This window comes from Sminthopsis crassicaudata, chromosome X (assembly GCF_048593235.1).
Source record: "Sminthopsis crassicaudata isolate SCR6 chromosome X, ASM4859323v1, whole genome shotgun sequence".
NCBI lineage: Eukaryota > Metazoa > Chordata > Mammalia > Dasyuromorphia > Dasyuridae > Sminthopsis > Sminthopsis crassicaudata.
In genome coordinates, this window is record NC_133623.1 from 81,527,811 (window position 1) to 81,599,899 (window position 72,089).

Genomic DNA, 72,089 nt, shown 5'->3' on the forward strand with positions numbered 1-72,089 from the left:
ACATGCAAACAACTGTATCCAGGATACAGGATAAATTAGAGATCATCAAAGGAGGGAAGGCCCTCAAATTGGGGGGTGTGTGAGAGAGGCATCCAACAGAAGGTGAAATTTTAGCTGAGACTTGAAGGGAGCCAGGGAAGCCAGGAGACAGAAATGAAGACAGAGTTCTAGGCATGGCTAACAGTCAGTGAAAATGCCTGGAGTGAAGAGACAGGGCCTCATTTGTGGACCTGGGATTATAGTGTGACCTTGGATCATAGAGTGATATCTCTATCACTTAGTAAATATAATGTCTGGGCTAGCTAGGCCCTCAGGATCAGTCAAAGTCTTTGGTCTTTAGCAGGAGAAGTAAAGGAGGCAGGCAAGCTGCCACAAAGCTCATTAAAGATGAATCCTGGACTCTCAAGTCTGGAGCCTGAATTCTTCTCTTCTCAGCATGTGGCAGAGAGACTCTGAGCTCTCTCCCTCAGCCCTCCAATCCTTGCCTAGGATTACCTCACCACCACATTCAGCAAGTGCCAATTGGGAAGAGAGCCATCACATCACCATATCATTTAAGTATTTGTTTATAGAATCATTATCTCACATTGAGTAGGTACTTAGCCTTAAGCACTCTGCTGTCTTTAGATTCAAGTACTCCTTTTCAGAGTTGCAACCCTCTACAAGTTACAACCCTCTACAAGACAACATTATGTCTCCCTCAAGTGTTTCCAGCATCTCAAAGAGCAAACTTACCGCACTTATCTCTTAGGTTGGATAAGACCACTCCTTTAGCTTCTAGTCCTCAGCAAGGTTCTAGTTACTTTGTTATAAGTCAGTGTTCTAAATCTTTTTTTTTAATAGCTTTTTCTTTACCAGATATATGCATAGGTAATTTTTCAGCTTTGACAATTGCAAAACCTTTTGTTCCAACTTTTCCCCTCCTTCCCTCCACCCCCTCCCCCAGATGGCAGGTTGACCAATACATGTTAAATATGTTAAAGTATATGTTAAATATAATATATGTATACATGTCCATAGTTATTTTGCTGCACAAGAAGAATTGGACTTTGAAATAGTGTACAATTGGAGCAGCTAGGTGGCACAGTGGATAGAGCACCAGCCTTGAATTCAGGAGGACCTGAGTTCAAATCTGGTCTCAGACACTTAACACTTCCTAGCTGTGTGACCCCGGGCAAGTCACTTAACCCCAGCCTCAAAAAAAAAAAAAAAAAAAAATTGAAAAGGAGAGATACCACCTGGCATGGGGGAGTGGTAAGGGGAAAGACACCACGAGGCAGAGTACTCTGGCAGACTGACCCAAAGAAGGGTAGTAAGTATGGCATGGGCCATGAGTAAATTTTATAGGGAAAATTTAACTTCAGGGATATGACTGGGATTTCTTTTCTTTCTTTCCTTTTTTTTTTTTTTTTTTTTTTTAAATAACTTTTTATTGACAGAACATATGCCTGGGTAATTTTTTACAACATTGTCCCTTGCACTCATTTCTGTTCTGACTTTTTCCTTCCCTCCCTCCACCCCCTCCCCTAGATGGTAGGCATTCCCAATCATGTTAGATATGTTACAGTATATCCTAGATACAATATATGTGGGCAGAACCAAACAGTTCTCTTGTTGCACAGGAAGAATTGGATTCAGAAGGTAAAAATAACCTAGGAAGAAAAACCAAAATGCAAACAGTTTACACTCATTTCCCAGTGTTCCTTCTCTGGGTGTAGCTGATTCTGTCCATCATTGATCAATTGGAATTGGATTAGCTCTTCTCTATGTTGAAGAAATCCACTTCCATCAGCATACATCCTCGTACAGTATCATTGTTGAAGTGTATAATGATCTCCTGGTTCACTCAGCATCAGTTGATGTAAGTCTCTCCAAGCCTTTCTGTATTCCTCCTGCTTGGTCATTTCTTACAGAACAATAATATTCCATAACATTCATATACCACAATTTACCCAACCATTCTCCAATTGATGGACATCCATTCAACTTCCAGTTTCTAGCCACTAGGAAAAGGGCTGCCACAAACATTCTTGCACATACAGGTCCCTTTCCCTGCTTTAGTATTTCTTTGGGATATAAGCCCAGTAGTAGCACTGCTGGATCAAAGGGTATGCACAGTTTGATCACTTTTGAGCATAATTCCAGATTGCTCTCCAGAATGGCTGGATTTGTTCACAACTCCACCAACAATGCATCAATATGACTGGGATTTCTGACAGACCATGGCAAAATTGCTGGCAGACTCCTACAGAGGATGGGCCTCAAGGGTTTGACATAACTTGGATTTCTCACCTCACAGAAAGTGAGACCATGGAGCTAAACTGATCTCTCTCAGAGCTTTCTCCCTGCCTGCCTCAGGGATCAATTTTTATCAATTTTTCAGTTTCTTTCTGCCCACCACACCCACCATTGCAATTACAATTGCACCTTATTATTTCCTTACTCTTAATTTGTTAAAGAAATCTTTTAAAAAGTGGGCTGGGGTCCCTAAACAGAAGGGGGCATAGTGATGAGACCCTGAATATTGCTTTGCACCAAGAGAAACTAAGGAATTGATCCCTGAGGCAAGCAGGCAGAAGGTTGTGCTAGAGATCCAAAATCTGAAATCCAAGTTATGCCAAACTCCTGAGACCCACCCTCTGTAGAGGTCTCCAGCAATGTCACGTTGCCATGTCCTGTCAGTAATCCCAGTCATGTTCCTGAGGCTAAATTTTCCCTATAAAACAAGTTATGGCCTTTGGCTTTGCTGCTATCTTTCTTTGGGTCTTCCTGCTACCATACTCTGCCTTGTGGTTTCTTTCTCCTTCCCCCATGCCATGTGGTGTCTCTCCAAACTCCACTATGCTTCTCAATCCCACTTCTCTTCCTTACAGCTAACTAATTTTGGGGGGGCTAAGTCCCTTTCAGAATTTAGCTTGCCAGCTAAGGGCATGTCCCAAACTCATATTGTGCTCCCTTTCTATTGGGTAATTGTGAGTTCCACTGAGGAACTTGTCTTTCATATGCTCTCCCACTCTATTTTATATTTACTCTTCCCGGTGTCTATTGTGTCCCTTCATTTTGTCTGCAACCTAGTCCTAAATAATTCTACCTTTTGCCAAAGAGAATGGCCATTGTGAATTCTTCGCATGACCAAACCCCAAATTTTGGTGCCTACCATCATTTGGTGACAAATTGCACATCATAGATCACATCGCTAGCAAACCAATGCTGAGATTTACTGGGACACTTGTTAAGTAGTGTCCAGAAACTGGGAGTGACATACAGTATACTGTCTATGGGGTTGAAGTTACAGGAATAAACTGAAGCCAAAATTTGGCGACATCACAGAGGTACAAAGTTGGTTACTAGGATACAACAGCAGAGATTAGCATAGGGTCAGTTTGCACCTTACTGGGAGCCCACTCATGTTGGAGTCCAGCTCCAGTGAATATCAAGAGCATGAAGGTAAATTGAATATGCACAAGTCGGGCAAAAAAATTCTTGGCAATTTTTCATTTATTCATCTGAGAGTCACTTTAAGCTAGTGTTGCATTAACACCAGCTACCTCCAGCTGGCACTACATTCCAGGGTTAATGTATAGATCATACTTCAACATTTCAGTTCTACCTTAACTAGCAATAACAACATATCTATCACAGGATCGTAAATAACAAGGTATTAGTCAAAACAGAGTTGTAAATAGCATCGTTGTGCTGCCTTGTTCCTGTCACATCATCAAGATTATCCTAAATTTATCTTGAGCATGTCTTTCATTCACTGTTAAGGGAGATGGTGAGCCAATGCTTGAATTGCTCGCTGTTACAGAGAGCAGATCTCAAGTAATACTTGGACTGGACTATTCCTGTACTTATTCGATGGCCTTCTACGCGTTCCTCTTTTTTAGTCAGAAGGTGAAGCCTATGAACTTTAGTTCCCATAGCTGACAATTGAAAAACATACTGGAAAACACAAGGGACTAAGCCAATGAGGATAAGAATGACACATGCAAGAGGAACAAAATATGTAGAAGACAGATTATTTACAGGATCTATCTTTTTTAACCACTCAAATATTTGTTTTGCTATGCTATCAGGATCAATTCCAGAGACACTATTGTCTGCCATGTTTTCTGCTAAAGCAGCCAACAGATATATCCTAGGTGAGGTTGGAATCACATATAACTCCATTTATTCTGTTCCTTATTTGAAGCCATGTCACATTGATGGTATCATAATCCCATCAATACGGAGTTCCATATACATGAGTGAATCTATAATTACAAACTAGTTGTAATTGAGTTTCCAAATTGTTTACATGATCCCCTAATCACATTAATGATTGTTGCATGAAGTTTAGTTTTTGTTTTAACTCATCTATACTAATTTGTTCTTTAAGATCTTGTGATACATTTTTTACTAATTGATCTGCGAATTGGGTAGTCTGAATAGATTCTGTTAGAGCTGTAGCTGAAACAGCAAGTGAAGTAATAATCGCTATAATTGCTCAAGCAATGAGTAATCCAACAAATCTCCTTTTCCTACTTTTGTTTTCTAACTTTCTTTTGATGTTATCTCAAGCCTGTTCACCTGATGACCTGTACCAATGGTGGTTAATCTTAGTAGGTACCATCACCTAAGATGGCGTTCAATAATAACCGTAGGTAAGGAATTAGAAGCAAGACATTGGGATAAAACACAGTTGTAACATTGTACAATATATTTCCCTAGCACATTCATGATTTGAATTCCAGTGCCATTCCTTAAAACAGTATCTGAAATGAGAAACATCCGTAGATATTTCAAGCGTGTTGTACATTATATTTCCAAGGGGCCTGAAACATCAGGGAAACCCATAGGTGAAATGTGAAAATTTGTGCCATCCTAAATCCCAAATACATTGTAACAGGAGACCTATCCAGACACTGGATAATTTGGAGTCCAATCACTAATCAGTTCCAGTTCCTCCCCAAACCAATGGTGCCCAAAGTCCTCTGGGGACAGGGGTGATGATCTCATCTTCTGAAACTGCTTCCTGCTGAGAATGGGCCTAGAGCTGAGTCACCTGCAGAGTTCCATCTTTTTATGGAGAAGGGTAAGCTGGAGCTGATTGAAGTATCCAATGGTTGATTCAGCTCCTTAAAACCAGCCAATGCAGCTGTAATTGACCAAAATCTAGAATACAAAACAAATCTAACAAGTAGAAGTTAGGATAATCTGAGATAGAAAGACAAGTTTACAAGGACTGCTATAAACTGTAGAGAGGCCAGTACAGCAGCTTTTCATGTAATAAAATATATTTGTGTCACAGGGCACACAGTATATAATTTAGTTTTAATATACAATAAAATAACAGTCTTACCGTCAATTATGTTCATTGTTCTCTCATTATTTTGAAAACCTTTAAGGGCCTTATTTCATACAGACATAAACAAATAGTAACAGATGACTAGGCTAAATACTCATTCACCAAATTATTTAGGACTACATATTTTCAGATTGAAAACAAGATATTATATAATTGAATTGTGCTCATAGCCAGTTCTATTGACCATTTACTGTAATTATAGAAATTTGCAATAGGAGGAAAATATAGGGGTATGATTATAATATCATCCAAACTGGTTCTTCAGGCCTCAACATGGGAGCATACACATGACAAGATAAAGCATTCTTAGCTCAGTTTGTTATCCAATTATAACAGTTAAATCATATAGCTAGACTCAGGAATAATCAGGTGGCTTCTTATTGAAGGAGACACAACTGGGGAACTGAGTCAGAGGGATCCCACCTTGAGCAGAGGCCAAGGTTGTCCTCCCAACTCTTGTCCGGATACAGACCTCCACCTGTAGCAGTTCAGGGTCACGTTTCTCTGAGTAGCTTATGGTATTTCTCTCAGCTGGTGGGGTTACTAACTTAATGATCAGACAATCAAATTCAAAACTCAAAAGAATATCAGCTACAGTCCCAAGAGGTTTTTATCTCTAAGAGCAAATTCTACTAATAGCAGCTTAGGGCTAGATAACTTATTTTGAGAGACTTTACCAGGACTTATACTCATAGGAGATTTTGTTTAACTTGTTTTAAATGTTTAAACTTCTCCTGGTACAAAGGATCAAACAAGCTTATAGATTCTTAGTAAACACATTCCTTATTTAGTCACTATACATTCTTAACAGGTTCATTTCTCAGGGCTGATGACCTTGTTTACCCTGATGGTTTCAAAAAAACTGGCAAGCTTACAAATGAAGGGAAGTTGACGGAGATCCCAAGGAAGGGGCTGAGCTTGCTGTTGGCCACCCCAACCATTCTTAGTGTTTTCATGGGCTCCCCCCACTCTGTGAAGAAGGAAAGGTGCTCCACACCTTCATATTTGAAGGTGAACTGATAAGGCTTTTACCTCCTCCCTCTTGTTCCACACAGTAATGTATCCAGTTTCAGATTTAATATGATGACATAGCTCCAAGTAACTTAGTTGATAATTTTAGATTTTTCCTAAGTAAGGTAAATAGTCTTAGCTGCAATTTCCCTCTTAATTTTCTAACAAAGGTAAAAATACCTAATTTCCTAAATTAGAAAATAGTATAAAACGGGATTATCAAGGCTAAATAAACTATCCACCTTCTTCTAGTTGTTACATTTATGCTGTCCCCAAGCGGTTGAGCTTTAGAAGTTCTCAGGGAGGATTTCCATTCCCTTAAATAAGTTTCCCTTTTGTTTTAGGAAGAAAACAGGACAAATTTTTTTTTTAATTAAGACAGAACAGATATTTAAAGATTGACTTAACTTTACTTCATGTGATTCCTTAAATTCCAATTAAATGTTCCAGACAAACTAAATTCCCATTTGGATAATTTCCAATTCATACAAATCATTTCTCTTTTGTGAGCCAGGAAAGAGTTAAGATGTCAGTTTTTTTGTGCCTGGGCCCTCAGAAGTCTGACTCTAGATAACTGTTGCCAGAGTTTTTAAAGCAGCAGGGAACTGCTTTTCTGTTTTCCTAGTTTCCAAACTCTTAAATCTTTTGTAAACACAGTTAATGCAAATAGATTACAATTTACACATCCCTTTAATGGGCTTTGACTAGAGCTCCTTTAAAACTGCTTTTATTATCATATCTCAAATAACAAATTTCACTGAATTATGTATATTTTCTTTCTCTCCCTCTCATGCTTGGTGTATGTATCCCTGCTGTAGCAGAAAGGGGAAGAAAGAGAGACTCTTTCCTCTATGCACTATTCCCCTAGTCCTGCCTCAGCCTTAATTTAATTGGATTTGCTTAATTTAATTTTCATACACACACAAATAATTTATCTCCACCTTGGCATTGTATGTTGCTCACATTGAAAAGCCCATGTAAGTTAACAAATTATGAAGCAACTATATCCTATAAAGAAGTTAACATTCACATAGCATTTGTTTTATGCTAAGCACTTTTGCAATCATGTGATCTTCACAACAACAACCACTATTATTTCTCTTTACAAATCAGAAAACTGGACAGAGATACAAAAATTTGCCATCAATTACCTAGCTAATACATTTGTGTAATTGAAACAGAATGGTGGGCTTACCAAAAGCAGAGGCACACTGGCTTTCTCCCCTCACACTGCCATGCTGGGTGCTGCCAGGGTACCTGGATTCTTCCCAGGCAGTTCCTGGACAGAAGCTGCTGAAGGCTGGAGTGACTGGTGGCAGGATCTCCCTTTGATGATAGTTTCAGGTGCCAGGGTCTAGGGAACGCTGACCCTCACTTCATCCCCATGCCCACAAGCTGGGTGGGGGAGGTATTTGGGCAGGGTTGTGTGAGGTCTCCATGGATGTTGCTGCTTCCCCTATTTGCACATGTGTGGCAGAATTTGAGTATCCCTACAGTTCTTTAGCATTCTTTTTTCTTAATCTGATCTGCGATGAGAGAAATTAGCAAACAGAGAGAATCGGGTTATATTGCTCTTGTTAGGACTCTGGAGGGTAGAGCAGCTGAGTGATCAGGGTTGTGGAGAGGGTCCATCCTTAATACCTTCTGGGGGGCTTTCCCAATGGAGTAGGAGACCCCAGACAAGATTGTTGTTGTTGTGTTGTAATCTTCGAATGAGGAGTTGCCGAATTTCTTAACCATTTCTCTCAAAACCTTGAGAATCTGCTGTCATGTTTGCATTTAATTAGCTGACTTTATTTCTGTATCCCTCAGTTTGGCCAGAACTGGGGTCCACAGGAAAAAGTCGGGCTTTTTTTCCTTTTAAGGCAGGAGTCAAGGATGTTAAATCTTTCCAGGTAACAAAATCTAGCTCACAGAACAAACATGACCGACATTTTGCACAGAGACACAGACACAGACAAAAATGACATGGAAGGGGACTGTTTCAACTTTGCCAAAAGCCATAAACTTGAAAAATAAAAACAACTCCTCAGTTATTAACATCATGCAAACATAAACCATTAAAACATTAAACAAATCTCATTTAACCAGCAGGGGAGGTTTCTGCCATCTGAAAAAACATTAAGAGGTTCTTGAACAATATACAGTGCGATAATAATTGCATATAACTCAACATACCATGTAGATTCAAATGGGGTGTTAAAACCTATTTAGCAGTAGGTAGAATATTTATCAAGAGGATAATTGTTTATTAGTAGCATCTGTAAATACCATCTGCTTGCAGCTGATCTTCAGACTTCTTTTTGAATTAGGGTTAGAATCCTCTTAAAATTATGAACAATTTTGTCAATTCATGTACCTCTAAATTCAGTCTTATCCAATTAATATCCCCAACAATTTTTGATAATCATTTAGAATAACTAAATTATCCCTTCTAATTTCTATTTTAAAAATGGCCCAGAATCAGTGATGGATTGCATCCAGAATGCCTCTTTTCCTGTATTCCCAAAACCTCCACCACCCCGAATTTTTTATATTTTTTCCTACTGTTTTGTAAGTTATTTTGAGTAAATGTGCTATCCTCTCCCCCCCCTTTTTTTTTTTAATTAAAATAGGATGGTGAGGAGTGTCATAGCAAAGAATACATATTTTCTCCAAAGAATCAGAATCTACTACTCCAGGCACAACCTTAATCCCTAGCAATGCCTGTAAACGGCATCCTAAAATGAGACATAGTATGCCAGAAGGAGAAGGACCTGAGACTCCAGTGGGGAGAGAGCCTATTCCTATATTGTTAGTAATTCAGGGTAGCACTCTATTGTTTGTAGGCACCACTTGAAGGGAGGCTAAGGGAAAGTGTAACTCTCATTTGTTGAGTGGACCGGAGCTGGCACTGGAGATGGTTTCCCAATCTCACATTACCTTTTCTATCATTCTGAGAGCAATATTCAGAAGCCCAGCGTCTACCCTTCCTGCATTGTGACACGTCAAAGGTTTGTCTGCTGAATTGCGATGAAGTACAACTTTTTGGGCAGTAGAGGTTTTCCTCCTATGACCAAATGGTCCACGATGATAGCATCTATGAAAATTCGAAAAATTCTGAGATTGTTAGCATAGCAACCATGACTGCAGCTTGAAAAGTAGAAGTCCCAGCATTCTGACACCTTGGATCATTTCTACTAAAGGCATTTTGGGTTTTCCTCCAGCTTATGCTTTCTTATAATTGGTATTAGCATTTTCAAGGGCAAGTTATTTCAATAAAATTTAAACTGCCTCCCCATGCTGACTGAAAACTTAATAATTAATGAATTGACAAAGTCAGCAAAGGTCTCATTGGGTCCTTGCATGATTTTTGTATAGGATGTCTCTCTGTCCCTGTCACCTGATTGATTTTGCCCTATTACCATTCAATTTGCGCATTCTATTGATATAATTGACAAAAATCAATCTTACATCTTACATTTTATATCTGAATCCTTGTGTTAGCCTGATGATAAGCTCTCACCTGTTGCTTACCTTATTTTTCTTTAATCATTGAGCTCACCAAGAGGTCTCTCTCCTTTGCCAGGTCATTCAAGTCTCTGTCTTCTCAGGTGCCAATTGCTGGAGTCCAGCTCCAGTGAATATCGAGAGTGTGAGCATGAATTGATTATGCACAAGCCAGGTGGAAAATGTCTTGTATTTTTCATTTATTAACCTGAGAGCCAGAGTTTATAAACTCTTTAAGCTATTGTTGCATTAACACGAGCTACCTCCAGCTGGCACTATGTACATTCCAGGGTTAACATATAGACCAGGGGTTCTCAAACTACGGCCTGCGGGTCAGATGCGGCCTGCCGCAGAGGGGCAGAGATAGAGTGGGAGCTTTTGTTTTTACTATAGTCCGGCCCTCCAACAGTCTGAGGGACAGTGAACTGGCCCCCTATTTAAAAAGTTAAAAAGTTTGAGGACCACTGGACTATAGACCATACTTTGACATTTCAGTTCCATCTTAATTAGCACTAACAAGATATCTATTGTAACAGGGTCATACATAACAGTAATTATTAATAACAAGGTATTCATCAAAACAGAATTATAAATAGCATCATTTTTCTGCCTGGTTCCTGTCACATGCATTCTCCATCAAGATTATCCTATATTTATCTCAAGTATATCTCATTCATTGTTAAGGGAGATTTAAGCCAATGCTTTGAATTGTTCTCCCTTACATAGAATAGGTCTTAAGTAATATTGGACTGAGCTATTCCTGTAATGGACTCATTCAGTACTGGCCCTCTACACACTCAGATGTTGGGTAGTATTTTGCTGGGGTCCATTTGCCCCAACAATGTTTTCCTTGGAGAAAGACACCACAAAGTAGAATACAGTGGCAGCCTATCCCCAACAGGGATTAGCCGAGATAACATGAGCCAGAACCAGATTCATAGGGGAAATTTGACCTGGGGGCAGGGGTTGACATCATAACTTGGCTTTCTGATTGGATACTGTAAGGTAGAGTTTCCCAAGATCTCCACAGGAATGAGATTATAAGGCTGTGTTGATCCCCTTCAGGGTTCTTCCTTGATTGTCTTAGGGAGTGCTATAATCTTATCAGTACTTTGGATTTTCTCTGCCAACTCCACCTAGTTACCCAGGACCTCATCATTTGGTGCCAGACCTCAACCTCATCAACATCACTTTTCTATTCAATTAACCTACTGTCTCTAGAATCAAGTGAACATTCCACTCCTTAGTCTTTAAAGCCTTTTACAACCTGGTTCCAATCTATCCTTCTAGTCTTATTATCTATTGCTACCATTCCTACCACTCTGGGATCCAGAGAAATTGGCTTTCTTTCTGTTATTTACACATATCACACCATCTCTTCTATTTTGGTCTTTGCATCAACAATACCTTTCTATGTCTAGAATACTCTTCCTCACCAATTCTGCTTCTTCAAATCCCTTTCTTTCTAAAAGATGCAGCTCAAGTACCACCTTCTTTTTGAACTCCTTTTTTAATCCTTCCACTGCTAGTGCCCTCCCTGCTAGATAGAATTCCATTAAAATGCTTTACTGCATATTTTTTATTTATTTACTTCATATTTATTCTGTATATGATTATCTATATATGTATTTTTTTAGAATGTAAGGTCTTTACAAGGAAGGATTTTATCTTGCATTTGTATCCTTGAATAGTCAGAGCAGGTCTGCCTACAGTTACACAACAATGATATAATTAATGTTTAAACTGCACCCAGTTCTACTTAAAACTGGCTCTGAAACTTTCCTGCAAGCTTGCTACTGCAGCAGCTCAGTTATAATCTCACTTTCCTCATTCCCAGAAGGCTTTTCTGGTTAATCTTTGGAAAGAGTCTCAGGTTCCTGTTCCTGTTGTTCTTGTTGGATGTTTGTATTTGTCCTTTGTTCTTGAAGAGGACCAATGGCACCAGGAGGGTAATGTCTTGACTTGCAAATGAGTTGGATTTAATTGAGGAAGAGCTAGTGTAAAGTCATTCCCTCCCGAGTCATCAAAGTCCAGTCTTGTCACCCCACTTGAGATGTGATCGCTGCCATGGGAAGCCCTTTGTCTGAAAACCCTACGGAAATCCAGGCCCTTGTAGACTCAGTGTCTTCCACTGCTGCCACCCAGCATGCTCTTCCATGTTTCAGTTGGAGTGAAGGAAAAAGAAATCAATGTTCTCGGAAGTGCTGTTCATTTATTATACATCCTATTGACACAACTTGACTATATCAATAAGCAATTTTGATCCATCCTAATGTTGCTGTACAATCACCCAAACTAATTTTGTAAGGACTAAAGCTGTGTGTGTGTGTGTATCCAGCCTCAGTCTCTCCCATGAGTTTCTATCTCATATCATCACTTGCTTTCTGAGAATGTCAGACCGGATGTTGTGGGGACATCTCAAAATTATCGTGTCCAAAATAGGACACATTATAAATGATCATTTAGCTCCTTTGATGAGCTGATTGATTAGCAGAAAGCAGGGGCTCTTTTGATTGGCTCCCAGTCATTTAAGAGTAATTACTGGAGTAGCTGGGTTGCACCACCCAGTGGATAGCGTACCAGCCCCGAAGTCAGAAGGACTTGAGTTCAAATTTGGTCTCAGACACTTAACACTTCCTAGCTGTGTGACCCTGGGCAAGTCACTTAACCCCAACTGCCTCAACAAACAAAAAAAGTAATTACTGCTAGGTAAGGACATAAGGACACTTTTTGTTTGAATCAAGCAATCAGAATAGGGCCTATTATACCTCCTTAAATGAATCAATTCATTGTGTGAGAAAGTGGGATGCAAATTTTATACACATATACATACACACATTGTATATGTATATAATTTGTATAAAAGAAAGAAGTCATTTCATAACCAAGGGGAAGAGATTGGAACACACTTTTGAGGAACAAAGGCAGAGAAAAGTGAGACTGAACAGGGTCAGTGGCTGAAGGAATATTTTAGAGCTCTATCCCCAAATTTCCCTTTGCATCCCTTCTAGTCACAGACACAATTTGCTGCCAGTTCCCAGTAAACTAAATCTTATTTCAACCAGGAAAGCCAAACCTCTGCCTAGGTGGCAGGAATTTTCCTATGGGAGATGAGTGATTTTTAAAAAAAATTATATCAATAACTTTTCATCTAACATAAATTTCCTAAATACAAAGTGAAAAGAACCAAGTGGACTTTAAGGGAAATTATATTATCCCTCTGGCTTAAAATTAGCTTTTTATTTTTTCCTGGTAACATTATTAGAACAGAAATCTATAACTCGTATAATTGGGGGCCAACTTGCTCAAATTTGTCTTTCATGAGGACTTATGCGAAACCCAGCTTTTCCCTCTCTTAAAATGCAACTAGGGGAAAAAAAAAAAAAAAAAAAAAAAAAAAAAAAACACCCTCTATGCTGTAGTTAGAATGCTGGGAAATTTTCTTTAAAAGCCTAACTTTTTTTCCCCTGTGGACATCAGCTCTGGCCAAGCTGAAGGCTACACAAAGAGCTAATTAAAATTAAAATAACATCTTAGCAGATTCTCAAAATTTTGAAAGCAATGATTTAGAAGTTTGTCAATTAGTCATTTTAAAATTTCAAGAAAAATTCCTGAAACTTCGGGTATAATTCTAGGAATTTACTCCATACTGAAAGAAAAAAGAAAAACAAACTAAGTAAATAGCAACTTTTTGCTAACCCTTCCTTGACTCCTATTTTGTCTGGAGTCCCCTTCTGCTCCTTTGGGAAAGCACCCCAGAAAGTATTAAATGACCCTCTTCTCTCCCACTCCCCAGTGTGGGAGGGTATCAGTTGTGGGGATTGCTAACAAGATCAGTACAGCCCAAGCCCCTGTGTTTGCTAAATTCTCTCATCTCAGGTCAGATTAAAACTCAAGTTCGGCCTCACCTGTGGAAATAGGGGAAGCAGCTGTGGGGATCCCACACAACCTTGCTGAGACGCCTCCTCAACCCAGCTTGGGGGAATGGGGATGGAGTGGGGGGTCATGGCCGGCATTCCCTGAGCCCCGGCACCTCAAACTACCATCAAAGGGAGCTCCTGGCACCAGTCCCCCCAGATTTTAGCAGTTTCTGTCCAGCAACGGCCTGGGAAGAGTTGGGGTGCCCTGGCAGCGCCCAGCTGGCAGTGTGAGGGGAGAAAGCCAGTCAGCCTGGGTATTCGGTAAGCCCACCATTCTCTGGGCTGTGGATATGTATTGGCTATGTCATTTTCGGCAAATTATTTTATCTCTGCCCACTTTTCTGATTTGTCAAGAGAAATAATAGACATTGTTGTGAAGTGCTCAGCATGAAACAAATGCTATATGAACGTTAACTGCTTTATTGGCTAGAATTGCTTCATGCTTGCTAACTATGGTCGCATGACCAACAGATAAATGACTTCTATGTGTGTGTAAAGAAATTTGGAAATGGGTTTGAGATGTGATAGTAAAAGCAGTCTTGAAGGAGTTCTCTGAAAGCACTAAAGGCTTACTTTTAGGGAAACAGAAAAGCAGCTTGCTAATTCTGGCCACAAACAAGCCTGCTTTTGAGTGACCTAGAGTCAGACTTCTGAGGGCCCTGTCAGTAAAAACTGGCACCGTGACCCTTTCCTGGCTCACAAAGGAGAAATGGCTTGTGTGAAATTGGAAAAGAACCAAAAGGCAGTTCGGCCTGTCTGGAACATTTCATCAGAATCTAGAATGTTAGGGGCCAGAACTCTGTACTTGAAACAAGGATTCTTACAAGGTGCTAATGCAGTGGAATTGATGAGACAATGGGTATTTAGTTTAGCATGGGAATTAAAAGTTCTCTAGTTCAGTGTGATTGATTTAATTTTACCACAAATAATGGTTCCCTAGTGATAGAATGATTGGTTTATGCTGGAACTCTCTTCCCAGAAACCAGCTGGAGTCAGGATCACTAAACGTCTTTATTCTTGATCTTTTACGATCAGGTTCAGGGGGTTAGGCCTAGCAACCTCACACACACCTTCCTCCCTCAAACGCCGGAGAGACTGACGCAGTGTCTGCGTCTCACTTCCTCTTCCTCCTCCTACTCCCCCCATAAGCGTCACTTCCCCCTCTTTGTCCCACCAGTCAAGTCAGCACAGAGCAGCTGGGGAGGGTCAACCTTCAAACAAGTTAATAGGGAACCATACAATTGGCAGTTAGTCTCACGTGCTTCATTATCCAAGTGCATTGCTCAGTTCTAGCCCTTTACAGGTTTATACTACATAGAAGCTGGGAGAAACTCAGCCAGAGAGAGTCATTCTATCTCCCATCTTTGTGGTGGCTGGAGGCTGGAGCACAAGCCCCGGACTGAGACAGACAGAGACTGGTCCTCCTGCCTCCCCTACAGAAACCAAGACACATTCCAGAGAGCCTCCCAAAAGCTGGCCCAGGCCCCAGGCAAGGAGACGGGCTGTGACGGAGACAATAAAGACTTTTGGACTTTATCACCTGGCTGTTCTCCTGGTGATTATTCAACTGAAAGGAAGGATGGTCCCAAGACCTGCAGAAAACCAACCAGAACACTACACTAGAGAATGTCATTAACTAAAGTTGTCAATTTTAAAATCTATCCTATCAGCAGCTAGATGCGCAGTGGATAGAGCACCAGCCCTGAAGTCAGGAGGATGAGTTCAAATGTGACCTCAGACACTTAACACTGCCTAGCTGTGTGACTCTGGGTAAGTTATTTAACCCCAATTGCCTCAGCCAAAAAAAAAAAAAAAAACTTGGTTTTAAGATTTGTCTTGTTTTCTCCCTAAAAGAAAAGGAATAGAAACTACAGCTAAGGCTATTTGGCTATTATTATTATTATTATTATTATTATTATTATTATTATTATTATTATTATTATTATTATGTTAAGCCTTATCAGTTTACCTCCAAGTTATGAGGTATGTAACACCTTTCCTCCTTCACAGAATGGGGGAGATCCGCAACACGGCCCATGACCTAGAACACCTAGAATGGTTGGGGTAGGCAACAACAAGCTCAGCCCCTTCCTTGGGGTCTCTGTCAACTCCCCTTAATTTGTAAGCTTGCCAGTTTTTTTTATAACTTTTTTTTTGACAGTACATATGCATGGGTTATTTTTTACAACATTATCCCTTGCACACCTGTTCCAACTTTTCCCTTCCCTCCTTCCACCCCCTCCCCTAGATGGCAGACATTCCCATACGTGTTAGATATGCTATAGTATATCTTAGATACAATATATGTGTGCAGAGCCGAACTTCTTGTTGTACAGGAAGAATTGGATTCAGAAGATAAAAATAACCTGGGAAGAAAAACGAAAATGCAAACAGTTTACACTCATTTCCCAGTGTTCCTTCTCTGGGTGTAGTTATTTCTGTCCATCATTGATCAACTGGAAGTGAGTTGGATCTTCTTTATGTTGAAGATTTCCACTTCCATCAGAATCCATCCTCATACAGTGTTGTTGTTGAAGTGTATAGTGATCTTCTGGTTCTGCTCATTTCACTCAGCAACAGTTGATGTAAGTCTCTCCAAGCCTCTCTGTATTCCTCCTGCTGGTCATTTCTTACAGAGCAATAATATTCCATAACATTCACATACCATAATTTACCCAACCATTTTCCAATCGATGGGCATCCATTCAACTTCCAGTTTCTAGCTACAACAAAAAGAGCTGCCACAAACATTTTGGCACATACACGTCCCTTTCCACTCTTTAGTATTTCTTTGGGATATAATCCCAATAACAGCACTGCTGGATCAAAGGGGATGCACAGTTTAATAACTTTTTGTTGCCCAGTTTTTTTTTTGTTTGTTTGTTTTTTTAACCATCAGGGTAAACGAGGTTATCAGCCCTGAGAAATGAACCTGTTGAGGATATATAGTTTGTAAACAAGAAATGTATTTACTAAGAATCTATAAGCTTCTTTAACCTTTGGAGAAAACTGAATGGTGACAGAAAGGAATATACTTTCTTCTCAGCAGTTCATGGAACCTGTACAAAAAAAATCTCAAAATTAAATGCAGGAAGGCAGAAATAATAAATGCCTTCTTTTCAGATCACAATGCAATAAAAACTACATTCAGTAAGAAGTTACAGGTAAATAGACCAAAAAGTAATTGGAAACCAAATAATCTCAGCTTAAAGAATGACTGGGTGAAAGAGCAAATTATAAAAACAATTAATTTCACCCAAGATAATGACAATGATGAGACATCATACCAAAATCTGTGGGATGCAGCTAAAGCGGTAATAAGGGGAAATTTTATATCTTTAGAGGCTTATTTGAACAAAATAGAGAAAGAGAAGATTAATGAATTGGGCCTGCAACTTAAAAAGCTAGAAAAAGACCAAATAAAAAACCCCCAACCAAAAATCAAACTTGAAAGACTAAAATTAAAAGGAGAAATCAATAATATTAAAAGTAAAAAAACTATTGAATTAATAAATAAAACCAAGAGTTGGTTTTATGAAAAAGCCAATAAAATAGATAAACCTTTGGTAAATCTGATTTAAAAAAGGAAAGAGGAAAATCAAATTATTAGTCTTACAAATGAAAAGGGGGATCTTTCCACCAATGAAGAGGAAATTAGAGAAATAATAAGGAGTTACTTTGCCCAACTTTATGCCAATAAATTTCATAACTTAAGTGAAATGGATGACTTCCTCCAAAAATATAGGCTTCCTAGATTAACAGAGGAGGAGATAAATTGCTTAAATAGTCCCATTTCAGAAAAAGAAATAGAACAAACTATTAATCAACTCCCCAGGAAAAAATCCCCAGGACCAGATGGATTTACATGTAAATTCTACCAAACATTTAAAGAACAATTAGCCCCAATGTTATATAAACTATTTGAAAAAATAGGGGATGAAGGAGTCCTACCAAATTCCTTTTATGACACAGACATGGTACTGATACCTAAACCAGGTCGATTGAAAACTGAGAAAGAAAACTATAGACCAATTTCCTTAATGAATATTGATGCTAAAATCTTAAATAAGATATTAGCAAAAAGACTTCAGAAAGTCATCCCCAGGGTAATACACCATGATCAAGTAGGATTTATACCAGGAATGCAGGGCTGGTTTAATATTAGGAAAACTATTAATATAATTGACCATATTAATAATCAAATTAATAAAAACCATATGATCATCTCAATAGATGCAGAAAAAGCATTTGATAAAATCCAACATCCATTCCTACTAAAAACGCTTGGGAGTATAGGAATAAATCGACTATTCCTTAGAATAATCAGGAGCATATATTTACGACCATCAGTAAGCATAATATGCAATAGAAATAAACTGCAACCTTTCCCAGTAAGATCAGGAGTGAAACAAGGTTGCCCACTATCACCATTACTATTTAATATTGTATTAGAAATGTTAGCCTCGGCAATAAGAGCCGAGAAAGAGATTAAAGGAATAAGAGTAGGTAATGAGAAAATCAAACTGTCACTCTTTGCAGCTGATATGATGGTATACTTAGAAAACCCCAGAGATTCTAATATAAAGTTATTAGAAATAATTCACAACTTTAGCAAAGTTGCTGGATACAAAATAAATCCACATAAATCCTCAGCATTTTTATACATCACCAACAAAATGCAACAGCAAGAGATACAAAGAGAAATTCCATTCCAAACAAATGTTGAGAGTATAAAATATTTGGGAATCCATCTACCAAAGAAAAGTCAGGAATTATATGAGCAAAATTACAAAACACTTGCCACAAAAATAAAGTCAGATTTAAATAATTGGAAAGACATTCAGTGCCCTTGGATAGGCCGAGCAAATATAATAAAGATGACAATACTCCCCAAACTAATCTATTTATTTAGTGCTATACCAATCAGACTCCCAAGAAACTATTTTAATGACCTAGAAAAAATAACAACAAAATTCATATGGAAGAATAAAAGGTCGAGAATTTCAAGGGAACTAATGAAAAAAAAGTCAGATGAAGGTGGTCTAGGTGTACCTGATCTAAAGCTATATTATATAGCAGCAGTCACCAAAACCATTTGGTATTGGCTAAGAAATAGAACGGTAGATCAGTGGAACAGATTAGATACAAAGGACAAAAAAGGGTACATCTATAGCAATCTAATCTTTGACAAACCCAAAGATACCAACATTAGGGACAAAAATTCATTATTTGGAAAAAAACTGTTGGGAAAACTGGAAATTAGTATGGCAGAAATTAGTATGGGATCCACACTTAACACCATATACCAAGATAAGATCAAAATGGGTCCATGACTTAGGCATAAAGAATGAGATCATAAATAGATTAGAGGAACAGAGAATAGTCTACCTCTCAGACCTGTGGAGGAGGAAGGAATTTATGACTAGAGAAGAACTAGAGATCATTATTGATCACAAAATAGAAGATTTTGATTACATCAAACTAAAAAGTTTCTGTACAAACAATACTAATGTAAACAAGATTAGAAGGGAAGTAACAAATTGGGGAAAATATTTTTACAGTTAAAGGTTCTGATAAAGGTCTCATTTCCAAAATATATAGAGAAATGACTCTAATTTATAAGAAATCAAGCCATTCTCCAATTGATAAATGGTCAATGGATATGAACAGACAATTTTCATATGATGAAATTGAAACTATTTCCACTCATATGAAAGAGTGTTCCAAATCACTACTGATCAGAGAAATGCAAATGAAGACAACTCTGAGATACCACTACACACCTTTCAGATTGGCTAAAATGACAGGAACAAATAATGATGAATGTTGGAGGGGATGTGGGAAAACTGGGACACTGATACATTGTTGGTGGAGCTGTGAAAGAATCCGGCCATTCTGGAGAGCAGTTTGGAGCTATGCCCAAAAAGTTATCGGGCTGTGCATACCCTTTGACCCAGCATTGCTGCTATTGGGATTATATCCCAAGGAAATACTAAAGAGCGGAAAGGGACCTGTATGTGCCAAAATGTTTGTGGCAGCTCTTTTTGTTGTAGCTAGAAACTGGAAGTTGAATGGATGCCCATCGATTGGAAAATGGTTGGGTAAATTGTGGTATGTGAAGGTTATGGAATATTATTGCTCTGTAAGAAATGACCAGCAGGAGGAATACAGAGAGGCTTGGAGAGACTTAAATCAACTGATGCTGAGTGAAATGAGCAGAACCAGAAGATCACTGTACACTTCAACAACAACACTGTATGAGGATGGATTCTGATGGAAGTGGAAATCTTCAACATAAAGAAGATCCAACTCACTTCCAGTTGATCAATGATGGACAGAAATAACTACACCCAGAGAAGGAACACTGGGAAGTGAATGTAAATTGTTAGCACTACTGTCTATCTACCCAGGTTACTTGTACCTTCGGAAGCTAATAATTAATGTGCAACAAGAAAATGGTATTTACACACATATATTGTATCTCGGTTATACTGTAACACATGTAAAATGTATGGGATTGCCTGTCATCGGGGGGAGGGAGTGGAGGGAGGGAGGGGAAAATTTGGAAAAATGAATACAAGGGATAATGTTATAAAAAAAATTACTCATGCATATATATACTGTCAAAAATTTATAGTTATAAAATTAAAAAAAAGCAACAAAATCAGAGTAGCAAAAGTGAAGACATTCATAAATCACAATTTCATTGTGCAGTGCTTTCAATAATATCAGATTCTTCATGAAAAAAAAAAAAAAGCTTTTTTTGATTAATCTCTTGCACCAGGATAAATTTAAACATATTAAGCAAAATGTCCTATGTGTGTAAATCCTGATAAACTTTTTTTTATTCCTCTTTTATTTTATTTTATTTATTTAAATTAATTTTATAATTATAACATTTTTTGACAGTACATATGCATATGTAATAAATTTTTTTTTTTTACAACATTATCCCTTGTACTCCCTTCTGGATCTGAGTTTTTCCCCTCTTTCCCTCCACCCCCTCCCCTAGATGGCAGGCATTCCCATGCATATTCAATATCTTATAGTATATCCTAGGTACAATATATATGTGCAGAACCGAATTTTGTTATTGTTGTTGTTGCAAAGGAAGAATTGGATTCGGAAGGTAAAAATAATCTGGGAAGAGAAACAAAACAACAAAATGCTCTCAGTTTACACTCATTTCCCAGTGTTCCTTTTCTGTGTGTAGCTGATTCTGTCCATCGTTGATCAATTGGAATTGGATTAGCTCTTCTCTATGTTGAAGATACCCACTTCCATCAGAATACATCCTCATACAGTATTGTTGTTGAAGTGTATAATGATCTCCTGGTAAACTTTTAAAATAATGCATCTAGCCCGAAGCTGTGATTAGTAGCATTTGCTATTAGAGATAAAATCTCTCAGGCGTGTTCATTGCTATTCTTTTGAGTTCTGAATTTGCCCACTGTGCCATAAACTAGTCAGAGAATGCCTTCCTGAAATGTCTAGGTGGAAGACTTATCTGGGTGAGGAGTTAGGAGGGCAAAGTTAGCCTCTGCTGATGGTGGGATCCTTCTGACTCAGTTTCCCAGTTTTGTTTTTTTGTTTCTCACCTGATTATTCCTGAGTCTGGCTACGAGATGGAATTATTATTGCATGATCAGACTTGTTTTGATGCTATTATAATCATGTGCCTGCTTTTCCTCTTACAGAACATTTGTATAATCAGAGCAAATGGTCAGTAGAAGCCCTGAGCCATCTTGAGTATCCAAGTATCCCAGGAGACTAAAGATGCTTTCCTTTGCATACCATTGCATACAGATTCATACTTTCTTTTTGCCCTTGAAGGGGCAAATCCAGGGGAACTCACCCCCCCCCCCAATACACATGGCCAGTATGGGTTAGTTGATATCTTGCTCTGTAGCCCCATCCCAGGCTTCTGTGGCTGCAGCCATACCAAGCCTCCCCCCTGCGCAGGGCTACGAAGTTTCTTGTCTAAAGGCCCACACAGCCTTATTAGTCTGTTAAGACCCTGAGGCTAGACTGTCTGCCCCGGCCATAGCCCTATGTAAAGCCTTTTCCACTGTACATTGATGGAAGGTGGGGCCAGGTCCTGGGGGTCGCTGCAACCTTATCCCAGACCCCTGGCTTACTTCTCAAAGATACTTGGTATTTTGGGGGTGATCTTCCCGCCTTAGAACTGTTACAGCTCCTGCCATTGAAGAAGCCTCTAAGCTCGCCACCAGGGTCAGAGCATTTGTGAAGGCAAAAAGCATCAGTGTCTTGCTAGTGGGAGACTTGCCAGCTATCAGGCTCTCCTGCCATTCACTTGTCTGTCCTAGTGTGCCACACTCTGCTCCCCGACAACACTCGGCCGGGGGACATCACAACCCAGATGACGAATGGTTTATTAATGGGCCCAGTTTTCTGGAAAATGGGGAAAAGCAGGTCATTCTGTGCTGATCCTCAATAGCACATTGGAGGCTAAGCCACGCCTCCCCCAGTTCTGCCCAGAAAGCTGAACTCGTTGCTCCTCTTAGGGCTTTAGAACTGGAGAAGGGAATGAGAGTGAACATCTAGACCAACTCCAAATATGCTTTTCGTAGTTTGCTCCCTCGTGAAAAGAAACATCAAAACAAGGGTCTTTTGACAGCAAAAAATTCTCCTATTAAATATGCAGAGAAAACTCTACAATTATGGCAGGCTGTCCATGGACCTAAAGAGGTTTCTTCATGTCGCGTGAAGGACACCGGAAGGGGGATTCACTTCAGGCCAAGGGACACAGGCTTGCAGATGCAGCCGCTGGTGCATGGCACCTTTAATTCCCCAACTCCTAAACTCATAACTCCCAGGAACAGGCCCTTTGTTAAAGAAAGAGGGCACGCCCTTTCTCCTTTTACATGGTTTCAAACAGCCTCAAATCAACTTCTAATCCAGAGACCAGTAGAAACTTCTCTTTGGCCTAAACCAAGGTACTCACTTGGAAAAAAAAGTCTCTCCAATCCCTTCTGTTTTCACTGTCACAAGGCAGGAGAAACAAGCAGATCTCTCAGGTCTGTCCAGCAAAGTCTGAAAGGGCTGTTCACCCCGCCATGCTGCAGCCTAGCTGGACGAAGGGTACACAGCTAGGGAAAGACTGGCCAATGGATTTTACACGTATGTCCCCTCTCAGCAGCTTCAAGCTGCTTCTGATTTTTGTTGACCCCTTCACTAATTGGGTAAGAGCCTTCTTTTGTAAGACTCAACATGTTGGGGCAATGAGGCACTGCTCTGTCTGAGATGTGCCACACTGCACGCCCCGTCAGGTGGTAGGGCGGGCCCAGGTGGTGAAAAGGAGCTTGGCCTCTGAGGCCGGAGGCTGTGTCTGCAGGAGTTAAAGGAACTGCTCTAGGTTTCTGGAGATGGCCAGGGGGGCGTCCTCATGCTAGAGCTCCCTCTAGGACCAGCCCTGACTGCAGAAGTCTCCCGGCTGGGGCTCCACTAATGCAGTCCCTAGTGGGCTGGGCACGGGCAATCCCGGAGGAGAGGCAGCTTGTGGGGCGGCCAGATAGAGGAGCCTTAAGGGACCCTCCAGAATGAAGATGAGTTATTATATCCTCTCCCTCTACCCAATGCTTAATGCCTTTTCACCACGATGGAGCTTGCACCCTAGGCCACCTGAGCATCCCTGTCATTGTGGACAATGCTACTATTCTACCGATTATACCTTTGACAAAAGGAGTGATGTGGAAGAAACATTCTTTGGTGTTTATCCTAGGAAAAGCTATCTGGATGTGAGACATTCATGTTAGCCGAGTCTATCCCTCCCCCACCCAAGCCAAGTCTTCCTCTAGGTGGGGTTCCTGGCTAATTTTTTATTCTTTTTTTCTTTGCTGAAGCAATTGGGGTTAAGTGACTTTTCCAGGGTCACACAGCTACAAAGAGTTAAGTGTCTGAGATCACATTTGAACTCAGGTCCTCCTGACTTCGGGGCTGGTGCTCTCTCCACTGTGCCACCTAGCTGCCCCCTATTTTTTTAATTCTTAAGAAAAGCTTTAAAATATTTTACTGTATATGATTTTTTGGTTAAACATGGTAGAAATACATGTTAAATCCAATATATGCATACATATTGTGCCACGCAAGAGAAAAAGAAGCAAAATAAAATGCAAGCAAACAACAACAAAAAGAGTGAGAATGCTATGTTGTGAACCACACTCAGTTCCCACAGTCCTCTCTGGGTGAAGATGGCTCTCTTCATCACTGCACAATTGGCACTGCTTTGAATCATCACATTGTTGAAGAGAGCCTCCTGGCTATTGTCTTTACTAACCCCTATACTAACTCCACTTTTAATTATTCTTTTGTTGCTCATATTTGGCTCCTGCACTTTTAATCTATTTGTGAGATTTCTTTCCTCCAGGCTCCAAGCTATGACCTTCCAACTGTTTGTTCACCCTGAATACCATTGACTAAGACACCCAGCACAGGGATTCTCTAACCCTGATTCTCATTGGTCTCTGAATCTGATCTCCATGGAGGGGTCTGGTTTTGATTCTGAGTCTCACATGGGGTCTTCGCTCCTGGTCTCTATGGGGGAATCTCTGACTTGATGTCCATGGAGGTTCTGTGCCTCTGATCTCCATGGTGGTCTCTGCCCTTCATCTCCATAGGAGTCCTTTGACCCTGATGGGAAGTGTCTGCTTCTAATATCCAAAATGGGTCTGTTCTGATCTCCACATGGGATTTCTGACCTTGATCTACATGGGCGTCTCTACCCCTACATTCCTCTACCTCTCATCACCATGGGGGTTTCTAGCCCTGATTTCCATGGCAGCTCTGTGCCTCTGATCTCTCTAGCTGGTTTCTGCCACTGATCTCCATGGGAGGATTCCCAACATTAATCTCCATGTGAGGTCGCGCCCCTGGTCTCCATCAGGGATCTCTTCTTGGGGGGTTTCTGACGCTGATCTCCATGGAGATTCTCTGACCTTGATTTTTATGGGTGGTCTCTCAACTTGATTTCCATGGGGTTCTCTGCCCTTCATGTCTATGGTGGTTCTCCAGCACCAGAGGGTCTGTGACCATGACCTTCATTTGGGGTCTCTGTCCCTGATTTCCATAAGGAGTCTGTGACTTTGATTTCTATGGGGGGTCTCTGGCCATGATCTCCATAAGGAGTCTATCTCTGATCTCAATTGGTGGCCGTTGCCCCTGATTTCCAAGATGGAGGTTATGACCTTGATCTCCATGTGTGGTCTCTGCCTTTGTTCTCCATAGGTTGTGTGTGTCCCTGACCTCCATAGGGACTCTCTGCCCCAGATGTCTATGAGAAGTCTGCCTCTGATCTTCATGGGGGACTCCAACACTAATCTTCATGTGAAGTCTCTGCCCCTGGTCTCTATAAGGAGTCTCAGTCCCCGGGGGTTATTGGACCCTGATCTCCATGGGGTATCTCTGCCTTTGATGTCCATGTGAAATGCCGTAGAAATTGAGACAAGACAGAGATTAGAGGCTTTTTATATTTTAATAGTGGAGAGGTTGGATTGGCAATAGCCAGCCAGCTTGGATGGGACATCTAAGCAATGAGCAAGTCATTCCAGAGACTCTTATAAGGCTCCAGTGATCAGGGAAACAAAGGCAAGGAGGGACAGAGCACTGGTTGAGTGGGAATTTCAGGAAAGATCATAATTCAGTTCTGACAGGTTGGGGGTAAGGAGGAAGGATCATAAATTCTTATAAATTGGGAGTGAAGAAGATAGATGGTCAAGCAGGAGACAGGAAGCCTGGGCCAAAAGATGCCCAAGTACTTGAGTATTTGAGCCATCTGGAGTTTTATGACAGTTTGGAATGCCAGAGTAGCCAGAGCTCCAAGGACCTAATTATCTCAGTCCTAATGGCCAGGAAGGGGGGGGGGGGCTTGCCACCAGGCATAGTGAGGCAGAACAATTCGGGGAAACTGAGGCATAACGTCTCCAACATCTCCACAATGATTCAAATCATTGAATTATCTTGGAGGGTCTCAGCTGATTGATTTTGACCAACCCTGCTTGGAGCAGATAAACCAAAATAAAATTACAAAAGGTATATGGAGCTATGTTGAGGACAAGTCTCTCCCTGCCAACCCCAGAGTTGTTAACATCCCTCATTTAGGGCAGCACAGAGGCCTCCCTGTTGCAAGCATGTCGGGTCCTGTGCAGTTCTAGAGCACCCTCTCAGCCAGGGAATCCAGTTTAAGATAGCTCAATGTGAGTCAGGTCTGCAGTCGTTTGTGCACTTAACTGAGCCTCTGCTTGCCGAGGGAGCAGCAGTGCTCAAGGCAGTTGTGCTAGCCTTTCTAGGAGGGGCACTGCACAGCTGTCAGAGACTGGGGGGGGGAAGGGTGAGGCCCCAAGTTGCTCCACCTGTCCCCGCTCAGAAGAACAGGCAGGCTAGGGAAAACTGCTACAGAAAGGATCCGGATTCCTGAGCTGGGTGTGGGAGTATGCACACTTAGACCATCAGGGCAGGCAAACCATGAACTTTCAGAGGCCTGATACCAAGTTGCAATGACCTTCGAGAATGCTGAAATATTCATTAAGGACCTGGGGTTACAGGACCAGAGGAGCAGATCTGAGAGACTCGTGAAGGCAGTCCCAAGACAGGTGCCTGGACCTTGGAGATTTCCAAGGGTGATTTACCAAGGCAATCAGAAACTGGTCCCAGAAACTGAGTCTGCCTGGGCAAGTCCAACAGAATAAGGGGACTCAAAGTTAAAGCAGAACCAGCAATCACAGTCCAGCTGGGCTTTAAATAATAAACCAAGCAGGCAATAAAAACAAAAAAGGACTGCTAGAAAGACTTTCAGTTTGAGTTGGTGGGTTGGGGGGGGGAATGAAGAAATGCCTGGGGCAAAGTGAATAGGAACTAGTGGCACCAGGGGGTCCCATTTAATTTTAAGAAAAATCCACCAGCTTTCCAAGTCCCTTATCTCTTATCCTCCCCTTTTGTTTTATCCAAGGAATCATCCAAGGGGAAGTAAATAGGGCTCCATTTGTCAAGTAGGCACCTTACACACAAGTCCTGAAAGTGGATTAAAGTTCCTATACACAACAGACTAGTACAGTAGAGTTTTTCTACCCTGGAACTTATTCAAATATCCCTCAAATAATTACATGTTCTGAAGGGAACATTCTGTTCACTTAGATAATGCAGATACATACTATAAGCATCCTTTACAGCAACAGTTATCCAAAATTTTAATTCAATATTTTCATCCTAAATCCTAAATACATTGTAACAGGGGACCCAGTCAGAATTTAACAGTTATTCATCAACCACTTTCAGTTTTCCCTAAATCAATGAGGCTCAAAGTCCATTGGGGTCAGGGGGCGACAGTCTCATCTTCTGAGACTGCTTTCTGCTGAGAATGGGCACAGAGCTGAGTCCTATTCCAGGAAGGGTGTAGCTGATCTAGGTCCCAGACACAGGTCTGTAATTTGACCAAAATACAGAACAAAAAGCAAATCTAACAAATAAAGGTTAGAACAGCCTGAGATAGAAAGACTGGTTCACAAGAACTGCTACAAAAAGTGGAAAGGCCAATATAGATTGGCCAGCAGCTTCCCATGTAAAGAGAGAGATTTTTGAAAAAAAATATCCAGACCCTAGATTTCTAGATTTGTGCCCAAAGACACCCAGACCAGATAGCATCCTGTAGCCTCCTACTGATGCTTCCTAGACTTGTACGGCTCATCAGCTCAACTTTTTCTGGGGACCCAGATTTGCTAGCAATCAGACCAGACAGAAAATTTACCAAGCAGGGATTTCAAAGCAGACCCTCCACTGTGGCAGAAATGTGTTCATGGTGAGCTCTTGTTGCAGTTGAAACTGCTCTCTCTGTGGGATTCTGAAAGAAACCAGATGGCCAGCCTCCTTAAAAGAGCCTAGACCAAGTGGCTTCAAGGCCCCTCAGCAGAGACCTGCTCTCTAATCTCTAATCTCATCTCTCACAGAAGCCTCCAGAAAAGTAATGCCGGAGAAACTGAAGCAAGACAGAGATTAGAGGTTTTTAATATTTTAATAGTGGAGAAGTTGGACTGACAATAGCATCCAAGTAATGAGCAAGTCATTCCAGAGACTCTTACAAGGCTCCAGTGATCAGGGAAACAAAGGCAAGGAGGTACAGAGCACTGGCTGAGTGGAAATTCCAGGAAAGATCATAATTCAGTTCTGACAGGTTGGGGGTAAGGAGGAAGGATCATAAATTCTGATGAGTTGGGAGTGAAGAAGATGGTCAAGCAGGAGACAGGAAGCCTGGGCCAGAAGATGCCCAAGTATTGGAGATGAGCCATCTGGAATTTTATGGCACTTTGGAATGCCAGTGGCCAGAGAGCTCTGCAAGAAGTGGAGTCAGAGTCTCCAAAGAAAAGAGGCAGAGACCCCCCATGGAGACCAAGGATGAGACCCCCCCATGGAGATGATTGTCAGAAACCCATTGTGGAGATCTGAGTAAGAGAATCAACATAGAGATCAGGGTCAATGAAGTAACGTGGAGATCAGGGTTTGAGAACCCCCATGGAGATCAAAATTCTAATTGAAATCAGGGTTAGGGAACTCTCATGGAGATCAGGATCAGAGATCACCCATGGAGAACAGGGTCCAATACCCCCCAGGACAGAGTCCTCTTATGGAGACCAAGGCTACAGGCCACACACGGAGATTACTATTGGCGACCCCCCCATCATATCAATGGCAAAAAATCAGGTCATGGGGAAGGGAAGAGAAACATATAAGGAATAATAGGTTGCAAATTATTGTTATGGAGCTCCCACCAGGAGAGCCGGGCAGAGAACCCCATGGAGATCAGAGGCTCAGAGCCCCCACGGAGATCAGGGCTAGAGATCCCCATGGTGGTGAGTGGCAGATGTTTGCAGGGGTAGAGACTCTCCTGGGTAGATGAGGATCAGAGACACCACATGGAGATCAGAGCAGAGTCCCCATGGATATTAGAAACAGAGACCCCCATGGAGATCAGGGTCACAGGATCCCTTTGGATCATAGGATCAGATTTCACTATGAAGATCAGGGGTAGAGAGCCCCCATGGCAATTAGATGCAAAGACCCCCAAATGACATCAGAGACAGATGCCTTATAGAGATCATGGGCCCCACATAGAAATCAAGGTCCCTCCATGGACATGAAACTGAAAGTCAAAAAGAGAGTGTCCAGAGACCCCTCATGAAGATTAGAGGCAGACCCCTCATGGACATCTGGGTCAGAGGGCTCCCATGAAGGTCGGAGACGCAGAAAACCTATGGGGACCAAAGGCAGAGACCACACATGGAGATTAAGGTTATAGACTTCCCTTGGAATTCAGTACAAAAACTTCCACTTAAGAGCAGAGACAGACCACGTATAGAGATCATGGTTAGAGACCCAACATGGAGATCAGAGTCATGGACTCTCCGGGACGTAGAGACCCCTCCTAGACATCAAGGACAAAGATGCCCCATGGAGATTAAATTCAGAGACCGACTATAGAAATCAGGGCCAGAGAATCGCCATGGAGATCACAGTCACAGACCCCTGCCCCATGGAGGTAAGGGCCAGAGAACCCTCATGAATATCAGAGGCAGGGATCCCCATGGAGACCAGAGGCACAGAGCCTCCACAGAAATCAGGGCAAGAGGCTCCCGTGGTGATGAGAGACATCGGTATGCAAGATTAGAGAATCCCCAGTATATCAGGGTTAGAGACCCCCATGAATGTTAGGGTGCAATACTCCATGCAGCAGAGCCCTAGTGAGACCAGGGGCAGAGAATTCCCATGGAGATTAGTGCTGGAGTCTCCCCATGGAGTTCAGTGGCACCGACCCCTCATGGAAACCATGACCAGAGACCCTCCATTAAGAACAGAGGCAGAACCCTCTTGGACATCTGGGTAAGGGGCCCCCCATGGAGGTCGGGGACATAGACCACCCATGGAGACCAAAGGCAGAGACTACACAGGGAGATCAGGGTCAGAGCCCATTTGAAATTAGTCCAAAGACTCCCAATTGAGATCAAAACCAGACCAAGGTTAGAGACACACCATGGAGATCAGGGGCAGAGAATCCCAGGGATTGGAGACCCTATATGGACAACAAGGACAGAGTTAGCCCATGCAGATCAAATTCAGAGACCGACCATAAAAAAAGAGGGTCAGAGACATCCCCCGTGGAGATCAGGGGTAGAAACCCCCCATGGAGATCAGAGACACGGACCCACCCCATGGAAATAAGTGCACACCCCTCCCCATAGAGATCCTGGGCCCACAGCCCTCATGGACATCCTGGGTAGAGATCTCCCGTGGACATCATAGATAGAGAGATCAAAGTCAGAAGCCCCACATGAAAGTCAAAAGCAAAACCCTCCATTGGAATCAGGATAATAGAACCATTGTGGAGATCAGGTGATCGGGGGCAAAGACCGTCCATGAAGGTTAGTGTCGGAAATCCCTCCCAGTAAAGATCAGGGGCAGAGACCCTCCATGGACATCAGGGCCAAGGATGCCCCATGGAGAGCAGGCTCACAAATCTTCCATGGTGATCGGGGTGACGTCCCATGGAGATCAATCACTCAGAACCCCATGGAGATCAGGGGGGAGAGAACCCTCATGGAGATCAGAAGTAAAGACCCCCCCTCCATGAAGGTCAAATGCATTGACTTGCCATGGAGTTCAGAATCACAGACACCTCATGGAAATCTGGGGCAAAGAACTCCAAAGATATCAGAGTCAGATTCCCCATGGAGATCAGGGTCAGAGACCCCCCTAGGGAGATCAAAGCAGACCCACACATGGAGATCAAGGGTACAGACACTCCATGCAGATCAGGGTCACTGCCCCCTAGGTTTCGAGAACTTCTACGAAGATCAAAGACAGACCACCCTCAGGAAGATCAAATTCAGACAGCCCATAAAAATCAGGGTGACGAAACACCCATGGTGATCAACAATAGGGACCCCCAATAAACATCATGGTAGAGTCCACTTCTGTGGAGATCAAGATCAGAGACCCCAGATGGATATTAAAAGTAGTACCCCACCCCCAAGGAGATCAAGATTTGGGTCCCTCCATGGAGATCAGAGAGACCCCCCCAGTGCAGATCGGCATCAGAAACCATTATGGAGATTAGTGTCATAAATCCCCCAGTGGAGATTAAGTTCCCAGACCCCCAGGGGCAGTGACCCTACAAGGACATCAAGACCAGGGTGCCCCATGTAGATTACAGGGTGAGATGGATGAAGAGACGAGGGATTGAGAGCTGAAGACCAAAGAATAAGAGATGGTGGAAGGGGCGGCAGAGGGTGTGGAGATGAGGAGCAAAAATTCACATGGAAATAAGGGGGGAAAAGTCAGGTTATGAGGAAGGGAAGACAAACATGGAAGGAACAGAAGGTTCCTGGGTTATCGTGGCAGAGACCCCACCGAGGCGATCAGGAACAGCCATGGAGATCAGAGACACAGAGCCCCCAAGGAAATCAGGGCTGGAATCCTTAATAGTAATGACAGGCAGAGGCATTCAGAGGTAGACCCCCTTCATGGAATCCGGGCCAGAGACCACTATGAAGATTATTGTTTGAGGCCCCCCAGTGGAGATCAGGGCCAGAGACGCCCCCATACAGAGCAGAGCTGATGCGCCATGAAGATCAGGGCCAGAGACGCCACAAAGATTCACAGGGCAATTAGGGGAAAAACATCACGCCATGAGGAAGGGAAGAGAAAGAGTAAAGAATACAACATGGCAGGTGATTGTGTCCGAGACCCCACCAAGGAGATCAGAGGCACAGAGCCCCCCATTGAAATTAGTACGGAAGACACCCATGGGAATGAGAGCCGATCTTCCCTGGATATTAGAAGTAAACACCTCCCAGGGAGATCAGGGTCCAAAACCCTTCGAGGCAGAGTCCCTATATTGAGATCAGGTTCAAAGACCTTACATGGAGATTAGTGTTGGAGTCCCCCTGGGAAGATCAGTGAAGACCCTTCATGGACATCTCAGTCAGAGACACCCCCCCCATAGAAGTCAGAGAACCCCCATGAAGACCAAAAGCAGAAGCCACATGTGGCGTTCAAGGTCAAAGACCTCCCCTGGAAATCAGGAATAAAGACCCCCAGTTGAGATAAGGGACAAACTCAGAGACTGCCCACAAAAATCAAAATAAAAGAACCCCCATGGGAATGAGGGCCAGAGAGCCCCTCTCGGGAAAGCCCTCCAGGACAGATACTTCTCATGGATTATTTGGTTCACAGACTCCCGGGAGCAGAGACCCTTCATGGACATCAAGGATGGAGACCGCCCTCCCATGGCGCCTGCGGTGATAGATCCATTGTGAGATGAGGGACAGAGCTGCAGGGAAAGGGCAGAGAAGTGGGCCTGGAAGGGGAGCAGAGCGTGTGGACATGAGAGCACAGAAATTGGGTGGAAAAGAGCATGTCCTGAGGAAGGGGACAGAAAGCTGTAACCAGCAAAAGCTGGCAGGGTGACTGGGGCTGAGAGCCCCCCAAAGAGGTCAGGGGGAGCTAATCCCCATGGAGATGAGTGTCTGATCCATTGTGGAGATCGGGGGTACAGACCTCCCCGGCACAGAGACCCCCGTGCAGATCAGGGACAGACGCCCCATGGAGATCTGTCTCAGAGACCCGGTATGGAGATCAGTCAGATTCCCAATGGAGATCAGGGTACATGCCCTTTCAGAGAGTTCAGAAACAGAGACCCCCCCTAGAGGTCAGGGGGAGAGACTCCATGGAAATCAGGATCAAAGAACCCCCATGGAGATCCTGGTAAAAGACCCATTATGGAGAACGGGCTTCCAGATCACTCATGGGATCTGTCCCAGAAGCCACCGGTAGAGACGGCGGGGATCTAATGCTGACCATCAGAATAGATCGAGTCTTGTGAGAGGACAATAAAACACAAGGAGACAGGGAGGCCATTGTGGAGAAGGTCTCTTGACCTCTTAGCTCCGATTTATTTTATCTCTACACAGAATATCTATTTTCCAAATACAGCAGGATTATTACTGATTTATTTATTTATTTATTTTTATTTTTTTATTTTTTACATTTTTTTTTCACAACCAGAACTGGCCATTGACAAGAGGTGAAAGGTCAGTGCCTCTGGGCTTTCCTCATCCCAGGACTCCAACATGAAAACCAACGCTCCTTATTCTCTACACAAAACTACTTTAAACAAGGGGAAGTTCTAGGAAGCTATGCAGAAACAGCAACAGTGAAGGGGGGGATGGGATGGGGGGCAACAGGCCCCTGGCAGGGGAGGGGGAGGGGGCTTCTAAAGTGCAGAGAAAGCTGTGGGCTCCAAGCCCAATTGTTCTCAGGGAAGACCCCCCTCAGGGCCTCGGGCTGCTCGGGGACCCCCAGTGATTTCCGTGGCCCAGGAGGCTTTCAGGGCTCCCCGGCCTGGGTATTGGGGGAAGGCCCGAAGCCCACCCTGAGGCCCCTACCAGGCACCAGAGAGCCCTGAAGCAGCAGGGGGGGGATGATGTGCTCATTTGATGAGCTTCTAGCAGGGAAGAGGGAAAAAGGAGGCAGAGAGGGGGGAGAAAGGGCGGGAGAGGGGGAGAGAGCTGGCTGCATTACTGGGCCTCTGGCCCCGGCTGGGCCTCGGGGGCCTCAGGCTCCGCTTGGGAGAAGTTCCTTTCCAGGATGTGCCTCTGGAGGTGGCGTATCCACTCTTCCTGGATGGAGAGGGGACCCTGGAACTGCACTGAACAGAACCTGCATTTCAGGGTGTACACGGGGCCCCGAAACGTCACCAAGGACTTCTGGGGAGGGCGGGGGACCAGGGGGGGGGGACACCGGGTTCTGGGAGGTGGCTGTGGCCCGGGGTCCCGTTTCTGCTGAGAGTCACTGGCCTCCCCCCGAGAAGGGCGGGCTTGTCTGCGGGGCCTAAATCCACTCCCCCGGTGCTTATCCATCAGTGTGAGGCTGTGGGGAGCCAAGGTGAGGGGCCCGCGTTTGTCCCCATCTCGTCTGGGCCCCAAAGGCCGGCCCATCCCCCGTGAGGGCCGGCCCTGGGTAACCTGGCTGCCGTAGGCCTCCACCTTGTGGGGGCGGCTGCGCTTGATCAACTTCCTCAGGGTCTCAATTGGGGAGCCCTTTACAGACCATTCTGTCACCCCAAATCGCCGCAGGTGAGCCCGAGCATGGCTGGCCAGTGCCTGGCGCTTCTCAAAATGGAGACCGCACAGCTCGCACCTGGCTTCCCTGGGAGCTTGGGAGCTTTGGCCATGAATGGGCTCGGTCTTGAGGGGCAGCTCGGGGCATGTAGGGGTCTTGGGCTTCGTCTCCCCAGAGAGAAGTCTCTCTTTGGGCAGCGGCCGCCTTACCACCAGGGGGGTGAGGAAACCGGCAAAGGGCTGGGAGGCAAGGCTGGCAGGGCCGGGCCCTGGTTTGCCAGGACTGCGGGGCAATGGGGTCAAAGACAGGGCCTGAGGCCCCTTCCCGGAGCATTGGGGCCCATCCTGCCCCCGGGGAGAGGGCGGCCCGGCTGGGGTGGGCTCCTTCCTGACGAGCCGCGCTTCGGCCTTCTTCTCCAGGATCCCTCCAAGAGCGTCAATGGGCGAGCTGGACCACTTGGTCACCCCCATGTGCCGCAGGTGAGAGCGGGCGTGGCAGGCCAGGCCCCTTCGGTCCTCAAAGCCCCCACCACAGAGCTCACAGCGCACGCTCCGGACCGGCTCGGCCCAGGAAGCTGCAGAGACAGAAAGAGGAAGATGGGAGGGGGGAGGGCCCCGGCACCTCCGATGGGGGGAAAACTGGGCTCCCTCCTCTAGGCCGCACTTCCAGAGAGGCCGGCACTTGTTCTAGGAAGGGGCCCCGGGAGTGCGGGCCCATCCCTTCCCAAAACAAACTTCTCAGCGTCTGACGTCCCTGAGCCTTGGACCCAAACCAGGCCCGGGCTCCGGCCCTTTACCCCCCCAAAGAGCCTCCACAGACCCCTCAAGGCCAGTGTAGGAGGAAGCCCGCCCAGCGCCTTGTCCAAGAGCTCCTAACCCGCCTGTAATCAGCGCCCGGTATGAAGCCCCACGGGGCCGGGGCCAGAGCAGCCACAGGGAGAAGCAGTGACTTAGCAGCTGCCCCTCAGGGGGAGAAGGAGCCTTCTCCTTGCCTTGGCTCCCCGGGCATCCAGGCGGGCCCCTTCCCATTCCAGCCTGGCAGAGCCCCAGATCCCTGTGTCTCAGACCTGACTCCCTGCTTTTAGTCCTCCCCCCCTTCACTCAGGGGGTAGCTTACACAGACTCAGGGCTGCCATGTCCTCACGGGGCGAGCGGGGTGCCTCAGGTGGGCGTCCTTCTCCGGGCGGGCTTCCGGTCAACATCTCCCGTCTGATCTCCACCCGCCTCCGTTCCGACTTTAATTTCTCCTGGAGGGAGCGAAGTGGCCGCCCAGGGAACCTCCTCCGAGCAGGTGGGGGGGGAGGGGTGGTTGGTGACAGGGGGCCACTAGGTGGGCCCTGCTTCTGGGCAGGGGGTGGGAGGTGCAGCCCGGAAGCACTCTGAACCTCCAGGGAGCCCCCAGGGTCCCCAGCCATTGCCTTGGCCAGTGCCTTGGGGCCCGGCGGGGGTGGGTCGGGAGGTCCCCCGGCCGGAGGCTGGGCCTGGCCCTTCAGGATTTCTGTCAGGGTGTCAATGGGCGAGCCCTGGACGTACCACTCGGTCACCCCCATGTCCCCCAGATGGGAGCCAGTGCTTGCCAGGCCTTTTTGGGTCTCAGAACGGGCCGGGCCCAGCTCCCAGGTCAGTTTCTGGGCTCTGAGGTCTGGGCCTTCTCGGGTGCTCCCACGGGGGCCCTCTGCGGCCATCTTGTCCCCCTCCCTGCCAGGGCCCGACCCAGGGGCCCTGGGAGAAGACGCTGCTTGGGGAGCAGGGCCGAGGCCCACTCCGGCCCCGGGCTCTTCTTCCTCAGAAGCCAAAACTGGGGCGGCCCCCGCGGTGCTACCCCGGCTCCGGCTCGGACCCGTCCCTTGGTGGTGTGGGAGCGAGTGTCAGAGGTGCCAGAAGCCCGGCTGGAGCAGCGTGAGCCACGACGTAGGCGGCGGGAACTGGGACATCGACTGGGCGGCAGGGACAGTAACGGGAGTTAAGTCCCCGGATGTGCGCGCTCCTAGCGGCGTCCCCCCTCCCCCCGCATCTTCTCCCCCCTCCCCCCGCATCTTCTCCCCCCTCCCCCTCCCGGGAGCTTTTATCCCTGGGCGCCGGTCGGTGGGCGCGCGGAGCGGCCGCCCCAGCAAGGGCAGGATTGTTTCAAGGAGCGTGTTGGTTCTTTCTGGAGCCACTTCTGCGCCAGCCCCTGGCTTCTGCCACCTCCAGGCACAGGCTTCCGCTTCTTTGGGCTCTGTCTGTCTTTCCTGGCGCCTCTTGGCCCCCCTCACAGGAAGACAGACAGGGATAACGATGCTCCTTTGCTCCCTAGGGGGCGCTGTGACCCCCCCCCCCCCCCCCCCTCCCGCTGTGGCGGGGCGGAGAAGCGGGAAGCCCGGGGTCCCGGCACCTCTCACATGTTTCCAGGTTCTCGAGGTTTCCGCACTCAGCGTGGTCCTGGCCCGAGATCCCGCCACAGCCCGGGCAGCGCCCCCTTATGGAGACAGAGAACGCACAGGGAGCTTATTGTGGGAGACTCCCAAGGGACATACGTGTCCGAGAGCCCTCGTGGGGTCAAGAATCCGCCCCTCCCCCATGGAGATCACGGACAGAGAACCAGCGCAGGATGGGAGACTGACCCCCCCCCCCCCAGAGCAGTCACCCCCCCCCCCCGGAGATCAAGACTGACCCCCCCCAAGGAAATCAGGGGCAAAGACCCTCCCGGAGACCAGGGTCACAGAGTCCCCGGGGGCACAGGCCCTCCAGCCCATCAAGGACCGAGTCCCCATGGAGAGCAGAGGCAGAGACCGCCCCCCCCCCCTCCCCCCCCGGAGAACAATGTCAGAGACCAGTTATGGCGATCAGGGCCACTGATCCCCCATAGAGCTCAGCTTCCCAGACCCCCTCGGGGCAGAGCCCCCTTATGCAGAGACACAAGCCCCCAAGGCCATCAGAAACAGACCCCTCAGCGACACTGAAGCGGGTGGTGGTCCCTTTAAGAAACTCTATTCCCTGTTGGTCTGTGATTCCTTTCAGATTCCCAACCCTGGCTGGGATGTACCAGTCCAGGACGCCAGGGTCCTTCATTCACACATCCTGCTCCAAAGCAGCCTGTGAATCCAATAGGAGAGCGGGCTCTCCCCGCCCCCCATAGGGGGTCTCTGACCCTGATCCCGATAGGGGGTCTCTGACCCTGATCCCCATGCGGCTTCTTTGACATAGATTATTGTGGGCAGTCTCTGGATTTGATCTTCATGGGGGGGACTGGTCCTTGGTCTCCATGCCGGATCTCTGACCCTCATTTTTATGGGCAGTCTCTGAATTTGCTCTACAGGGCGGATGCTCTCTGAGCTCCCTGAAGGTTCTCTGCCCCCAGGGGGTCTGCGATGCTCATCTCTATGAGGGGTCTGTGCCCCAGGAAGGGTCCCTCCCCTTGATCTTCCTTGGGCGTGTCTACCCCCATCTCCAGGCTAAGGTCTGCACCCTTCCTCTCCACGGGAGTTCTGTCCGCCTGAGGTGTCTGTGTCCTGGATCTCCATGGGGCTCCACACTAGTGATCCCCACGGAGGCAGGTCCCGGGGGTCTTTGTCCCAGAATTCATGGCGGGATTCCACCCACGAATACCGGGACCTCTCATTAGCCTGGGGGTCCCCGGCCCTGATTTCCCCGGGGGCTCTGTGCCTCTGATCTCCATGGCGTCTCTGTTCCTGATCACCTCGGTGAGTGATCTCTGCCACAATAAGCCCGGCACCTTCTGCTCCTCACGTGCTCCTCTGCCCTTCTCGTGACCTGATCTTCCCCCCACTATTTATCTGGGACTCTTCGCCCCTCAGGGCCACGCTCTCTGCGGCCTCTCCCCCATCTCTTCCTTCTTATTGGTCTCCAGCGCTCGGTGGCTCCCCTCTTCATCCCCCTCACCCCCTAATGTCCTCGGGTTCTCGAGGTCCATGGAGGGTCTCTGCCCCCAGGGCGTCTCGGACCCCGCTAGCCACGGTGGGTCTGTTTCTGAGCTGAACGGGGGGATTTGCCCTTGCTTTCCATGAGGGATTTCTGACTCTGATCTCTGTTAGGATCTCTCCCCATAATGTCCGTAGGGCGCTGTACCCTTGACCTCCAGGGGGTGTTGTTGCCCGAACATGCGTGGTGGGGTCTGTTGCCCCCGATCTCCATGGAGGAGCTGCCTCTGATCTCTGTGGCGCCTCTCTGACACCGATCTCCAGAATGGGTCTCGGACACAGGTCTCCATGGGGTTCTGTCCCTGATCTCCATGGGGATCTTTGCCCATGATCTCCATGGGGTGAGCTTCACGGGAGGGCTATGCCCCTGGTCTTCATGGGGTGTCTCTGGCCCTGATCTCCGTGAAAGTTCTCTGCCCGTGGGCGGTCATGGATCCAGATCTTGGAGGGGTTCTCTGACGGAATGGGTCTCTGCCACAGATCGCCACGGGACGTTTGTAACCCTGGTTTTTATGAGCCGTCTGAATTTTAACGTTCGTAGGGGGGCTCTGTCCTTAATCTTTGTGGAGTATCTCTGCCCCTGAGTGCACTGTGACCCTGATCTCCATGGGGTGTCTCTGTCCCTGATCTTCATGTGGGAGTCTGTCTTCTTTTCCATCAGGGGTCTCTCAACCTGCTCTCGCAGGGGTGTCTGTCTCCCGATCCCAATGGAGGGTCTTTGCTCCTGATCTCCACGGGCGTTCTGTGTCCCATATCTCCATGGGCGGTCTGTCCCACTGATGGCCATGGGGAGTCCTTGCCCCTAATCTCCTTACCTTTACGGGAGGTCCCTGCATTTAACATTCATAAATGATCTATGCCCCTGACCTTCCTAGGAAGTCTGTGGCTCCTACAGCCAGAGAGGTTCTTTGCCCCTGGCTGGTCTTGGACCCCGATCTCCATGAGGAATCTGACTCTGATCTCTGTAATGGGTCTCTGTCATTGATTTCTAGAGGGGGCTTTACCATGGATCTCCAAGGGGGGCTTTGTCCTTGGTGTCCTAGCCCTGTTCTGCATGGGAGATTTGTGACCCTGATTTTTCTGGGCACTCTAAATTTTTTTTTGGTGAACCCAATTATTTGTCTCCTTTATTTTTGCAAAAATTGTCTTGCATGTGTTGCATACAAGACACTTTTATGCACATTGTGATTGTTTTTTTCTTTATTAAAGCTTTTCATTTTTCAAGATGTAGGTATGGATAATTCTTCAATATTAGCCCTTGTAAAACCTTGTGTGTCAATTTCCCCCCTTCCCCCACTCCCTCCCCTAGATGGCAAGAAGTCCAATCTGTGTTAAACATGGTAGAAATATATGCTAAATCCAATATACGCGTGCATATTTATACAGTTTCCTTGCTGCACAAGGAAAATCAAATCAATCTAGGGGAAAAAAGGGAAAGAAAATAAAATGCAAGCGAACGGCACCAAAAAGAGTGAGGATGCTGCGTTGGGTTCCACCCTGAGTTCCCGGGCCGGTCTCTGGGTGTACTTGGTTGCTTCATCACGACCATTGGAAGGAGTCTGAATCATCTCCTTGTTGAAGAGCCGCGTCCATCAGAAGTGATCATCGTGCTGCCGTGCACAGTGATCTCCTGCTCCTGCTGATTTCACTTAGCGGCTTCCATCCCAAAGACATCTGAAAGGAGGGAAAGGGACCCACATGTGCAAGAATGTTTGTGGCGGCCCTTTTAGTAGTGGCAAGACCCTGGAAACTGTGAGTGGAAGCCCATCAGTGGGAGAATGGCTGAATAAGTAATGGTACATGTGGGGGTCTGCCCCCTATCTCCACTGGGGGGGTCTCTTTCCCAGATATCATAGAGGGTCTCTACCCCTGAATACTTCTGCCTGTCACGACCATGGGGGTATCTAGTGCTGATTTCCCTGGAGGCTCTGAGCCTCTGAACTTCATGGCTTTCTCTGTTCCTGATCTTCTTGGTGGAGTCTGTGCAACGTAACCCTTAGATCCCTTACATGTCTGTCTTCCCTTCCTCATGACTGATCTTTTCCCCCTAATTTTCCTGTGAATCGTTGCCCCTCATGTCCTCATAGTCTGCCGCCACCTTCCACCATTTCTCCTTTCATTGGTCTTCACCCTTCTTCACTTCGTCTATCTCACCCCGGGATCTAAATGGGGGTCTCTGTCCTTGATGTCTGGGGGGGCCTCTCTCCCTTGCGGGATTTCTGACCCCGATTTCCATGGGAGTTCTCTGACTCTGATTTTCATGGGCGGTCTCTGAATTTGTTTTCCGTGGCTGGGTTGACTCTGAGTCTCATCTCCACGGGGGTTCTGTCTCTGATTTCTATGTGGCGTCTGTGTTCCTAGTCTGCACAAGGGGGCTCTGTCCCTGGGGGTCTTGGACCATGATCTTTATGGGGAACTCTGACCCTGATCTCCAAAATTGGTCTCTGACCCTGAGCTCTATGGGGAATCTCTTTCCCAGGAGGGGGGTTCTAACAATGATTTCTGTAAGTGGGGGGAGGATCTGTGTTTTATCTCTGTGGGGTCTGAATTTCATGTGGAGTTTCTGACCTTGATGTCAGGGGATGGGGAGGTCACTACCATTGATCTCCATGAGAGATTCTCTGTCCCTGATCTCCACTGGGGGTGTACCGTGCTCTTCATGGGCGATCACAGCCCCCTGATCTCCACTGTGGGGTCTCCAATATTAATTACCATGGTGAGTGTCTGTCCAGGACCTTCATAGAGAGTCTCTACTCCTGAATCCCTCTTCCTCTCATCACCAGGAGCCCTGGTTTCTATGGGGACTCTGTGCCTCTGCTCTCCAAGGGCATCTCTGCCCCTGATCTCCTTGGTGGGGTCTCTGCCACAATAACCCTGGCACCTTCTGTTCCTTGTGTGTTCCTCTTCCCTTCCTCATAACCTGATGTTGTCTCTGTAATTTATCTCTTTGTCCCCCACGTCTACACACTCTGCTGCCTTCTTCCCCCACCTCTTCTTTTTCGTTAGTCTTCAGCTCCCCATCACTCATTTCTTCATCCATTGGACCGTGATCTCCATGACTGGTTTCTGCCACTGGTGTCCATGGGGGGACTCCAACGTTAATCTGCCTTGTGAGGTCATTGCCCCTGGTATCCAAAAGGGGGCTCTGCCCTGGGGGTATTGGATCCTGATTTCCATGAGGGGGTCTCTGCCACTGTTATCCTTGGGGAGTCTCCAACATGGAAAACTCTGTGCCCCAGAAATCCGCTGGGGGGTCTGCCTTGCTCTCCATGGTGGTGGTCTCTCACCCTGATTTCCATAGCTGATCTGTTTCTGATTTCAATAGGGGTTTTTTGCCCCTAATTTCCATGGGGGAGTGATCTCTCTGGGGGGGTCTCTAACCTTGATCTCCATGGAGTTCTCTAATTCTAGTCTCCATCCTCGGTGTGTAACACAGATCTCCATGAAGGTGTCTGTCCCTGGTCTTCATGGAGGGGAGGGTCTTTGAACGTGATCTCCATAATGGCTTTCTGACCCAGTTCTCCATGGGTGGTCTTTCATCCTGTTTTCCATAGGTGGTCTTTGTCCCTGATTTCCATGGCGGGTCCATCTCCACTAAAGGCCACTAAAGGTCACTAAAGGCTTAAGCCTGACCTCCATGGGAAGTTTCTATCTCTGATTTCTTTTTTTATTATTTCTTTTTATTTTTTAAAATTAATTTTATAATTATAAATTTTTTGACAGTACATATGCATGAGTAATTTTTTTTATAACATTATCCCTTGTATTCATTTTTCCAGATTATCCCCTCCCTCCCTCCACTCCCTCCCCCCGATGACAGGCAATCCCATACATTTCACATGTGTTACAATATAACCCAGATACAATATATGTGTGTAAATACCATTTTCTTGTTGCACGTTAAGTATTGGATTCCGAAGGTATAAGTAACCTGGGTAGATAGACAGTAGTGCTAACAATTTACATTCACTTCCCAGTGTTCCTTCTCTGGGTGTAGCTGTTTCTGTCCATCATTGATCAACTGGAAGTGAGTTGGATCTTCTTTATGTTGAAGATTTCCACTTCCATCAGGATACATCCTCATACAACATTGAAGTGTACAGCGATCTTCTGGTTCTGCTCATTTCACTCAGCATCAGTTGATGTAAGTCTCTCCAGGCCTCTCTGTATTCCTCCTGCTGGTCATTTCTTACAGAGCAATAATATTCCATAACCTTCATATACCACAATTTACCCAACCATTCTCCAACTGATGGACATCCATTCATCTTCCAGTTTCTGGCTACAGCAAAAAGAGCTGCCACAAACATTTTGGCACATACAGGTCCCTTTCCGCTCTTAAGTAGTTCTTTGGGATATAAGCCCAGTAGTAGCACTGCTGGGTCAAAGGGTATGCACAGTTTGATAACTTTTTGGGCATAGTTCCAGATTGCTCTCCAGAATGGTTGGATTCTTTCACAACTCCACCAACAATGTATCAGTGTCCCAGTTTTCCCACATCCCCTCCAACATTCATCATTTTTTTTCCTGTCATTTTAGCCAATCTGACAGGTGTGTAGTGGTATCTCAGAGTTGTCTTAATTTGCATTTCTCTGATCAGTAGTGATTTGGAACACTCTTTCATATGAGTGGAAATAGTTTCAATTTCATCATCTGAGAATTGTCTGTTCATGTCCTTTGACCATTTATCTCTATCTCTGATTTCTATGGGGAATTTGTGACCCTGACCTTTCTGGGCATTCTTAATTTGATCTTCATGGAGGGACTCTTTACTAGATCTCCATGAAATGTCTTTGCCCCAGATCTCTATGTGCGAGTCTTCCTTGATCTCCATAGTGGTCTCTGACTCTGATCTCAGTGGGGAGTCTTTATCAGATCACAATGAGGTGTCTTTGAACCTGATGTCCATTGGGGTCTGCTTCTGACCTCCATGGAAGATCTCTTGCTCTGATCTCCAAGTGGGGTCTCTAACATTGATCTCCACGAAAGTTCTCTATTCCTGATCTCCATGGACAATCTGTGTCCTGGATCTCCATGGGAGATCTCAATAACTGATCTGCAAGTGGCATCTCTGATACAGATCTCCATGTGGAGTTTCTGCCACTGATCTCCATGGGGGTCTCTGTCCCTGGGGAGGTTTCTGACCCTGATCTCTACAGTGGGTTTCTGACACTCATCTCCATGGGGGGTATCTAGATAGATAATTAACCTTCCTAGTGGAGAAGTGATGAGGCTGGACTCCCCAGGATGGTGGGAAAATGGAGTCTGATTATTTCAAGGACCTTCCCCTTTATATAATTAACAAAAACAATGCTGTGCATGTGGGACCACATAAACAACTTGCTATTGTATGTTGTTTGCCACGTGGTATCCCCCTGCTTCCATCACAACACGGGTTGTCACCACCCCCGACTTCTCAGGAAGGCCGAGAGCCCTCGGGGGAGACGGGAAGCCGAACCAGACACTGTCAGCAGGTTCCCTCTGGCCCGAAGGGTCTTACACCTCACCCAGAGTTCCCCCACTGACTGTGACCCTCTACAAGAGAAGAGACCCATCATGGAGATCAGAGACAGAGTCCCCACATAAAAATGTGTGTCAGAGACCCATTATGAAGATCTAGTCAGACATTCATTCTGGAGATCTGGGTCCAAGATACCAAAAGGGGCAAATAAGCCATATGGAGATCATGGGCATAAACTCCTAAAAGGTGAGATGCAGGGGCCAGCCACGGAGTTCAGGATCATAGACTCCCCATGGGAATCAGGGGCAATGACCACACCTGAATGACCTTCACAGAGAACACAGAGCCCCCCATAAAGACTAGGCACAAAGAGGCCCCATAGACATCAGGGGCAAACACCCCCATTGTGATCTGAGAAAGAATCCCCATTGAGATCAGGGTCAGTGACGCCCTATGGAGATTAAGGCAGACCCCAAATGTAGTTCGTGGCAGAAACATCCCATGGAGATCAAGAACAGAATTTCCCCATGAAGATCCAATTGAGACTGCCCATAAAAATCAGGATCACAAATCCTCCCTGTAGATCAGGGGTAGAGACCTCCTCTGGAGGTCAGTCACCCAGAACCCTAGTGGAGATCAAGGTCATAGACCCACCGTGGAAATCAGGGGCAAAGGTCCCCCATGGAGATCAGATTAAAAGACTGCTCATGGAGACAAGTGTCTGAGCTTCATTGTGGAGATTAGAATCAGAGAGAGACCGCCCCATATAGTTCAGGTCAGACACCCTCATGGAGATCAGTAGCACAGACCCTCCATGGAAAACAGGGACAGAGTCAGGCTCCACATTGGGATCAGGGTCAGAGAATCCCACGGAGATCAAGATCCAAGAAGACCCAGGAGCAAAGCACCGCTATGGAGATAGAGGCCACAGACATGAAGATCAGGGGCATAGATCCTTCATGAAGGTTACGTGCAGTGAACCCCCATGGAAATCATGGGGAGAGACCCCTCCCATGGAAATCACAGGTAGAGAAACCACTCATGGAGATCAAAACTAGAGTTCCCAAAGATGTCCGAGGCAGACCCCCTAGTGAACATCAGGTTCAAGGATCTCCCATGGATGTCAGGCACACAAATGCCCCATGGAGACCAGAGACAGAGACATCCCATGGAGATCAGACTCAGAGACTGCCCAGAGAGTTCACAGTCAGAAACCACCCCCCCATGACAGAATTTTCAGATGGAGTTCAGCTGCAGAGACTCCCATGGAGATCAGGATCCAATTCCCTCCAAATGCAGAGATCTCAGATGGAGTTCAACAGCAGAGGTCCCCCATGGAGATCACCATACAACAACTCCTGGGGCAGAGATCCTAGATGGGGTTCAGGGGATATGAGCCCCCCCTTAGAGCTCACGATCCAATACCCCCATGGGCAGCCTCCCCATGGAAAAAAGAGGCAGAGACCACTCATGGAATTCAGAGGAAGACCCCCAATAAATATCAGGTTTAGAGACCACCCTTTGAGGCCAGTACAAGGACTCCACATAGAGACAAGGGACAGAGACTTCTGTGGAGATCAAGTTCAGAGACTCCCCATGGATAACAAAGGCAAACTTCCCTATGGAGATCAGAACCATAATGAACATCAGGAGACAGAGATCTACCATGGGTTTCAAAGACAGAGATCTCCCCATGGACATCAAAATTAAAGACTGCCCATAAAAATCAAGATCCAAGAACCCCCATGGAGATCAAGAGCAAGGACCCCCAAGGGATATGAACAGACAATTCTCAGAGGATGAAATTGAAACTATTTCCACTCATATGAAAGAGTGTTCCAAATCACTACTGATCAGAGAAATGCAAATGAAGACCACTCTGAGATACCACTACACACCTGTCAGATTGGCTAAGATGACAGGAACAAATAATGATGAATGTTGGAGGGGATGTGGAAAAACTGGGACATTGATACATTGTTGGTGGAGTTGTGAAAGAATCCAGCCATTCTGGAGAGCAATTTGGAACTATGCCCAAAAGTTATCAAACTGTGCATACCCTTTGACCCAGCAGCGCTACTACTGGGATTATATCCCAAAGAAATACTAAAGAGGGAAAGGGACCTGTATGTGCCAAAATGTTTGTGGCAGCTCTTTTTGTAGTGGCTAGAAACTGGAAGTTGAATGGATGTCCATCCATTGGAGAATGGCTGGGTAAATTGTGGTATGGGAATGTTATGGAATATTATTGCTCTTTAAGAAATGACCAGCAGGAGGAATACAGAGAGGCCTGGAGAGACTTACATCAACAGATGCTGAGTGAAACAAGCAGAACCGGGAGATCTCTGTACACTTCAACAATGATACTGTATGAGGATGTATTCTGATGGAAGTGGAAATCTTCAACATAAAGAAGATCCAACTCACTTCCAGTTGATCAATGATGGACAGAGGTAGCTACACCCAGAGAAGAAACACTGGGAAGTGAATGTAAATTGTTAGCACTACTGTCTTACACCTTCAGAATCTAATACTTAATGTGCAACAAGAAAATGGGATTTACACACATATATTGTATCTAGGTTATATTGTAACACATGTAAAATGTATGGGATTACCTGCCATCGGGGGGAGGGAGTGGAGGGAGGGAGGGGATAATTTGGAAAAATGAATAAAAAAAAAAAGAGCAAGGACCCCATTTGAAGATCACTGTCAGACACCCCCAGGGTCAGAAAACACCCTGGAGATCAGGTTTACAGACCACCAATAGGTGGAGAACCTCCATGGACCTCAAAGACAGGGACTCCATGAAGAGAACAGAATGACTCTGACCAAGAGATGAGGGATAGAGAGCTAAAGACCAACAAAAAAGAAGAGATGGTGCAAGGAAATGAAGGGCAAAGATTCACAGGGAAATTATAGCAGCAGAAAGATCAGGCCATGAAGAAGAGAAGACAACTGTGCAAGGAATAAAAGATGGCGCAGTAATTGCAGAGATCCCACCAAGAAGACCCAGGGAAATCTGGGTCATAAACGCCCTCAGGGGCAGAGACCCTCCCTAGACATCAAGGACAGAGATCCACTATGGAGATCATGGTAAGAAATCCACTAAGAGATAAAGAATAGAAGGCTGAAGACCAATGAAAATAAAGAGAGGGTTGAAGGGGGCAGCAGAGTGTGTGGAGATGAGGGGCAGAGATTCACAGGGAAACTAGGGCACAAAGATCAGGTCATGAAGAAGGGAAGAGGAATGTGTGAGGGATAAAAGGTGGCGGCGTTATTTTAGCAGAGACCCCACAATGGAGATCAGAGGGAGACACCCCTGATGGAGATCATGTACAGAGGCCCCACATGGAGATCTGAGATTCTGCTATGGAGAGCAGGGTCCAAGACAGTGAAGGGGAAGAGAAGCCTTATGGAGATCAGATTGAGAGAGCCCCCAGGAAGATGAGATGCAGAGAGGTACCAGTGAGTTCAGGCTGATAAATACTCTATGTAAATCAGGGGAAAAGACCCTCATGGAGATCACTAGCAGACCCCCTGTGGAGACCAGGGTCACATAGATTAAGGTCAGAGATTCTGCATGGAGATCAGTGTGCAAGACCCCCCAAGTTCAGACCCCCTTATGGACAACAGAGACAAAGATCCTCCATGGAGATCAGCTGCAAAGACCCCCTGTGAAAATCTGGGTCACAGGTGCCCCCAGGACAGAGACTCTTCATGAACATCAGGAATAGAGATGCCCCCATGAGGATCCAATGCAGGGACCAACTATAAAAACTAGGGTTAATGAGCCCCAATGGAGATCAATGGCAGAAACCCTCCTCGGGATGTAACTCCCCCATGGAGATCAGTGTCAGAGACCAATTATGGGTATCAGGGTCAGAAATCCACCTTAGAGTTCAGGGTCCAAGACCCCCCCAGGGGTAGAGCCCCTTATGCAGACCAGGGACACAGAACCTCATGGAAATCAGAAACAGACCATCCTTTAGATATCAGGGTCAGAGATTCCCCCTTGGAGATCAGAGTCATATACCCACTGGAGCAGAGAACCTCCATGGAGACCCCTCAGGGAGATCAGGGTCCAATACCTACCAGGGCAGAGCTCCTCTTTTGGAGACCAGGGGCAGAGACCTTACATGGGAGGCTAGTGTTGAAGTCCCCACCATGGAGATCAATGGAAGAACCCCCTCCCCCCATGGAGACCAGTGGCAGAAACCAGCCATGGAGATCAGGGTCCAATATGCCTGGAGACAGCGCCCCCTTGTGGAGACCAGCATCAGAGACCTTACATAGAGATTAGTGTTGGAGATTCCACATGGAGATACCCCTTCCCCGACAGCGCCCCCTTACACAAACCAGGGGCAAAGACCTCGCATGGAGATTTGTGTTGGAGTCTTCCCATGGAGATCAATGGCAAAGAACCACCCCCCCCCTTTGGAAATTCGGCTCAGACACCTTCCGGGAAGATCAGCGGAGGACCTTTCATGGACATCTGGGTCCAAGACCCCCTTCCCCATGGAGGTCAGGGACACAAACCATGGAGACCAAAAAAAGACACCGCATATGGAGATCAAGGTCAGAGTTCCCCCCTTTGAAATCAGCACATTCTTAAATGAGATCACAGACAGACCGCCTATGTACATCATGTTTAGAGACACACACACCATGGAGGTTAGATCAGAGACTGCCAATAGTGATCCACTGATCATAGACTCACTGAAAGAAGACACCCTTAATGGACGTCAGTGACAGAGATCCCCCTATGGAGATCAAATTCACAGACTGATTATAAAAACCAGGGTCAGAGAATCCCCATGGAGGCTGGGGTCAGAGACTTCTTATAGAGATCCGTGTCAGGAAGCCCCCTCCCAGTAAAGAGGCCTCCCATGGAAATAAGGGCTACAGATCCTCCCAGGGAAAGACATCCTCCATGGATATCAGGGACAAAGCCCTCCATGGACAGCACCACATGAGACTCACTAACAAATGGTGGGCAGAGCTGAAGAAGTCTGAAGAACACTGAAGAAAAAGAAGAGATGGTGGAAGGAGCAGCAGAATGTGTGGAGGTGAGGGCAAAGTTTCCCAGGGAAATGAGGGAAAAGATCAGGGCATGGGGAAGGATAGAGAAATATGTAAGAAATAAAGAGAGACAAGGCTATTGTGGCAGAGATCCCACAAAGGAGATCACAGACACGGAGCCCCCAAGGAGATCACAGACACAGAACCCCCACAGAGATCACATACACAGAACCCCCACGGAGATTGTTAGGTTCTTACTAAGTGCTAATGAGATAATGAGATATTAGGTTCTTATAGGTGCTAAGTCGGTACTTAACAATTCTCTAGTTCTGGTCTTTACTAGGAGTTCAACCTCTTTGAACTTCTGGGGAGGAGCTTGCATGCTTAGGAGGAGCAAGTTCATTGGTTGAAATATTTTTTCCCAGAAGCCCCTGAGTTATTCCACGCCCATTCCCTGGGAGGATAAAAGAAGCAACATTGGGCAAGGGAGAGGAGTCTCTACTCTAGGTCAGAGTTGGTGGCTCTCTACAGGAAGGAGAGTCTGGCCGAGAGATTGAATTGAGAGAGCAGATCTCCTCCCAGAGAGCGATCGGCAGTTTCTGGAGACAACAGAACTTTACACACTCCCCTTTCTTTTGCATCTATTTTATATACTTCTTATTGTTTTATACAATTATTTACATGCCTATTATCTCCCCCATTGAAGGCAGGGAATATTTCATTTGTGTCTTTACATCCCAAGTGCATAGCAAAGTTGCTTAGCACACAGTAACTGCTTAATAAATGTTTGTGGGTTGATCTGGAAATAAAAGACTTGGATTTGAAACCTAGTTCTTTTACTTGCTACCTATCTTGGGTGAATCACTTAACTTCACTCAATCTTAGTTTCCTTAACTGTAAAATGAGGGGGTTGAACTTATCTCCTACGACATTCCCAGCTTCAAATGCTATGTTCCTAGATAAAAGTCCAGTAGTATAACTAAGATCATTAAGGATTCTGGGAAGAAAAATATCTTTGAGAGTGCAATAGCTCATGAGCCCCCATTGATATGTTTACTTTTACTACTCCAACCAGATGTCATGGTTCAAAGAAAAGATATTTAATCATTTGTCTTAATTTGGAACTACATCCAAAAGGCTATCCAATTACATATTTTCTTTAACTCTGCAATACCACTACTACATCAGAGACATCAAAGAAAAGGGGAAATGATCTATTTGTACAAAATATTTATAGCAGTTCTTTTTTTTGCCTTTGGTGGTAAAGAATTGGGAATTAAAGAGACGCCCGTCAATTGGGGAATGGCTGAATAAGTAGTTCATAAATGTTGTGACATACTAATGTGTATAAAAAAATAAACATGATGGTTCCTGAAAAACCTTAAAAATCTCATGAACTGTTGCAAAGTGAAATGAGAAGAATATTATATATAATAATAGCAATGTTGTAAGGATGATCAAACTGTAAAAGATTAGCTACTCTGATCCAAACAAAGATTGAATATAATTTCATAAAACTCATAATAAAAAATGCTATCCACTTCTAGAGAAAGAATTAAGGAATTTTGAGTACAATATTGAAGCATACTTTTTTTGCTTTCTTTATTTTTCATGTGTGTGTATGTATGTGCATGTGTGTGTATTTTCTTTTGCAACACAGTTAATATGGAAATATGTTTTATATGACTTCACCTGTATAATCTGTATCATTGCTTGCTTGTTCAAAGGGTCAGTGAGAGGAAGGAAATTTGGAATTCAACGTTTTAAAAATGAATGTTAGCAATTAAAATTACACTTAATAAAAAGCCAGGGAAAAATAGAACAAAAAAAATTGGAAACTAAATAATCTTATACTAAAGAATGATTGGGTAAAACAGTAAATCATAGACATAATAACTTCACCCAAGAAAATGACAATAATGAGACATCATACCAAAATGTGTGGGATACAGCCAAAGCAGTAATAAGGAGAAGTTTTATATCTCTAGAGGCCTACTTGCATGAAATAGAGAAAGAGGAGGTCAACGAATTGGGCTTACAACTAAAATTGCTAGAAAAGGAACAAATTAAAACCCCCCAGACAAACACGAAACTTGAAATTCTAAAAATAAAAGGTGAGATTAATAAAATTGAAAGTAAAAAAAAAAACTATTGAATTAATTAATAAAACTAAGAGTTGGTTCTATGAAAAAACCAACAAAATAGACAAACCCTTAGTAAATATGATTAAAAAAAGGGAAGAGGAAAAGCAAATCGTTAGTCTTGAAAATGGAAAGGGAGAACTCACCACTAATGAAGAGGAAATTAGAACAATAGTTGGAGCTATTTTGCTCAACTTTATGCCAATAAATTCGACAATTTAAATGAAATGGAAGAATACCTTCAAAAATATAGCTTGCCCAGATTAACAGAGGAAGAAGTAAATAGTCTAAATAGTCCCATTTCAGAAAAAGAAATAGAACAAGCTATTAACCAACTCCCTAAGAAAAAATCCCCAGGACCAGATGGATTTACATGTGAATTCTACCAAACATTTAAAGAACAACTCACTCCAATGCTATATAAACTATTTGAAAAAATAAGGATTGAAGGAGTCCTACCAAATTCCTTTTATGACACAGACATGGTACTGATACCTAAATCAGGTAGGCTGAAAACTGAGAAAGAAAATTATAGACCAATCTCCCTAATGAATATTGATGCTAAAATATTAAATAAAATATTAGCAAAAAGACTACAAAAAATCATCCCCAGGATAATACACTATGACCAAGTGGGATTTATACCAGGAATGCAGGGCTGGTTCAATATTAGGAAAAGTATTAGCATAAACGATTATGTCAATAACCAAATTAACAAAAACCATATGATCATCTCAATAGATGCAGAAAAAGCATTTGATAAAATCCAACATCCATTCCTACTAAAAACAGTTGAGAGTATAGGATTAAATGGACTATTCCTTAAAATAATAAGGAGCATATATTTAAAACCGTCAGTAAACATCATATATAATTGTGATAAACTGGAACCTTTCCCAGTAAGATCAGGAGTGAAACAAGGTTGCCCACTATCACCATTACTATTCAACATTGTACTAGAAACGCTAGCCTCGACAATAAGAGCCGAGAAAGAGATTCAAGGAATTAGAGTAGGTAATGAGGAAATCAAGCTATCACTCTTTGCAGACAACATGATGGTATACTAAGAGAACTCCAAAGACTCTGCTAAAAAGCTATTAGAAATAATTCAGAACTTTAGCAAAGTTGCAGGATACAAAATAAATCCACATAAATCCTCAGCATTTTTATACATTACCAACACAATCCAACAGTAAGAAATACAAAGAGAAATTCCATTCAAAATAACGGACAATAGTATAAGATATTTGGGAATATATCTACCAAAGGAAAGTCAGGAATTATATGAGCAAAATTACGAAACACTTGCCACAAAAATAAAGTCAGATTTAAATAATTGGAAAGACATTGAGTGCTCTTGGATAGGCCAAGGGAATATAATTAAGAAGACAATACTCCCCAAACTAATCTATTTATTTAGTGCTATGCCAATCAAACTCCAAGAAACTATTTTAATGACCTAGAAAAAATAACAACAGAATTCATATGGAACAACAAAAGGTCGAGAATTTCAAGGGAATTAATGAAAAAAAAATCAAATGAAGGTGGCTTAGCTGTACCTGATCTAGAACTATCTTATAAAGCAACAGTCACCACAACCATCTGGTATTGGCTAAGAAATAGACTAGTTGATCAGTGGCATAGGTTAGGTTCACAGGGCAAGACAGTGAATAAAAATAGCAATCTAGTGTTTGAAAAACCCAAAGATCCCAACTTTTGGGATAAGAATTCATTATTTGACAAAAACTGCTGGGAAAACTAGAAATTAGTATGGCAGAAACTAGGCATGGACCCACATTTAACACCACATACTAAGATAAGATCAAAATGGGTCCAAGATTTAGGCATAAAGAACGAGATCATAAATAAATTAGAGGAAAATAGAATAGTTTACCTCTGAGACTTGTGGAGAAGGAAGAAATTTGTGTCCAAAGAGAACTAGAGATCATTATTGATCACAAAATAGAAAATTTTGATTACATCAAATTAAAAAGCTTTTGCACAAACAAAACTAATCCAAGCAAGATTAGAAGGGAAGTAACAAATTGGGAAAACATTTTTACAGTTAAAGGTTCTGATAAAGGCCTCATCTCCAAAATATACAGATAATTGACTTTAATTTATAAGAAATCAAGCCATTTTCCAATTGATAAATGGTCAAAGGATATGAACAGACAATTTTCAGATGATGAAATTAAAATTATTTCCGCTCATATGAAAGAGTGTTCCAAATCACTATTGATCAGAGAAATGCAAATTAAGACAACTCTGAGATATCATTACACACCTGTCAGATTGGCTAAGATGACAGGAACAAATAATGATGAATGTTGGAGGGGATGTGGGAAAACTGGGACACTGATGCATTGTTGGTGGAGTTGTGAAAGAATCCAACCATTCTGGAGAGCAATCTGGAATTATGCCCCCAAAGTTATCAAACTGTGCATACCCTTTGATCCAGCAGTGCTCCTACTGGGCTTATATTCCAAGGAAATACTAAAGAAGGGAAAGGGACCTGTATGTGCCAAAATGTGTGTGGCAGCTCTTTTTGTAGTGGCTAGAAACTGGAAGATGAATGGATGTCCATCAATTGGAGAATGGCTGGGTAAATTATGGTATATGAATGTTATGGAATATTATTCTGTAAGAAATGACCAGCAGGATGAATACAGAGAGGCTTGGAGAGACTTACATGAACTGATGCTGAGTGAAATGAGCAGAACCGGGAGATCATTATACACTTCAACAATACTATATGAATAAATCCAATTCCAATTGGTCAATGATGGACAGAATCATCTATACCCAGAAAAGGAACACTGGGAAATGAGTGTAAACTGTTAGAATTTTTTTTTTTGTTTTTCTCCCCAGGTTATTTTTACCTTCCGAATCCAATTCTTCCTTTGCAACAACAACAACAAAATTCGGTTCTGCATATATATATGTATATATATATATATATATATATATATATATATATATATATATATATATATATATATATATATATATATTGTACCTAGGATATACTATAATATATTTAATATGTATTGGAATGCCTGCCATCTAGGGGGGGGGTGGAGGGAAGTAGGGGAAAATTCGGAACAGAAGGAAGTATAAGGGATAATGTCGTAAAAAATGTTATAATTATAAAATTAATTAAAAAAAAAAGAACGTTAAAATTTTTAAAAATGTAATTGGGAAGTTTTCTCCCCAAGATAGCACTGAAGACAAAAAAGTAAGCCATTGTCCCCCCACCCAAGACAAAAGCCAAGATCAGATCCTTGAAGGCAAAGAAGATAGTGTTGAAGGATATCCATAGTCACAAAAAGAAGATCCCAAACATTCCCCACCTTCCAGTGACCCAAGACACTAAGACTTTGAAAGCGGCTCAAATACCCTCAGAAAAGTGCCCCTTGGAGAAATGAGCTTGCTCGCTACGCCATCATTAAGTTTCCCTGATTACTGAGTCTGCTATGAAGAAGATTGAGGACAACAATACTCTTGTCTCCATTGTGGATGTAAAGGCCAACAAGTTTCAGATCAAGCTGACAGTAAAGAAGCTGTATGACATCAATATGGCCCGGGTCAACCCACTGATCCAGCTGATGGAGAGAAGAAGGCCTGTGTCCACCTTGCTCCAGACTATGATGCTGTAGATGTTGCAAACAAAATTGAGATCACTTAAGCTGTATCCAGCTCTCCCACTTTACCTAAAATGAAAAATTTTCCAGCATAAAAAATGAAATTGGGAAATATTTAATAAAACAGATATGCAATTCTATTTTTTAAAATTAAGTATTGGGAGCCAAAATGACAAAATAAAGGCACAACTTATCCAAGCTATTCCCCAAATCCCTCCAAATACCTTTAAATAATGACTCTACCTTGCAGTACCAAAGCTAAAACTATATTATGTAAAGCAGAAGTCATTAAAACTATTTGGTATTGGCTAATAAATAGGGTGGAGGATCAGTAGAATACATGACACGTGACACAATAAGCAAAGCCTATGACAGGATTAGAAAAAGCATTGGTTAAAGCTAAGAGAGAAGGACAGGATATAAGTGATTTTATAATGCATATCCTGTGATTGAAGAGATTGACTCTGTAGGTCATAAAAGGAGAAGATATGTACCTTTAGATTTGAATAAAATTAAAGATTTGAAAAAAGGTTGTACCCTTTATGGGGCTACATCAGCTTATGTTAAAATGTTACTAGATGGTTTGTCTTATGAAGTCCTAACCCCGAATGATTTGAAATCCATAGCAAGGACATGTCTAGAACCTGGACAAAACTTATTGTGGCTTGCGGAGTTTCATGAATTATGTAAAATCCAAGTCAGATGCAATTTGGAAATAGGAGTTAACACACAATTCACTTTTGAGCAATTAGCTAGTGAAGGTCACTATGGAGAGAATTCAGAACAGGTTAAATATCCCATGACAGTGTATGAGCAAATTGCTAAGGCTGCAATAAAAGCTTGGGGTATCCTCCCCGGACAGAAAGATCAGGGGGAGGCTTTCACTAAAATAGAGCAATGAACCTTTTGTGGATTTTGTGGGATGTTTGCAAACTGCTGTCAAAAGAACTGTTGGAGAAAATGTAGCTACAGAAATAACGATCAGACATCTGGCTAAGGAAAATGCCAATGAGATTTGCAAAAAACTATATGGGGACTACACAAAGATGCTTCTTTAGAGGAGATCATAAGACGATGTGCTACAGTAGGAACAAATGCTTTTTACACCTGGAGTATGATAAACATGGAAAGACAGGGTCCCTCCTGGCAAGGGACTTCTAGAGAAATTCGTCAATGTTTCCAATGTGGAAAAATTGGACATGTAAGAGCTCAGTGTACATATGGAGATAGAGTGAGAAGACAGGGTGGGAGAACAAGACCCAATATCCCATATCCAAAATGCAACAGAAGACTCCATTGGGCATCAGAGTGTAGACTAATTCAGGGAAACAGGTTGAGGGGCCCAGGTCCAGGGCCCCAGGCAATAAAGACTTGGGGCATGATTGCAACTGAGGTTACACCCAAAGAGCCTTTAGAAGGTCAGGACTCTGATGTGATCTATCAGCTAAAAAGCAATCACATGGAAGAAAGGGATTACCTGATCAGTCAGCCAAAAAGCAATCAGATTGCAAAAATGGATTACACTTGGGGAGAATACAGGCCTTTTAAACCAACAGGGCTGTGTCCAGTGCAAACAACTGCAATGTAATTGCCAGATGATGAGAAGAGATTTAGAAAGTGGTAAATAGAAGGAAATTAGATAGGTTAACTGCCTGGGAGAGAGGGTTTGCTTGTATTTCTTCAGATGGAGAAAGAAAAAGACAAAGACCTGAATAAGACAAAGGAGAGGATCTAAGAAACATCTGACACTGAAAGAGCATGGCTAATAAGAAGACTGTTAAAGAACTTTAAAACCAGCAGGAATCATTGGATTTCCTAACACAAGATGAGACTAATGGACAATGGACTTATGGACATTTATAAATTCTCAATTTATGATTATTTGATCATGTTATTTGTTACATACTTCTAGTATGTGTTATGTTACTATGTTACTATGTGTTTATGTAATCTATGTAATTATGTGTAATGCCTCCCATATTGATGGATTTATGTTTCAAGGTCATGACCACTCTGTGTTCTAAATCAAAAGAAAGAGGGAGATGTTAGGTTCTTACTAAGTGCTAATGAGATAATGAGATATTAGGTTCAGTACTTAACAATTCTCTAGTTCCGGCCTTTACTGGGAGTTGTACCCCTTTGAACTTCTGGGGAGGAGCTTGCATGCTTAGGAGGAGCAAGTTCATTGGTTGAAATATTTTTTCCCAGAAGTCCCTGAGTTATTCCACATCCATTCCCTGGGAGGATAAAAGAAGCAACATTGAGCAAGGGAGAGGAGTCTCTACTCTAGGTCAGAGTTGGTGGCTCTCTACAGGAAGAAGAATCTGGCTGAGAGATTGAATTGAGGCAGCAGATCTCCCAGAGAGCGATCGGCAGTCTCTGGAGACAACAGAACTTTACACATGATCCCCCAGGGAAAGACATCCTCCAGAGATCCCACAAAGGAGATCACAGACATAGAACCCCCAAGGAGATCACAGACACAGAACCCCCATGGAGATCACAGGCATGGAGTCCCTGCGGAGATCAAAGACACGGAGCCCCCCCCCGCGAAGATCGAAGGCACAGAGCTTACATGGAAATCAGGGCTGGAAACTCCCATAAGGATGAGAGTAGACCCAAGCAGAGATCCCCCCATGGTGATCATGGTCACAAAACCCTTTTGGCATTCAGGGGTGAGATAATATGAGATAACAGACAGACTGCCTAGAGAGTTCATGGTCAGAGACCCCTCATGGAAACTAGCATCACAGCATCCCTGTGGAAATGAAATTCAGAGATCCTACATGGAGATCAGGGTACAAGACCCCACAGGGGCAGCGCCCCCTTTTGACTATCGGGAGACAGACCCCCTATGGAGATCAGTGACGGAGGTCTCCCCCCCCCCCCAATCTGAGACACAGAAGCCCCCAGGGACAGAGAACCTTCATGGACATCAAGAAGAGAGATCCCCCATGGAGATCCAGGTCCAAAGCTCTCTGGAGCAGGGTGCCTTACAGAGACCTCCCATGGACATTAGTGTTGGGGCCCCCCCACAGACATCAGCAGAGACCTCTCAAGAAATGTGGCTTGCAGACTCCCATGGGGAAGAGGGCAGGCCCCCCCATGATTTTGAGAAGCAGAGACCCGCCCCCCTCCCCATGGAGATCAGGGCCCGAAAGCCTCCATGGTGATCTGGGGAATGCACAATCCACGAAAATGCCATAAATCAGACCAACTGTTCTGGCTCTCAAAGAGACCATGCAAAGCGAGAGAAAAGCAGACCCCGGAGTTCTTTCTAAAGCGAAGCTCTCTCAAGAAGGCACTAGAGACATAGTGCTTTATTGTCATTAACTGTACCCTTAAATGCTTTCTACCCACAATGTTGCTAAGGAAACACAAATGAAGACAAAAAGTAGACAAATCGGTGAGTGTATGAAGGGTTCAAGGAGAAACTTCAGCATTCTCAGACAAACTGTCTCTCCTCCTGTCTGGGCAGGTGGCTTCTCATGCCTGCAAATTCTGTTCTCATGACATCTCAGGGCTCCCGAAGCTTCCCGGCCTCTGCAGGCCCAAGAGCAGCCTGGGAGGGGGGTTTGTGCCAGGTCTGAATGACCCAATTGCTGCAAGCCGAGTGCAGATTGAGCAGGCCAGAACGCCTGGGCAAGTGCAATAGCAAGCTGTGAGAGGTCACAGAGATCAGTGTCAGAAACACCCACCCAGGAAAGTGACCCCATGGAGATCAGGGTTCCATACCACCCAGGGGGATCAGTGTTAGGGAGTTCATGGAGATCAGCTTCAAAGATCCCCAAAAGAGAATAGTCCAAGACCCCATAGGGACATAGGCCCCATTATGCAGATCAGAGATACAGACCCCGCCCCCCCATGGACATTTCGAGACAGAGCCCCAGTGGAGATGAGACTCAGATTGTTGAATCTCAGAGACCTCCCCTGGAGACCCAATTTTAAAAGTTCCCATGAAAATCAGGGTCAGAGAACCCTGATAGAGATCAGTGTCAGAGGCCACCCAGGAAAATCGGGGTCACCGATTCCCCCAGGGATAGACTCTGCATGGACATCAAGGATATAGATTCCCCCATGGAGATCAATGTCCAATAACCCCTGGGCCATAGCCCCCTTATAAAGACTAGGGGCAGAGATCTCATATGGAAGATAGCATCGGAGTCACCTCATGGATCAGTGGCAAAGTTCCCACAAGGAGATCTGGGCCGGAGATCCCTCATGAAGATCAGGGCCCGACACCCCCTGGGAGGCAAAGAACTCCTATGGGGATAAGGGTCAGAGAACTACTCTGAAGATGAAGTGTAAAAATTCTCCATGGAGTTCAGGGTCACAGATCAAACATTGAAATCATGGCGGACTCCCTGTAGATATCAGCATCATGAAGATCAGTCCCATAGATCCTTCCCTGGAGATGACTGCAGAGCCCCCATGGAGATCACGGGCAGACAACCCCCTTGGAAATCATGGGGAGAGGACCCCCCCATAGACTTCATAAGTAGAAACCTGCCATGGAGATCAAATTTAGAACCCCCCCCCAAGGAAAACAAGAACAACCCCCCCATGGAGATCAGAGACAGACCCTCCATTGAGATAAAGACAGACCCCACCATGAATATCAGGGGCAGAGACCCCCTCATGAAGAACAAGGTGAAAGAATCCCATGGAAATCAGGGGCAGAGACCCCTCGTGGATGTGCCGGACGGTCCATGCACACTATTCTAGACTGCCAGGGCCATACATGCCAGTCTTTGGGATATTCCCAGATACCCACGAAGATGAGCCGATCTGGAGGTGCAAAACAGCCTTTCTTTGCTGGTGGTCTCAGCAGGGATTAGCAGGAAGCACGAGCCAGAGTGTGTAAGTGTGCGTATGTGTGCCTGCATCTCTCTGAGCTTGAGTCAGTGCTAGCTATTTATACTTATTCTCTTGTGGGATTACCCTGTGCCTAGCCCACTGAGTAGGTAGATCCACAGAAGGGAGACTTCTGCGGTTAGGGCTGGTCCCAGAGGGAGCTCTAGCATGAGGACGCGCCCCTGGCCATCTCCAGAAACCTAGAGCAGTTCCTTTAACTCCTGCAGACACGACCTCCCACCTCAGAGGCCAAGGCCTTTTTTACGTCCTGCGCCCGCCCTGCCAGCTGACATGGTGTACCTGGTAATTCTCAGAGAGAGAGAGAGAGAGAGTCCCTAACACTTGGAGACCAGTATCAGACTCAACATGCAAAACAGGCTTAGACATCACCCATATACCCAATAACCCCTGGGACAGATCAGGATCAGAGATCCCCCATAGAGATCAGGATGCAAGAGCTCTCAAGGGCAGTCCCCTTATGCAGACCCTTCATGGTAATCAGAGACAGACCCCCCCCCGACAGGAAACTCAGAGTCAAAAAACAGACCCCCATAGAGATCAAATTCAGAGTGTCTATGAAAATCAGTGTCAGAGGCACCTTATGGAAATCAATGCCAGAGAAACCCCATGAAGGTCAGAGGCAAAGTCCTCATGGACATCTGAATCAGAGACCCCCAATGAAGGTCAGGGACACAGACCCTCTGTGGAGACTAATGGGAGAGACCACACAAAGAGATCAGGGTCAGTGACCCTTTTTGGAAATCAGGGCCAAAGACCCTCAATGGGGATCAGACACAGGCCGCCTTAGGAGATCTTGGTTAGAGATCCACCGTGGAGATGAAAAACAGAGACCTCCCCCAAGCCTTAGACACCCTCCATGGACATCAAGGACCCAGATGCCCCATGGAGATCAAATTCAGAAAGTGATGGGGCAGCTAGGGGGCGCAGTGGAGAGAGCACCAGCCCTGAAGTCAGGAGGACCCGAGTTCAAATCTGATCTCAGACACTCAACACTTCCTGGCTGTGTGACCCTGGGCAAGTCACTTAAGCCCAATTGCCTCAACAACAAAAAATTCAGAAAGTGACCATAAAAATGAAGATCAAAGAACCCCCACAGAGTTCAGGGTCAGAGACCCCCCTATGCAGATCAGGGTCCATGCGGCCCCATGGAGATCAGTATCCCAATACATCGCCTGAAAAAGAGGGCCCCCCCATAGAGAAGAGCGTCACAGACACCCCCCCCATGACGCCCAGCGTGACAGACCAATTATGTAAATCAGGCTCAGAAATCCCTCACAGAGATCAGGTCCAAGACCCCCAGCAGCAGAGTCCCCTTAATGCAGACCAGGAACCAAGATGATACACGCACCATAGGCAGGAGCAGAGTCAAAAACAGACTACCCAGAACAGCTAGAGAGCACCAGCCATGAAGTCAGGAGGACCAGAGTTCAAATGTGGCCTCAGACACCTAACACTTCCTAGCTGTGTGATCCTGGGCAAGTCACTGAACCCCAGTTGCTTCAGCAAAAACAAAAACAAAAAACCAGACAACCCCTTGGAGAAAAAAATTCAGAGATTGCAGACCGGGGACACAGACACTTCATGGAAACCAGATACAGACCCCCCGCCATGGACATGAAACCCAGAGTCAGAGTCAGAGACTGCCCCTGAAAACCGGGCTCAGTGAACTCAACCCTCTTGGAGATTATGGCAAGAGACCATCTATAGATTCAATGTCGTTAATCCCCCCAGAGGAAGAGATCCCCGTGCAGATCACATGGTGAGATAGATGGAGACATGAGGGATAGAGAGCTGAAGACCAACGAAAAAGGAGAGATGGGGGAAGGGCAGCAGAGGCTGTGGAGATGAGGGGCAGTTTCACAGGAAATGAAGAGAAACATGTGAGAGATACAAGGTAGCAGGGTTCCGGTGATCCCCACCATGGAGGTCAGGAGCAAAAGCCCCCATATGAGATTAGAGACAGATGCCATAGGGAGATCATGGTCAGGGGCCCAGATAGAAATCAAGACCCTCAATGGAGATCAAACTCACATACAGCCCATTAAAATCAGGGTCAGAGAACCCACATGGAGATCAGAGGTAATGACTCCCGGAAGAAGATCAAGGTCAGAAGCCCCCCGTGGAGGTCAGGGGCAAATAAACGCCTCTGAAATTAGAGGCAGACCCCCCATATAGAAAAGAATAACAGACCCCCCATCGTGATTAGTGTCCAAAAGTCTTCCAGGGACAGAGACAACCCATGGTGATCCATTTCACAGACTCCACAGTGGCAGAGACACTCCCTCCCCATCAAGGACAGAGACCCCCCCCATATGGTGGCCGACTTCATTAACAGGTGAGAGAAAGAGATCTGAAAACCAACAAAGAAGAGATGGTGGAAGGCAGATGCACAGTATGTGGACATGAGGAGCGAAGATTTACAGGAAATTAGGGCAAAAGATCAGGTGTCTGAGGGTATCTGACTCTGATTTCTGTGGAGGTTCCCTGACACTGCTCTCCATGGGGGGACTCCAATGCTAGTTTCTATGGGAGGTTGATACCTGCCCCTAGTCTCAATACGGGGGCTCTTCCCCTGGGGGTCTTGAACCCTGATCTCCATGGGGGATCTCTGATGTTGATCCCCATAATGAGTCTCTGAATCTGATCTCCCTAGGGGTTCTGTGGCCCTGATTTCCATGAGAAATTGACCATGATCTCCATAGGGCATCTGTCTCTGATCTCATTTGGGGGCCTTTGACCCAGATTTCCCCTGGGGGCTCTCTATGTCAGATCTGCAATGGGATCCTGTGACCCTGATATCCATGGGGGGGGGAGTCCACCTGTACTCTCCATGGCTGTCTTTTTCCCTGATTTCCATGGAGTGTCTATGAACCTGAACTCCATGGTGCGTTCCTGCATCTCATCTTCATGGAGGGGTCTATGCCCGTGATTTCATAGTGAGTCTCTGGCCCTGATCTCCATAGAGCTTCTCAGCTCCTTCAGTGTCTTAGTCCCTGATCTCCATAAGGGATTTCTGCCCCAGATCTCCATAATAGATCTCTGACAAAGATCTCCATGTGGAATCTCTAGCCTTGGTCTCAATGGGGACTCTGCCTCTGATCTCCATGGGGATCTCTGCGTCTGATCTTCTTTGCAGTGTCTCTTCCACCTTTATTCCTTACATGTTTCTCTCCTTCATGACCTGAATTTCCCCCTCATTTCCCTGTGAATCTTTGCCCCTCATCTCCACAGTCTGCTGCCTCCTTCCACCATCGCTTCTTTTTCATGTCTTTAGCTCTCTATCCATCATCTCTCAGTGAATCTCTCCCTGTGGTCTCTCTCCATGGGGGATTTTGATTTTTGACTCTAGTCTCATCTACATGGGAGGTTTGTCTCCAATTTTCATGGGAGGTCTGCATGAGGCTATGCCCCTGAGAGGTCTTGGACCCTGATCTCCCTGGGGAAGCTCTGATCGTGCTCTCAATAATTGGTTTCGGACACTGATCTCCATGGAGGGTCTCTGATGTGATCTCCATGGGGGTTACATTCTCAGGTGGGGGTTTCTGACCCTGGTTTCCCCATGGGGTCTCTTCCCCTGCTCTCCTTAGGTGGTCCTTGATCCCCATTTTAATAGTTGGTTTCTGCGTTTGATTTCTATGGAGAATTTCTGTCCTTGATGTCCATGGAAAGTCTGTGCCCGATCACCTTGGTGGGTCTCTATCCCTGATCTCCATAAGCAGTGTGCCTCTGATCTCAACTGGAGTTTATGCACTGATTTCCGAGGTGTGTCTCTGACAGTGATCTCCATAAGTGGTCTCTTCCTTTGGTCTCCATGGGTTGTCTGTGTTCCTGACCTTGCAGATATCCCACCCTGATGTCCATGAGAGGTCTGCTTCTGATCTTCAGTGGGGGTCTGTGTCTAGATTTCCATGGGTCCACTGATCTCTATAAGGGAGACCTAACCCCTGGGGCTATTAGACTTTGATCTCCATAGGGGATCTCTGTCCTAGATGTACATAAAGGGTGTCTGCCCCCAAGGACATCTGCCACCAAATTTTCATGGGTCTCTGCTGCTTATCTCCATGGAGAGTCTGTGTCCCTGGTCTCTTAAAAAGGGCTCTGCCCCTTTGTTGTCTTGCATCTGGATTTCCATGCAAGATCTCTGACCCTAATTTCCATGGGGGATCTGTGACCCTGATTTACATGGGGGGGTTTTGCCTGTGCTCTCCATGGGGGGGTCTTTGCCCCTGATTTCCATGGAATGTCTATGAACCTGAACTCCATGGCACGTCCCTGAATTTCATCTTCATGGAGAAATCTATGCCCATCATCTTCATGGACATATTTTGGCCCTGATTTACATAGGGTTTTGCTGCCCCTCCGGTGTCTTGGCCCTTGATCTCCAAAGGGGATCTCCACAATAGGTTTCCGACAAAAATCTCCATGTAGGGACTCTGTCCCTGATTTTCAAGGTTAAATCTCTGTCTCTGATCTCTTTTGCAAGATCAATGCCACAATAACCCTGCCACCTTTCAGGTCTTACATGTTTCTCTTTTCTTCTTCATGACCTGATCTTTTCCCTTAATTTCCCAGTGAACCATTTCTTCTCATCTCCACACACTCTGCTGGCCCTTCCACCATCTCTTCTTTTTCCTTGGTCCTCAGCTGTCTATCCATCATCTCTTAGTGAATCTCAGGCTGCGATTTCCATGGAAGTTTCTGTCATTCATGTCCATGGTTATCCTCTGCCCTGATCTCCATGGGAGGTCTCTCTTACTGATCACCTTGGAGGGGCCTCTTTCTCGGAGGATGTTTCTGTCTGCACGAGGGGGCTCTGTTGCAGAGATATTGGAACCTTATCTCCATGAGGGATCTCTGCCCCTAATCTCCATAATGGGTCTCTGAATGTGATCACCCTAGAGGGTAGATGAGCTTGATTTTTATGGGGGTCTCTGACCATAATCTCTATAGGACGTCTGTCTCTGATCTCCTTTGGGGTCCTTTTCCCCTGATTTCCATGGTAGTTCTCTACCCCTGATGTCCAAAGGGGTTCTATCATCCTGATCTCGATAGGAGGGGTCTTAGTTTCCAATATCCAGGGGAGTTCTGCTCTCATCCCCATGGGGGACTCTAGCCCTGATTTCCATGTGGGCTCTGTGCTTCTGATCTCCATGTGGATTTTTGACCCTGATCTGTGACCTCCAAGGTAATCACACCTGCTAAATCCTTAGTTTGCAGGAATTCGTATCTGTCTGACCTGACATTGTACCCCCATTAATGAATGCCACTGGCCAGTAGAGGCCAGGAAGTTAGGAACAGATGTGCTTGAAGCAGATGGGAACAGAATTGCAGAAATGATTGATATTAGGCTTGATAGGAGGAAATATAGTTTGAGAACATTAAAATTTCTCCTTGAACCCAATATTCACATAGCCTCTTCATACCCTGACTGATTTATCTACTTTTTTTTTTTCATTTTTGTTTCCTTAGCAACCTTGTGGTTAGAAAGCATATATGGGTAGAATTAATAGCAATAAAGAATTTTATTTTTAATCTTCATGTGGAAGGGTCATGATCTGTCTTTTTTTTCTTTGTTTATATCGCTTTTTCATGATCTCTGTGACAGCCATTGCAGCTGTCCTGGTGTTGGCATTCCACAGACTGGCGCCCAATGTGGGGCAAGGGCAACTTTGAGCACAAGGAAGGGACATTTGAGGGACTTCCGAGGGTCCAGGACACACACTAGTTCCATAGCAATCAGCCCCAGAAGATGTTTGAATGCAACAACAGCAGCGCACTGGAGTGAGGGATAAAATTAATCTTCATTTTTTTCTCTTTCTTTCATTTATTTTCACCCATTAGTCAACGTAATGGGGCAAACAGTAATTAGTCACCTGAGGAGGTACTAAGGAAAAGGTTTTAACGTGGAGATCAAGGTTAGAGATACCTCTTAGAAGTTAGCGCAAAACATCCCAATTCACATCAGAGACAGACCACCTATACAGAGCCTGTTTACAGACTCCCCATTGAGAACAGTCATAGCACCCCAAGGTGTAAAGACCCCTCATGGATATCAAGGGCAGAGGTGTCCCATGGAGATCAAATTGGGAGACTGACCATAAAGATCAGGGTCAGAAACCCTTATGGAGTTCAGAGACACAGAGCTCACAGAGCAGACCCCCAATTTATATTAGAAGCACAGTTCCCTCATGGAGCTCAGGGTCACAGGATGTTTTTGGAGATCAAGAGTAGAGACCCCCTCCAATGGGATCAGAGACAGGTGTCCTATGGAGATCAAGGTCACAGATTTCCTAGGGAGATCTGATTTAGAGAAGCATTATGGAGATCAGAGACAGAGATGCCCCATGGAGATCAGTGTTCAATACTCCCTGGGACAGAGCCCCCATATTGAGATTAGGGGCACAAACCTCACATAGAGATTAATGTTGGAGTTGCCCCATGGAGATCAGTGTCAGTGACCCCTCATGAAAATCAGAGGCAGACCCCTCATTGACATCTGGGTCAGAGACACCTCGTGGATTTCGGTGACACGGACTCCCCCATAGAGACCAAAGGCAAAGATCACACATGGAGATCAGGGTCAACCATCTTGGAAATCAGGGACAAAGACCTCAATTAAGATCAGAGACAGACCCCTTATGGAGATCATGGTCAGAGAGTCACAATGAGGAAAAAAGGCAGAGACCCCATATCAAGATCATGGACCCCCAGGAGGTAGAGACTTTTCATGGACATCAAGGGCAGGCACACCCCATGAAAATTCAAATTTGGAGACCACCCATAAAAATCAGGGTCAGAAAACTCTCATAAAAATCAGAATTAGAGACACCCTATGGAGATCAGTGTCACCTCCCACACACACCCTCAAGACCTTCCATGGAGATAAGTGGCAGCAACGTCTCATGGATATCAGGGTCACAGACCACCCTCCAAGGGCACAGAATCTCCATGTACATCAACGACAGAGATCCCCACTGGAAATCAAGGCATGAGATTTAGGAAGAGACAATGGATAGAAGACCAAGGGAAAAGAAGAGATAGTGGAAGGAACAGCAGAGTGTGTGGAGATGAGGGGCAAAGATTCACAGAGAAATTAGGAGGGAAAGATCAGGTCATGAGGAAGGGAAGAGAAACATGTAAGGAATAGAAGGTGGCAGGGTGATTGTGGCAGAGACCCCACCAAGGAAATCAGAGTCAGTGACTCCCCAGGGAGATCAGACAGAGACACCCCATGGAGATTAGTGATTGTTTAAGGTACCGAAGGGGCAGAGAAGCCCTATAGAAATCAGGACCAGAGACTCACCAGGAAAATCATGGGCATAGACCCCCATCAAGGGGAGTTCATTGTCATAGACATAGACACCCCATGGAAATCAGGGTCACAGATGCCCCTATGGATAGACACTCTCTATGGACATCAAGGACAAAGATCCCTCATGGAGATCAAGGTCCAATATACTCTCTGGCATAGAGCTGTATTATAGAGACCAGAGGCAGAGAGCACACATGGAGATCAGTGGAAGAGAACCCCAACAGAAATCAGGGCCAGAGACCAATTATGGATATTTAGGTCAGACATCCATTATGGAGATCAGGGCCAGAGACTCAGCTTGAAGATCATGGGCATAGACTCCCATGAACAGGAGATGCTGGGACCCACCATGGAGTTCAGGGTCATAGACCCCACCTCATGGAAATCCCGATCACAGGAGGACAGATAACCCCGGGACAGAGACCCTCCATGGACACCAAGCAAAAAGATCCCCCATGGAGATCAAGGGTCCAATATCCAAGAGCCCCCAAATAGAGACCAGGGACAGAGACCTCACATAAAGATTAGTGTTGGAGTCCCCCATGGAGATCAATGGCAGACCTATCATGGACATCGGGGTCAGAGACTCCCCATGGAGGTCAGGGACATAGACAAACCATGGAGACCAAAGGCAGAGACCACACATGGAGATCAAGGTCAGAGAGCCCATTTGGAACTTAGGGGCAAAGATGGTCCTTTGAAATCCGAGAGCTTCCTCCTGGTAGTCATGGTTATAGACTCCCCCCATGGAAATCAGGATCAGAGACCTCCTATAGAGATCAGGATCAGAGACTTCCCCATGGAGCTCAAGGACAGAGTTCCCCTATAAAGATCAAATTGAGACGTCCCATAAAAACCAGGTTGACAAATCCCCCACGGACATCAGGGGTAGAGACCTCCTATCAGTCAGTCACACAGAACCCTAGTGGAGCTCAAAGGCGGAGGTCTGCCATGGAAAACAAGAGTAAAGGCCTTCATGGAGACCAGGGTAAGAGACCCATTAATACGATCAGGATCTGAGACCCACAGTGGAGATCGGGGATGGCTCATGGAGATCAGTGGCAGAGACCCCCATGGAAAATGGACTGAGTCTCCACATTGAGATTGGTGTCAGAGTCCCAGTGGGAGATCAAAGTCAGAGAACCTCATGGAGATCAGAGTCCAAGACCACGCAGGGGCAAAGAACTGCTATGGAGGTAGGGGCCACAGACTTCCCATGAAGATCAGGAATATAGATACTTCATTAAGGTTAGGTGCAGGGAGATTAGGTTAGACTTCCCCATGGAGACCAGGGCAGTGACCCCGCCCATGAAGATCAGCGGTAGAGACCCCACCACCAATGGAGATCACAGGTAGGGAGCCCACAATGGGAATGAGAAGCAAAAACCACTCACTGAAATCAGGATCAGAAAACCCTAGATGAAATGGATAAAGAGATGAGGGATAGAGAGCTGAAGACCAATAAAAAAGAAGACATGGAGGAAAGGGGGCAGCACAGAGTGTAGACATGGGGGGCAAAGATTCATAGGTAAATTAAGGGGGAGAGATCAGGTCATGAGGAAGGGAAGAGAAACATGTAAGGAACAGAAGGTGCCACAGTGATTGTGGCAGGGGGACAGAAACCCTCATGGAGATCAAATGGAGACTGCCCATAAAAATCAGGGTCAAAAATTCCCCATAGAGATCAGGGATAGAGACCTCCCATGGATATCAGTCACACAGACCCCTGGAGGAAATCATGGTTAGATACCTGCTGTAGGAATCAGGGATAAAGACCCTCCATGGGGATCAGTATCAAAGACCTGTTATAGAGATAGGGATCGGAGACCCTCCCCATGGAAATCAGGGACAGATCAAATTGGGACTGCCCAGAAAAATGACGTTGACAAATCCCCCCATATGGAGATCAGGGGTAGAGACCTCCTATAGAGGCCAGTCACACAGACCCCTAGTGGAGGTCGAGCTCCCAGATCCCCCACCCACACTCCTCACACACACCCCCCACTTCAGGAAGCAGACCTCCCATGGAGTCAGCATCAGAGCGTCCTCTTGGAGACCATGGTGTGAGATTCACTTAGACATGATGGATGGACAGCCGAAGACGAATGAAAAGGAACAGATGGTGGAAGGGGGCAGCAGAGTGCGTGGAGATGACAGGCAAGGATTCACAGGGAAATTAGGGGAGGGAAATCACATCATGAAGAAGGGAAGGGAAACATGAAAGGAATAAAAGGCGGCAGGTCTATTGTTGCAGAGACACATTATGGAGATCAGAGTCAGAAATCTCCATAGAGATGAGAGTCCAATATCTCCTGTGTGGAGACTAGGGGCAGAGACAACACATGGAGATTAATGTTGGAGTCCCCACATGGAGCGCAGTGGCAGCCCCCCCCCCCAATAGAGATTGCAGCAGACGGATATTAGGAGCAGAGACCCCGAGGGAGATCAGAAATAGAGCCCCTCCATGGAAGTCAGTGGCAAAGACTCCCAATTGAGATCAGAGACAAACCCCCGATGGAGATCAGGGTCAATGAATCCCTGGAAATCAAGGTCACAGAACCCCGCCAGGGAGGTGAGATTCCCCCAAGGAGGTCAATAACTCTCGGGGCAGAAGCCTGGAATGGAGACCAGAACCAGAGATCTCACAGGGAGATTACTATTGGAGTCCCCCCATGGAGATCAGTGGCAGTGGTGGCCCATTGAAATCAGGGACAAACCTCCCTCCCCCAATTGAGATCAGAGATAGACTTCCTAGAAAGATCATGGTCAGAGACCTTCCCTGGAGATCATGGGCAGAGACGCTGCATTAAGTTCTGGATCCTAGAACTCCCAGGGGCAGAGCTCCGCCATGGACATCAAGCCCTGAGACCCCAGCCCATGAAGATAAGAGCAGACATCCCATAGATATTAGAATCAGAGACCTTCCCCTTTGGACATCAGGGAGAGAGTCCCCACATGAAAATCAGGGTACAGTATCCCCTGGGCAGAGTTCCCTTATGGGGGCCAAGGACAGAGATCCTCCATGGAAATCAGGGGAAGAGACCCATCCCAGAAATCAGATAGAAGGGTAAGAGACCCCCCCCATGGAAATCAGGGGCAGAGAGACCCATGGAGATCAAATGAAGGGAACGAACATAAAAATCAGGATCAGAGAATCCTCATGGAGGTGTAAGTCAGAGAGCCTCTATGGAGACCAGTGTCAGCAACCTCCCCCAGCCCTGGGAAAGAGACCTGCCATGGAGGTCAGCAGCAGAGACCCCTCCACGGAGATCACAGCGGGAGATTCGCTAAGACATGATGGAGAGAGAGGTGAAGACCCACAAAAAAGAAAACATGGTGGAAAGCAGAGAGTGTGGAAGAGACCCCTTAGGGAGATCAGAGGCAGATCTCACATGGACATCTGGGTCAGAGACCCCCGATGGAGACCAGGAGAAGAGACCACACATGAAGATCAGGGTCACAAACTCCCCGACGGAAGAGACACCCCATGCTGATCAAGGACAGAGATCAAATTCACAACCTGCCCATAAAACTCAGCTTCAAAGAACCCATGTGGAAATCAGGGTCAGAGACTCCCCGAGGAGATCTCCTGATCACCATGGGGTGGTCTACATTGATCTCCTGTGAGGTGATCTGGCCAATATAGAGGGGTCTCTCATCTTAACTGGAGGTGTTTGCCCCAACTTCCAAGAGGGGGGTCTCTGAACCTAATTGCCATTTGTGGTCTCTTCCTCTGATCTCCTTTTTGGGGTGTCTGCCACAACAATCCTGCCAGCTGTTATTACTTACATGTTTCTCTTCTGGTTTCTCCGCCCATGGGGGGGACTCCAACTCCTTGCAAAGTCTCTGGCCCTGATTTCCATAGGGAGTCACTGCCACTGATATCCATGGGGCTTCTTCCACAATAATCTCTCTGTAGGGTCCATGCCCCTGGCCTCCATATTGGGTCTCTGACACTGATCTCCATGAGGGTTCTCTGACTCTGATTTCCATGGGGGGTCTTTGAGCTTCGTCTCCATGGGGGTTCTAGGCCCCGGATTTCCATGTTGCTTCACTGACACAGATCTCCAGAATGGGTCTCCCCCACTAATCACCATGGGGGACTCTATCCTTGATCGTCATTAGGGGTCTGACTCTGATTCTTTTGCTGGGTTTCTGCCACAATAAACCTGCCAACTTTTATTGCTTACCCATTTCTCATCCCTTCTCAAGACCTCATCTTTCCCCGCTAATTTCCCTGTGAATTTTTGCTCTCGTGTCCACACACTGCTGTCCCCTTCCACCATCTCTTTTATTTCACCATTCAGTTTTTTATTGCTCATGTCTTAGTGGATCTCGTGTCCTGATCTCCATGGTCTGTCCCCATCCTTGATATCTAGCGAGTGTCTCTACCCCTGGGGGGTCTGTGAACCTGTTCACCATGGGGTGTCTCAGTCCTTGGGTGGGTTTCTGACACTAATCATTATAGGGGTCTCTGACCCTGCTCTACATGGGAAGTCTGCCTCTAACTTTAATGAGGTGTCTTTGCCCCTGATTTCCATGACAGCTCTCTACCTGTCATCTCCAGCAGGTCAGTGACCGAATAGTCATGGGGGGCTCTTCCACTTATCTCCATGGGAGATTTGTGACCCTGCTCTCCATGGCTCTGATCTCCCTGGCATGTCGACCTTGCTCTCCATGGAGGCTCTATGTCCCTCATGTCCTCTGGGGGGTCTCCAACATTAAACTCAATGTGGCATCTCCATGGCGATCTCCATAATAAGTCTCTGAATCTGATGACCCTGGTGGGTCTGTAACCTTGATTTCGATGGGGTGTCTGACTTTGATCTCTATAAAGGGCCTGTGACCATCATTTTTATGGGTGGTCCCTGCATTTCATCTCCATGAAGCATCTACTTGGGGTGTCAACTCTGCTTTACATGGGGAATCTGTGCCTCTGATCTCCACTGGAGGGTCTCTGCCCCTAAGGGGTCTGTGAACTTGATCGTCATGGGGGGGTCTCCATCGGTAGGGGTGTTTATGTCACTAATCTCCATAGGGTTCTCTGACCCTGCTTCCCCTGAAAGACTGTCACTGATTTAAAAGGGGAGTCTTTGCTTCCAAATTCTATGATGGGCCCCGATCTGTGATCTCCATGAAAGGTCCCTCCTGCTGGTCTCCATGGGGTGGTCTTTACCCCAGATCTCCATGGGAGTTTTATTATCCTAGTTTTTATGGGCAATCTGAATTTGAACTTCATGGGGGAACTCTGTTCTTGTTTGCCATGAAGGCTCTCTGTCCCCGGGTGGACCTGTGACCCTGATCTACATAGTAGATCTCTAACTATGATCCCTATAGGTGGTCATTCTCTGATATTAATTGGGATTTCCATGGGGTGTCACCCCCAGGGAAAGAGAGCCTCCATGGACATCAAGCACCATAGAGATCATGGTGTGAGATTCATTAAGAGATGATGGATAGGGGCAGCTAGGTGGCGCAGTGGATAGAGCACCAGCCTTGAATTCAGGAGGACCCGAGTTCAAATCTAGTGTCAGACACTTAACACTTCCTAGCTGTGTAACTGTGGGCAAAGTCACTTAACCCCAGCCTCAGAGATGATGGCTATAGAGCTGAAGACCCATGAAAAAGAAGAGATATTGGAAGGGGGACAGAATGTCTGGAGACAAGGGGTAAAGATTGACAGGGACATTAGGGTGAAAAGATCAGAACATGAAGAAGGGAGGAGAAATGTGTAAAGAATAAAGGATGACAGGGTTTCTGTGGTAGAGATTTTACAAAGGACTTCAGAGGCAAAGACCCCCAGGGAGATCCTATAAACCCTATA

The 72,089-nt window shown here is 45.4% G+C and overlaps 1 protein-coding gene, 1 long non-coding RNA gene and 1 pseudogene across 2 annotated transcripts; 1 reads left to right on the forward strand and 2 right to left on the reverse strand.

The window, feature by feature from the left end:
- Positions 1–4,538: 4,538 nt before the first annotated feature.
- LOC141548560 (uncharacterized) lies at positions 4,539–9,995 on the reverse strand. Its single transcript, XR_012484000.1, has 3 exons — positions 9,875–9,995; positions 7,554–8,263; positions 4,539–5,154 (listed from the first exon to the last, which is right to left on the reverse strand). It is a non-coding gene; the product is annotated as an uncharacterized LOC141548560 (long non-coding RNA).
- Positions 9,996–33,347: 23,352 nt separating this feature from the next.
- On the reverse strand, positions 33,348–35,575 carry LOC141549079 (protein Wiz-like). Its single transcript, XM_074278404.1, has 2 exons — positions 35,008–35,575; positions 33,348–34,465 (listed from the first exon to the last, which is right to left on the reverse strand). The coding sequence occupies exons 1-2, from the start codon at positions 35,573–35,575 to the stop codon at positions 33,348–33,350; spliced, it is 1,686 nt and encodes a 561-aa protein (XP_074134505.1).
- Positions 35,576–39,704: 4,129 nt separating this feature from the next.
- On the forward strand, positions 39,705–54,122 carry LOC141549081 (large ribosomal subunit protein uL23-like; annotated as a pseudogene).
- The last annotated feature ends 17,967 nt before the right edge of the window (positions 54,123–72,089 follow it).

Bases quoted from the DNA above. Each gene is read 5' to 3' on its own strand.
- LOC141549079 (XM_074278404.1), bottom strand. From the start codon at position 35,575: ATGGCCGCAGAGGGCCCCCGTGGGAGCACCCGAGAAGGCCCAGACCTC. The intron at 34,466-35,007 runs GTAAGCTACCCC...CTGTCTCTGCAG, and splicing joins CATGGCAGCCCTGAGTCTGT to CTTCCTGGGCCGAGCCGGTC.